This window comes from Ascaphus truei, chromosome 7, assembly GCF_040206685.1.
Source record: "Ascaphus truei isolate aAscTru1 chromosome 7, aAscTru1.hap1, whole genome shotgun sequence".
NCBI lineage: Eukaryota > Metazoa > Chordata > Amphibia > Anura > Ascaphidae > Ascaphus > Ascaphus truei.
The window spans coordinates 18,585,777-18,657,371 of NC_134489.1; the positions used below are offsets into that span (position 1 = coordinate 18,585,777).

General features: G+C 50.5%; 1 protein-coding gene across 3 annotated transcripts; it reads right to left on the reverse strand.

The window, feature by feature from the left end:
- Positions 1-27,482: 27,482 nt before the first annotated feature.
- On the reverse strand, positions 27,483-42,353 carry POFUT2 (protein O-fucosyltransferase 2). Of its 3 annotated transcripts, none has more exons than XM_075607148.1 (9): positions 42,130-42,353; positions 39,389-39,639; positions 37,803-37,947; positions 37,106-37,216; positions 33,456-33,522; positions 32,147-32,266; positions 30,454-30,634; positions 29,981-30,104; positions 27,483-29,012 (listed from the first exon to the last, which is right to left on the reverse strand). In XM_075607148.1, the coding sequence occupies exons 1-9, from the start codon at positions 42,282-42,284 to the stop codon at positions 28,859-28,861; spliced, it is 1,308 nt and encodes a 435-aa protein (XP_075463263.1). In that variant the 5' UTR covers positions 42,285-42,353; the 3' UTR covers positions 27,483-28,858. The 3 variants fall into 3 exon arrangements, with proteins under 3 accessions (XP_075463263.1, XP_075463261.1, XP_075463262.1); XM_075607146.1 differs by having other exon boundaries at positions 30,454-30,667; positions 32,141-32,266; XM_075607147.1 differs by having other exon boundaries at positions 32,141-32,266; positions 42,130-42,351.
- Between the last annotated feature and the right edge of the window lie 29,242 nt (positions 42,354-71,595).

Below are 71,595 nucleotides of genomic sequence, written 5' to 3' on the forward strand. Positions count from 1 at the left end.
TCAAGAGACTTAATTGGTCGTGTCTTTGTCTCGGAACAAATAAACCAATTTCATGAAATTGATTGCACACTGTAGATGTACAATGAATAAAGGAGCTGGAGAGATTAATCTGCAGAGATTTGACTGTCCATGCAGTCTTCATAACTAGGATGTCAAAACATATTCTTTATGGAGATAGAGGTTTTATTTCAATTCCAAAACGTTGTTGAAATGGCTTGGCCCATTATCACCTTGAGCTCCAATGCGTTGCTGTCTCCACACACTCACAGGGTTAAATGACATAATTCTTCATAATCCATAAAGCTTAAAGATGACATCCTGGTATTGTCAGCCTAGGTCTACATCCCTTGGAACACGAGGATTTAACCAGGTGTCTCCAAATTCTACCTGTAATCCCAGTGCATTCTCATTGGTCCTTGATCTCTACAGGTCACGAGGACATAGAAGCCTAGAACTAGAATCAAAACTCCCGCTAGGTTGACAAGACTAATGAATCCCATACACTTGTATTATCCCATCCTATAAATATTTGTCAAAACCCATTTGAAAGGTGGTTTGTTGAGACTTGGACTTAGTCCTAATAAATTCCTTTGATTAAGTCCGTTAACGCCCTCAACTCCCTCACTCTTTGCATACCGTTTTTTTGGGCCGCCCAGGAAGGCCTTTGTAAGAGCTCCGGCATTGCTTGATTGACTTTGTTTATGGGGTGTGCCTGGGGGAACCTTTATTTTTCCACTTGGGACTGGGCCCTCCGTTCCTCCTTTTTGTGTCTAAAGTCACTGCCTGTTAAGCAGGACCTTTCACGGGCGAAGCACCTTCCCCCATTCCGTCCCTCTGTCAGAAAGCTATAGGATAAATGAGAAGGATTTCATGAATTCATGTTTCATTAACCTACGTTAAAGGTGCAGGGTCCCCACTAAAAAGAAAAACACTTTTAATTTCCAAAGAAAACAAAGGTTTTGTGGTAAACGCCAGCAGTTGAAGTGTGATTGTGCTAGAGGATATGGGGTACCACTACTTTTTATTAAACCAATTGGACCCATGGTTATCCCATCACCAGACTTCAGAGATGCCACCAGGCTCTCTGGTGACCCAATGATGCTGCAGAAGTGAGACCTGCATGTCCTCTCTGTTTAACAGATGCTACACAGATGGGAGCGTGAAGAGGCACATAAAGGCAATGCAGACTGTGGCACATTACACGGCTGTGCATTTTAGTATCTATGGCAGGAGTGGGTGTCACGGGAGACCAATGCTTTTAACACAAAAATACTTGGATCCTTTGATTGAACAAAGCGTGAGATAAAATAAATTGTAATTTATTTACACAAGAAAGACACACACAGCTTGGTTTACAAAATAGCACGAAAATACACTTGGTTATGATGTTACATCTGGTTACAGGAAAGATCTTAGATGGAATCTCAGGAGATCCTTTTTACAGCATGTTGAATCTTGTTACATGATGGAACTAACTCCTGACTGGCTGCACCAGACTTTTTAAAAACACCAAAAGCCTATCTGTATCATGTGCAGCCAATCTTTTGCATGGGAACCAATTATCCCACCTATAGCAGAGTTCTGCCAGTCTCTACAGAACCTGGCAGAGAGCTTCAGTATAGCAATTGAGCATGTGCGATAAATGCCATCTTCCCCATTTGTCATGCTAGCCCCCCTGCCGGCTCAGCGCCTGATATTTTGCCATTTGCCAGGATGCTTATTGAGATTCTCTTCCTTCATCTCTCTTTGCTAACAAAAGGTTTAACACATCCATATCCTGGCTACCCCAATGGTTAACACCTTCATCTCCTGGCCTTTAAAGCTGGTCCTTTGAAGCTGAGAGGCGGAGTAGCACCCTATGTAAATGGATTTTTATCCATACTAAATGACTTCCTTACTGTAATAAAAATATAACGCTTGGGGATTGTTAAAAACCATTTTCTTTTCCTCTTATTCAGAAAACATTGTTACAATAACCCATACATTTAAAACATGATATGATCCTCGGCACCTTATCCCTGGTGGGAGGCACACAGATAATTCTGACACATTTTACAGGACTGCAGCGCTTAGTGGGCTTCAGAGCTGACACTTTACATTTACCCGCTATGACTCAGGGGACCCTGTTACATGGCTTATACAGTTGATACATGGTATTAATCTCACCCCATTATACCTGGGCGGAGAGGCACAGGCATTTTGAATACATTTGCAGTATTACCCTGGTTGGGTTGCAGAGCTGACACTCTACAATTCCCAATCTGGTTCAGGGGCACCCAGCCGGGCCAAATACCTTTATTAATGGCCTGGGTACCCCTTCGCTGTCACAGTGGGCAACTCCAGTCCTCAAGGGCTACCAACAGGTTAGGTTTTCAGGATATCCCTGCTTCAGCACTGAGTGAGCCACCTGTGCTGAAGCAGGGATATCCTGAACACCTAATCTGTTGGGGGGCCTTGAGGACTGGAGTTGTCCACTCCTGATCTAAGCAATTGAACCTCTTGGAAATGTAACATTGCCAAACTTTGTGCAACATTTGCCGCGTTGATGCTATTGGTAATTGTGCCCAACCCCATTCTTACTGGGGCAGCTGTAAAATCGGCAACGCCAATTTTTTAATCATTTCACGACTGAATTTGGCAACTTTTGGTGCTTTTTGCTCCACATAAAGGGCGAGGTGGTGCGGGGGAAACGGAGCAGGAAACGTTCACAGATTATTATATTGTGCTAAAAACGCCTCTCAAACTTTTCACTGTTGTGCCAATTTCCCAAAGCCTTTATATGAACCCCCATAGAGAGAACGGTGACCTCGCACATCGGGAATGCTGAGTATATCATGGTTAGAATGTACATGGTCCTGGTAATTTGTAATATTTAAGTAATAATCCCAGAAGGACAAACTCAGGACGGCCAAACACCACTCCCCCCCCCCCTCCTTTCCTCAGGACAGTCCCCACCGTTGACCGCAGAATGACCCCCCTCACTCTGGTTCCCGGTCCGCAGGGTGGCCATTCTGCCCCCCCCCCCCCTCCTCGCCTATGGCCCTCTGCAACAAGGAGTGAAATCCCTGCTCTATAATTTGTCACGGTGGCCACAATTCTGGGCTATTATTGCTCAAGCTTTTGACCAAGCAGAGAGCAGGGATTTCATGAACACCTGGAATTTTAAACAGTTTCGCCTAATTATTCCTGCAATAAACCAGAGGATCGTGGTAGCAATGTTCCTGCTAACGGGGTGGGGAGGAGTGGGAGTTGGGTACAAGTTCCGAGATCGCCCAGGGCCCTGGTCAACACATTGTCCTGGGCCCCATACAAGCTGGCCCTGATTCTATGTACAACCCTGTGTCCCCTGTTAGTATGCTGACTTTTTTTCCTCTATATAATGCTAATAAATGTTATATTTTATGGCAAACCAGCAGACATTCACTCAACGTCATCACCACTACGGAGATGTGCAGTGTGACTCTTCTCGCCAGCAGCTTAACCCTTTTGCGGCGCATTTTGCAGTAATGCAGCGCAATACTCTGCTGCCCCCTCAAAAAAGTTAAGGGGTTAACAGCCACCCCCCACTGGATTATAGATTCCTGTGCCATACAAGCTCTGGACTAATTCATTTTATCTGCTGCGCGTTGATATGAATCAGGCTGGGAAGTGCTGGTCGGGGGATTGCTGCCTGGTTTTGATTAGATTTGGAAGATTCTGTTAATCCCAGCCAGGAATGCAATAGGCTGGGGCTGGACTCCTGCCAGGGACACATCTCGTGTATTATATTTGGGCTCTGGTCTCGGCACAAAGACCCAGCGAGGAGACTCGAAGAGGTCAGGATGAGCACCTAGATCTATTAAAGGGTCAACACGTTTTGTGAACTTCCACCTGAATCTCTCTTCTGTCTCTAGTATGTCTGGTGCACAGTTATACATGCTCGCTCAGCACATGATGAAGGGTGTTAGGAAGTACAAGAGGAGGGTGGGGGTGAGGGGGGGGGGCAATTCTCCCACAGTGTCTAGGTGACACTGGAAATGTTAGGAAGTCTCCTGGGAGATACTGGAAATGTTACTCAGCCTCCTGGGTGGGAGACTCCAGAAATGTTACACAGCCTCCTGAGAGACTGGACACACTCACCCACAACCGTGTAAACATAGAAAACTTTGCAACAGGTGTAGCACACACACATAAGCCAAAAAAAAAAATGCACAGGCGTATAATTTCAGAACATCAGTTGTGTGTGTGTATAACTGTATCTGTGCTTCTGTATGTGTACCAGTGTGTGATTTGTGCAGTAAGGTTGTAGAGCATCAGATGTTGGCATTAACAGCAGCTATCAATGCCAGTGGGCACTAGCAAAATGTGTGCATCCTAAATATATTCCCCTCAATAGCCGACTAGCACCCTCTCTATCCACCTTAACACACTTGCTTAAAGAAGCATATGAGTAGCACCGTGGCTAAGGCTGCGGTCCCAGTGCGTTCTACAGCGCACGCAAGCACCGCCCCCCCAATCTATCCGGGCCCAGTACATGTGTCGGCGCGCATTTAGCAGCCGCGCTGTACTACAAGTTTTCACACATACAATTTTTTTGTATGTGGAACTTGCGACGGAGGCGTGGCCACGCCCCTGCCGGTGGTTCAGCCAATGAGGCCGAACCAGCCGCGTGAGGTCATGGCCACACCCCCGCAAAACACCCGCCACGCCCCCTCCCATCGCAAACTCTCCCTCTCCCAGGACTGCGATCTGCGGTGAAGCGCTGTGCAAGCGCCGCCCCGCCCCGCGTGCTACAGAACGCACTTGGACCGCAGCCTAATAATATACACACGATACATAAAGCTTGGCCCCCTGCAGACGCACTTACCAGAACTCCCTCCTACTGTCTCTGTACGTTCTCCCTACCTACCAATTAGACTGTAAGCTCCTCGGAGCAGGGACTCCTCTTCCTTAATGTTACTTTTATGTCTGAAGCACTTATTCCCGTGATCTGTTATTTGTATTATTTGTTATTTATATGATTGTCACGTGTATTACTACTGTGAAGCGCTATGTACATTAATGGCGCTATAGAAATAAAGACATACAATACATACACAGATACAATACAATATACACCCTGCCTGACTCCTTTGTTTGCTGGTGCTCCCCCTCCCCCCACTGGGTCGCAGTTTTCGTAAATTCTATTATGTCAAATTTTGCAGAATAGGACGACACCTTGTGACCGACCATCATTTTATTTTATACCGTCGGTCAGTATGAGGGTCAGGGAATAGAGACAGTCTGCCGACAAACCAATAATAGACTTGTGTTGGGCAAACCCCATCTAAAGAAAAGGACCCACGGAAGAGCCCGCTTGTATGCCACAAAGATTGTGGCCACCTTTTCCTTGCCACAACACAAAATGCTTTAGTTGGATGTAAATGGGAGCTCTGTAGTCATTTGATTGGCTCAGTTCAACTCAAAAGAAACCACGTAACATGCCACTGAGGGGTGGATTCTAGATTAATGGGGAATTTTGTCCGGCCGCTTTAGCTGATTTAGAATAAGCCCTTAATAATCGCGACGGCGTCATGTAGTGGCGGAATGGGACCGTGGTGCCCACGGGACTAGGAGCGGTGGGCGGCCGAAGTGTGGCGACCTGTCTGGCGGTGAGCTCTAGTGACGGCGGACGGCAGGCGGCGGCCCGAACTGCTCTAGTGGTGTGTACACTGTATTTGAAGTGGATGAATCTGGTTTCAACTCCTATTCTTACTGCACCAGTAATTGTAAGTGTAAGCTCTGCACGTCGGGGACTTGGGAGGAAAGTTGTATGCATAGAGAGGAACTCTGTGCCATGGGCATGGAAGGCAAATGGTGTTATGACTCCTCCACTCAGGCTCAATGAGGCTTCATTGTTTGTGACAAATACACCCTTGTTCTCTCTCTTTCTTCCTCTGCGCACACACACACTCACTCACACACACACACACACACTCTCTCTCTCTCTAGCGTGTACGGAAGATGTGACAGATCGTTTTCCTGCTCAGCATTTCTCTTCTCTCCGCTGTTCAGTGATGAACATGATGTGAGGTGACTGGGGACGCGCGGCACACAATCTATCTGAAAGATTCCCTGTCTGCCTGACCCAACCCTGTCACAGAGAGGAGACGCCGCCCGGGGACACGCAGGGACGGGGGGGGGGAGGGGGGGTTACTACCTAAGGCAGGGTCAGATTTTCCTGGGGAAACGATGGGAGGTTGAGATAAAGAAGAAATGAAGTATTGGTACCCTGAGTGTGGAAATGAAGTATTGGTACCCTGAGTGTGGAAATGAAGTATTGGTACCCTGAGTGTGGAAATGAAGTATTGGTACCCTGAGTGTGGAAATGAAGTATTGGTACCCCGAGTGTGGAAATGAAGTATTGGTACCCCGAGTGTGGAAATGAAGTATTGGTACCCCGAGTGTGGAAATGAAGTATTGGTACCCCGAGTGTGGAAATGAAGTATTGGAACCCCGAGTGTGGAAATGAAGTATTGGTACCCCGAGTGTGGAAATGAAGTATTGGTACCCCGAGTGTGGAAATGAAGTATTGGTACCCCGAGTGTGGAAATGAAGTATTGGTACCCCGAGTGTGGAAATGAAGTATTGGTACCCCGAGTGTGGAAATGAAGTATTGGTACCCCGAGTGTGGAAATGAAGTATTGGTACCCCGAGTGTGGAAATGAAGTATTGGTACCCCGAGTGTGGAAATGAAGTATTGGTACCCCGAGTGTGGAAATGAAGTATTGGTACCCCGAGTGTGGAAATGAAGTATTGGTACCCCGAGTGTGGAAATGAAGTATTGGTACCCCGAGTGTGGAAATGAAGTATTGGTACCCCGAGTGTGGAAATGAAGTATTGGTACCCCGAGTGTGGAAATGAAGTATTGGTACCCCGAGTGTGGAAATGAAGTATTGGTACCCCGAGTGTGGAAATGAAGTATTGGTACCCCGAGTGTGGAAATGAAGTATTGGTACCCCGAGTGTGGAAATGAAGTATTGGTACCCCGAGTGTGGAAATGAAGTATTGGTACCCCGAGTGTGGAAATGAAGTATTGGTACCCCGAGTGTGGAAATGAAGTATTGGTACCCCGAGTGTGGAAATGAAGTATTGGTACCCCGAGTGTGGAAATGAAGTATTGGTACCCCGAGTGTGGAAATGAAGTATTGGTACCCCGAGTGTGGAAATGAAGTATTGGTACCCCGAGTGTGGAAATGAAGTATTGGTACCCCGAGTGTGGAAATGAAGTATTGGTACCCCGAGTGTGGAAATGAAGTATTGGTACCCCGAGTGTGGAAATGAAGTATTGGTACCCCGAGTGTGGAAATGAAGTATTGGTACCCCGAGTGTGGAAATGAAGTATTGGTACCCCGAGTGTGGAAATGAAGTATTGGTACCCCGAGTGTGGAAATGAAGTATTGGTACCCCGAGTGTGGAAATGAAGTATTGGTACCCCGAGTGTGGAAATGAAGTATTGGTACCCCGAGTGTGGAAATGAAGTATTGGTACCCCGAGTGTGGAAATTAAGTATTGGTACCCCGAGTGTGGAAATGAAGTATTGGTACCCCGAGTGTGGAAATGAAGTATTGGTACCCCGAGTGTGGAAATGAAGTATTGGTACCCCGAGTGTGGAAATGAAGTATTGGTACCCCGAGTGTGGAAATGAAGTATTGGTACCCCGAGTGTGGAAATGAAGTATTGGTACCCCGAGTGTGGAAATGAAGTATTGGTACCCCGAGTGTGGAAATGAAGTATTGGTACCCCGAGTGTGGAAATGAAGTATTGGTACCCCGAGTGTGGAAATGAAGTATTGGTACCCCGAGTGTGGAAATGAAGTATTGGTACCCCGAGTGTGGAAATGAAGTATTGGTACCCCGAGTGTGGAAATGAAGTATTGGTACCCCGAGTGTGGAAATGAAGTATTGGTACCCCGAGTGTGGAAATGAAGTATTGGTACCCCGAGTGTGGAAATGAAGTATTGGTACCCCGAGTGTGGAAATGAAGTATTGGTACCCCGAGTGTGGAAATGAAGTATTGGTACCCCGAGTGTGGAAATGAAGTATTGGTACCCCGAGTGTGGAAATGAAGTATTGGTACCCCGAGTGTGGAAATGAAGTATTGGTACCCCGAGTGTGGAAATGAAGTATTGGTACCCCGAGTGTGGAAATGAAGTATTGGTACCCCGAGTGTGGAAATGAAGTATTGGTACCCCGAGTGTGGAAATGAAGTATTGGTACCCCGAGTGTGGAAATGAAGTATTGGTACCCCGAGTGTGGAAATGAAGTATTTGTACTGAGTGTGAAAACAGCCGTACTGTAGGACAGGGGTGCGCAATCTTTCTCCCCTGCGACCCCCTGCCGGCTAATCCGCCCCTCCCCCCCCCCCAGCTCACCTCCCCCCTCCTTACCTTGGCTCCTGCGTTCTGACGTCACAACATAACGACGCCGCGTTGTCGCCAGAAGCCGTCTGAGCCAAGGTAAGGGACCTTGCAGAGCCCTTCGCCGCTCCCCCGGCATTTAATTTAAATGCCTTTGAGATGAGCGCGGGGGCCTCTGTAAGTGCCGCGCCCCTCCCCAGAAAATCTCAGCGCACCCCCCCTGTTTGTGCACCCCTGCTGTAGGAGACGAATATAGAGGTATGACCAGGGAGACATATATTGGGGAAAATAAACCTTGGCTTTTATTTAGCCTGTATCTTCAAACAATACAGCTTTAAGGCAGCATCAAAGTAACAGCCTATCCCTGTGTAAGGGCCGAATAACTCTCCCAGTCCCTATCTGTAGGGCTGGGAGGATAGGCCTCTTACCAGCCTCTGACCCAAAGCCCAGGGGAACCTATTATCAGGGGCTCTTTCCCTCACTCCGGGTCTGGGTTGGTGTCTGCCTGCTAGAGAGACCCCTTACAGTTCAAGCAGGAGGCTTTTCTACCTGTCTGATGAGCCAGGTGGAGACTGGTTAATTGTCTCTAGCTGCAATTAACCAGCTCCTTGCTGGACTGATCAGCCAGATACAGGCTTTCTATTGTGAGCCCTATTTAGACAAGGGTTAGGCCCTGTCACACGTACCCTGGGTGTGCAAATAAAGTATTGGTAACCTGAGGGTGGAAATAAAGTATTTGTACCCTAGGTGTGGGAATAAAGTTGCATTACTCTGTACCCCATTGTGCACACTTCAACTGATGTGCGTGCCGCATGAGAAGCCACAAAGAAAGAAAATGTGCAGGACAATTTACAATGTGCCTCACCGCAGTTACTGATGTGGTGTATACCGAGTCTCACCGCGGTTACTGATGTGGCGTATCACGTGCCTCACCGCGGTTACTGATGTGGTGTATAACGTGCCTCAGCGCGGTTACTGATGTGGTGTATAACGTGCCTCACCGCGGTTACTGATGTGGTGTATAACGTGCCTCACCGCGGTTACTGATGTGGTGTATCACGTGCCTCACCGCGGTTACTGATGTGGTGTATAACGAGTCTCACCGCGGTTACTGATGTGGCGTATCACGTGCCTCACCGCGGTTACTGATGTGGTGTATAACGTGCCTCACCGCGGTTACTGATGTGGTGTATAACGTGCCTCACCGCGGTTACTGATGTGGTGTATAACGTGCCTCACCGCGGTTACTGATGTGGTGTATAACGTGCCTCACCGCGGTTACTGATGTGGTGTATAACGTGCCTCACCGTGGTTACTGATGTGGTGTATAACGTGCCTCACCGCGGTTACTGATGTGGTGTATAACGTGCCTCACCGTGGTTACTGATGTGGTGTATAACGTGCCTCACCGCAGTTACTGATGTGGTGTATAACGTGTCTCACCGCGGTTACTGATGTGGTGTATAACGTGCCTCACCGCGGTTACTGATGTGGTGTATAACGTGCCTCACCGCGGTTACTGATGTGGTGTATAACGTGCCTCACCGCGGTTACTGATGTGGTGTATAACGTGCCTCACCGCGGTTACTGATGTGGTGTATAACGTGCCTCACCGCGGTTACTGATGTGGTGTATAACGTGCCTCACCGCGGTTACTGATGTGGTTTATAACGTGCCTCACCGCGGTTACTGATGTGGCGTATAACGTGCCTCACCGCGGTTACTGATGTGGCGTATAACGTGCCTCACCGCGGTTACTGATGTGGTGTTTAACGTGTCTCACCGCGGTTACTGATGTGGTGTATAACGTGCCTCACCGCGGTTACTGATGTGGTGTATAACGTGCCTCACCGCGGTTACTGATGTGGTGTATAACGTGCCTCACCGCGGTTACTGATGTGGTGTATAACGTGCCTCACCGCGGTTACTGATGTGGTGTATAACGTGCCTCACCGCGGTTACTGATGTGGTGTATAACGTGCCTCACCGCGGTTACTGATGTGGTGTATAACGTGCCTCACCGCGGTTACTGATGTGGTGTATAACGTGCCTCACCGCGGTTACTGATGTGGTGTATAACGTACCTCACCGCGGTTACTGATGTGGTCTATAACGTGCCTCACCGCGGTTACTGATGTGGCGTATCACGTGCCTCACCGCGGTTACTGATGTGGCGTATCACGTACCTCACCGCGGTTACTGATGTGGCGTATCGCGTGCCTCACCGCGGTTACTGATGTGGCGTATCACGTGCCTCACCGCGGTTACTGATGTGGCGTATCACGTGCCTCACCGCGGTTACTGATGTGGCGTATCACGTGCTTCACCGCGGTTACTGATGTGGCGTATCACGTGCCTCACCGCGGTTACTGATGTGGCGTATCACGTGCCTCACCGCGGTTACTGATGTGGCGTATCACGTGCCTCACCGCGGTTACTGATGTGGCGTATCACGTGCCTCACCGCGGTTACTGATGTGGCGTATAACGTACCTCACCGCGGTTACTGATGTGGCGTATCACGTGCCTCACCGCGGTTACTGATGTGGCGTATCACGTGCCTCACCGTGGTTACTGACGTGGCGTATCACGTGCCTCACCGCGGTTACTGACGTGGCGTATCACGTGCCTCACCGCGGTTACTGACGTGGCGTATCACATGCCTCACCGCGGTTACTGACGTGGCGTATCACATGCCTCACCGCGGTTACTGACGTGGCGTATCACGTGCCTCACCGCGGTTACTGATGGCTCTGCGGTGTCAGGACATTAACCCTTTTATGGCGGTGTACTCCAGGCGACGTGAGTGAAGCATAGAGGTTGACTGTCTTGGAGTTGGTAATTATCCAGCTGCCTGTGTGACCTCCACTGGGTCCTGGGCTGAAATTCTTGGGCATCCGTAACGTAACCCATATTAGTTGCGCCAGATCAGGCAAGACAATTAGCAGTCTGGGCTGGAATAATTAACAGAGCCCGTTTAATTGTTTCCTCGCACGTCAGCTTGTTGTGTCCATTTCCTGCTTTACAAAGCTTCAGAGTTGTCTGATGAATAGCCACTGATTGTGCCACCTGTGCTGAAGCAGGGGTATCCTGCACAGCTGACCTGTCGGTGGCCCTTGAGGACTGAAGTTGGCCACTCCTGGTTTAGTACATAGGCGCACACAAGTGCACTTGAAATTGAGTTTGACGTGGCCTGATTTTGCGCCGAGCGGAGCCGGGGCGCGGGAGAGCGAGCGGAGCCGTGGTGCCGGGCGGGGGGAGAGCGAGCGGAGCCGGGGTGCCGGGCGGGGGGAGAGCGAGCGGAGCCGTGGTGCCGGGCGGGGGGAGAGCGAGTAGGGTTGCCAGGTGGCTTGTCCAAAAATACTGGCCACAATGGTGAAAAGTGCGACGCGCGCGAGAATCGTTGGTGGGAAGAATGTTATTTATAAATGTGCTGACTGTTATGTCATTTGTTCTAAATATCACTCCAAGTAATCACCAATTTGCACCAATTTATATTCTATTTCGTAAAAAATCTGGGGAGACTTGGGAGGGAGCGCCCTTCCGAGGATTGTTTTAGGAAATAGAATATGAAATAGTGCAAATTGGTGCAAATTTAGAACAAATGACGTAATGGTCAGATCATTTATACATAACTGACCTGCAGTCATACTGTACATGGCGAGCAATACTGATCTTACTGCTCCTCCCACACATTCCAAGATTGTTGCACCCCCTCCTCATCCTCTCTCCTCCCCCCTTGTCCTCTCACCCTCCCATCCCCCTTTGTCCTCTCACCCCCTCCCTGTCATTATCACCCCCCCCCTCCCTTCATCCTCTCTCATCCCCCCTCCCTTCATCCTCTCACCCCCCCCATCACCTCCCTGTCATTATCAGTACAGTAGATTTCAAATTTTTACTTTAAAATCCAGCTTTAAATTGCATATTAAATCATGCCATTGAATAAGTAACCTGCTCTGCCTTCTTGGGGATGATCTGTGAGTAAGGGTGCTGCAGAGATTGCAATGCTGCTGGGATGATCTGTAAGTAAGGGTGCTGCAGAGATTGCAATGCTGCTGTGATGAGGGCTGAGATCAGTAAGTAAGGGTGCTGCAGAGATTGCAATGCTGCTGGGATGAGGGCTGAGATCAGTAAGTACGAGCGCTGCAGAGATTGCAATGCTGCTGGGATGAGGGCTGAGATCAGTAAGTAAGGGTGCTGCAGAGATTGCAATGCTGCTGGGATGATCAGTAAGTAAGGGTGCTGCAGAGATTGCAATGCTGCTGGGATGATCAGTAAGTAAGGGTGCTGCAGAGTTTGCAATGCTGCTGTGATGAGGGCTGAGATCAGTAAGTAAGGGTGCTGCAGAGATTGCAATGCTGCTGGGATGAGAGCTGAGATATGTAAGTAAGGGTGCTGCAGAGATTGCAATGCTGCTGGGATGAGAGACGAGTTATGGAGCCTTTCTGAGAATTTACAATGCTGGTTATTTGTAATAGATCTTGAAAATGGGGAGACTGTTAGTATAGTAAAAGAAAAGTAAGGGGGAGTGAGCAATTTAACAAAGTTGCTAGTACTGTATGTACTGTCTGTCACAACACACCCACACACACCACACACACATACTGAGACATATATACACACACACACACACACACACACACACACACACTGAGGTACACACATACAGGCAGGACACAGACAGAAAGACTGAGACACACACACTGAGACACACTGAGACATTCACTCACACTCACTCAAACACACACACATTCACTCACACACACTCACTCAAACACACACACTGAGGCACACACATATACAGGCAGGACACAGACAGAAAGACAGACACAATGAGACACACACTGAGACACACACACACACACACCTCTCTGCTGCTGCTTTTCCTCCGCTCTTTGGCCCCAGCCCGCAGGCTTCTGCCACCTCCCGATTGGCTGAATTACACAGTAGCAACCAATCAGAAGCTGCCCAGCTCCCTAGCAGCAGCAGCCCTGCTCTATCCCATGTCCGGTATTATCTCTCATATTTTACCGGACAGGGGAACCAAATACCGGACACCTGGCAACCGAAGTAAGAGCGGAGCCGGGGTGCCGGGCGGGGGGAGAGCGAGCGGAGCCGGGGTGCCGGGCGGAGGGAGAGCGAGCGGAGCCGGGGCGGCGGGAGAGCGAGCGGAGCCGGGGTGCCGGGCGGGGGGAGAGCGAGCGGAGCCGGGGTGCCGGGCGGGGGGAGAGCGAGCGGAGCCGGGGTGCCGGGCCGGGGGGAGAGCGAGCGGAGCCGGGGTGCCGGGCGGGGGGAGAGCGAGCGGAGCCGGGGTGCCGGGCGGGTGGAGAGCGAGCGGAGCCGAGGTGCCGGGCGGGGGGAGAACGAGCGGAGCCGGGGTGCCGGGCCGGGGGGAGAGCGAGCGGAGCCGGGGTGCCGGGCGGGGGGAGATCGAGCGGAGCCGGGGTGCCGGGCGGCGGGAGAGCGAGCGGAGCCGGGGTGCCGGGCGGGGGGAGAGCGAGCAGAGCGGAGCCGGGTGCCGGGTGGGGGAGAGCATTGGTGGGCACGCATTGGCCGGGCGAGTGGGGCCCCCCTCTGCTGTGGGGCCCCCCTCTGCTGTGGGGCCCCCGGGCAACTGCCCTGCGTGCCCATACGTTAAGACGGCCCTGACGGTGACCTCACCAAGTGCACGGTTACATAATGGTGTTTAGCGAAGAAGATGAACACCTTAAAAAGTGCCCAGACAGAGTAAGGATTATGGACCAAAACGCTTCGGTAAAATATTTCCTGATAAAGGCCGGTCTCTGGGAGGACTGAAAACATATTGGTAAAACAGCGCATTGGTCAGGAGTGGGAGCGGCTGGATCAGCGCGTTATCGGTGATGGAATCGGACAGCGGCGTTCTCGTCTTCGGGCGTTTCAGCACATGAAGACACTTTGAACTCAAATGTTATAGTAATCATATTGTTTCACATTAGATAACATCAGTTTAACACATTTTCGAGCTACGCAGGGACATGGACCTACTGCCGTGTGCTACCTGTTGACATAATAGTGATATCAATATAATCACAGTATATAATATAGGTAACCTGCATTCAACCAAGAAAACTATGAAAAATCTTCAATCAATATATTTTATATTACTAGAAAAATGCATCAAAAGTGACACAAACCGACCCGGAAACACAGTCTCCAGAGCTGAGACTATCTTAACCTATATGAAGAGCAGTGAAGCAACATATAGAGATATGTTTAACTTAGAGATATGTCTAACAACATGGATCAGTGAATAGATGGGATACACATCACATAAGGTCTATTAGTGTGCAAAAAAGTGCAAGAAACGGCTGTCACGACGGGGGGCAACATTGCACGATCTAACATCTCTCTTCTGGCCCATTCCCAAGTAATCACGCAGTACTTCCCTTACGATATGTCACTCCTCAGCAGTCTCAAACCGAAATAGTGCCAGACAGCCACTCTCAGCCCATCTCGTTCACCGAGACATTCAGATGGGCTGAGTGTGGCTGTCTGCCACTATATTGATCGAAGATAGTGGTTTGTCATAGTTTTCCTGGTTGAGTGCGGGTTACCTACATTATATACCGGGATTATAGTCCGGGTTTACAGGGAACCTTGTTGGTACCCGCACCTAGTTCAGGTCTCTCCGTCACTCGCATATCATCAATTTTATATTGTTTTATTTTTGTATTAAATTCGCTTTTTATTCTCAGCCTGGCTATTGTGTGTCACATGTCTGTTTTGTTTGTATTGTATTGTCATGTAAGTGTGTTAGTCATCGTTTTATGTTTTATCATTTGATTCGTATTATTTCTTGTGTTGGCGATGTTTCTCTATATTTCTCTGTTTCGTTTCATATCACGCAGCGCGCGGAGAAAATCGCATCTGACCACCTGACAGTCCTAGAACAGAAGGGTTGCTCCTTCGGACATTTCTCATCACTTATTGGACTTCCAGGACAATCACCTTATTGGACTCGCAAGGCGCCGGTATTTCTTTTTGTTTTTATGTTCCACTCAGCTTGTACCAGGCAGGCCAGCCCGCCACTAGGGGGCTAATCCCTATAGAGGTGTTATCATTCATCCACTCTCAATAGCGCTATTTACACACCTTTTTTTAAATAATGATGACGCCATAATTTAATTCAACAGATAAGAGTGAAGCAGAATAAGTATTGGATACGAATGAATTTCCTAGGACCCCGAACAATATAAAAACACTCCTTAATTTTTCAAAGTAAACAAGTCATAGTTACAAAGAATAGGTTTGGTTTGTAAACTGGAAGCATCTTCGTGTTTACCCAGAGGCCTGAGACGACCCAGGCCCTCTTACTCCTAATAATGAATGCGTTTGTCATGCTTTCATTTAAGTAATTACAAAACGCATTTGGAATTAGTGGCGATGTGCAGGCAGTAATAAATTTATTGTCATGCTTAGTGCTTCCAATTGAAATTCAGTAGTGGAGGATACTTAATGTTGCTAATTAAGATGCTTATAATGTCTGATTTAATACATTTTTAGTGCATTGCCTTGAACAAATGCTACCTCACCAAAATAAAAAGACAAAGTAGACCAGCGCTCTCAGGAATTAAGTATCCAGTGCAATTGAGCAGAATTCAGTTGGCAGGTCCGGCTTTAATCCATTCATGCTCATTATTTTGCATGTTTTCTGTTTGATTAGCAGGGGCTGTTAAAGACAAACTACAAGCGCGGACGCATATTATTAAAATTCATTAATTATATATATATATATATATATATATATATAAAATATATATATATATATATATATATATATTATTTTTTCCAGGTATATAAATGTAATCACACACGTTTTAAGTTCCTCTTCATGCATATCATACATATAGCTACCAAATCCTTACATTGTAAGGAACCCCAACCCTCTCTCATAGTGTCTGAGATCAGATGCATTGTAAGGAACCCCAATCCTCTGTAATAGCGCGTCTGAGATCAGATGCACTGTAAGGAACCCCAACCCTTTCTAATAGCGCGTCTGAGATCAGATGCATTGTAAGGAACCCCAACCCTCTCTAATAGCGCGTCTTGAGATCAGATGCATTGTAAGGAACCCCAACCCTCTCTAATAGCGCGTCTGAGATCACATGCATTGTAAGGAACCCCAACCCTCTCTAATAGCGCGTCTGAGATCAGATGCATTGTAAGAACCCCAACCCTCTCTAATAGCGCGTCTGAGATCAGATACATTGTAAGGAACCCAACCCTCTCTAATAGCGCGTCTGAGATCAGATACATTGTAAGGAACCCCAACCCTCTCTAATAGTGCGTATGAGATGCATTAAAAACTTTTCTGTATTTGGTACAACTTTCAAAGGACCTGAAATGTGCAGGGAACCCTTAATGGCAGAGGTGCCCAAACTGGGGGGCTGTGGGGCGCAGCGTTCTTCCCCACAACATTTAAATGAAATGCTGGGGGAGCGCAAGAGGCCTCTGTAATTCCCTTACCTTGTCTTGTCTCTGGCGGCTTCTGGCGACCGCCACGGCAACGCAACGTCAAATGACGCCTTGGGGTCACATGATGTCGCGTTGCCAGTGACCCCTTGTGACGTTATGATGTCAGAAAACGCCAGAGAAAAGGTAAAGGGAAGCGGGAGCAGGGGGGTGCAGTCAAAAAGTTTGCGCGTCCCTGCTTTAGGGGATTCTGCGGACGACTGGTTGAAAAACACATTTTTACAATGGGTATAAAGGGTATGTGAGGGGAAGTGAGGGGAAGGGAGGGGGCGCGAGAGTGTGAGAGGGGAAGGAGGGGGGGTGGGAGTGTGAGGGGAAGGGAGGAGGGGCGGGAATGTGAGGGGGGCGGGAGTGTGAGGGGAAGGGAGGGGGGTCGGGAGTGTGAGTGGAAGGGGGGCTGGAGTGTGAGGGGAAGGGAGGGGGGGCTGGAGTGTGAGGGGAAGGGAGGGGGGGCGGGAGTGTGAGAGGGGAAGGGAGGGGGGCGGGAGTGTGAGAGGGGAAGGGAGGCGGGAGTGTGAGAGGGGAAGGGAGGGGGGACGGGAGTGTGAGAGGGGAAGGGAGGGGGGGGCGGGAGTGTGAGAGGGGAAGGGAGGGGGGGCGGGAGTGTGAGAGGGGAAGGGAGGGGGGGCGGGAGTGTGAGAGGGGAAGGGAGGGGGGGCGGGGAGTGTGAGAGGGGGGCGGGAGTGTGAGAGGGGGCGGGAGTGTGAGAGGGGAAGGGAGGGGGGGAGTGTGAGGGGAAGGGAGGGGGGTCAGGAGTGTGAGGGGAAGGGAGGGGGGTCAGGAGTGTGAGGGGAAGGGAGGGGCGGCGGGAGTGTGAGAGGGGAAGGAAGGGGCGGCGGGAGTGTGAGAGGGGAAGGGAGGGGTGGCGGGAGTGTGAGGGGAAGGGAGGGGCGGCGGGAGTGTGAGAGGGGAAGGGAGGGGGGGCGGGAGTGTGAGAGGGGAAGGGAGGGGGGGCGGGAGTGTGAGAGGGGAAGGGAGGGGCGGAGGGAGTGTGAGGGCAAGGGAGGGGCGGCGGGAGTGTGAGGGTAAGGGAGGGGCGGCGGGAGTGTGAGGGCAAGGGAGGGGCGGCGGGAGTGTGAGAGGGGAAGGGAGGGGCGGCGGGAGTGTGAGAGGGGAAGGGAGGGGCGGCGGGAGTGTGAGAGGGGAAGGGAGGGGCGGCGGGAGTGTGAGAGGGGAAGGGAGGGGCGGCGGGAGTGTGAGAGGGTAAGGGAGGGGCGGCGGGAGTGTGAGGGCAAGGGAGGGGCGGCGGGAGTGTGAGAGGGAAGAGAGGGGCGGCGGGAGTGTGAGAGGGGAAGGGGGGGCGGGAGTGTGAGAGGTGAAGGGAGGGGGGCGGGAGTGTGAGGGGGGGCGGGAGTGTGAGGGGGGGCGGGAGTGTGAGGGGGGGCGGGAGTGTGAGGGGGGGGCGGGAGTGTGAGGGGGGGCGGGAGTGTGAGGGGGGGGCGGGAGTGTGAGGGGGGGGCGGGAGTGTGAGGGGGGGGCGGGAGTGTGAGGGGGGGGCGGGAGTGTGAGGGGGGGGCGGGAGTGTGAGGGGGGGGGCGGGAGTGTGAGGGGGGGGCGGGAGTGTGAGGGGGGGGGCGGGAGTGTGAGGGGGGGGCGGGAGTGTGAGGGGGGGGCGGGAGTGTGAGGGGGGGGGCGGGAGTGTGAGGGGGGGGGCGGGAGTGTGAGGGGGGGGCGGGAGTGTGAGGGGGGGACGGGAGTGTGAGGGGGGGGCGGGAGTGTGAGGGGGGGCGGGAATGTGAGGGGGGGGCGGGAGTGTGAGAGGGGGGCGGGAGTGTGAGAGGGGGCGGGAGTGTGAGAGGGGAAGGGAGGGGGGGCGGGAGTGTGTGAGAGGGGAAGGGAGGGGGGGCAGGAGTGTGAGAGGGGAAGGGAGGGGGGGCGGGAGTGTGAGAGGGGAAGGGAGGGGGGGCGGGAGTGTGAGAGGGGAAAGGAGGGGGGGCGGGAGTGTGAGAGGGGAAAGGAGGGTGGGCGGGAGGGTGAGGGGGGGCGGGAGTGTGAGGGGAAGGGAGGGGGGGCGGGAGTGTGAGGGGAAGGGAGGGGGGGCGGGAGTGTGAGGGGAAGGGAGGGGGGGCGGGAGTGTGAGGGGAAGGGAGGGGGGGCGGGAGAGTGAGGGAAAGTGAGGGGGGGCGGGAGTGTGAGGGGAAGGGAGGGGGGCGGGAGTGTGAGGGGAAGGGAGGGGGGCGGGAATGTGAGGGCAAGGGAGGGGGGCGGGAGTGTGAGGGGAAATTAGTGTGAGGGGAAGTGAGGGGGGTCGGGAGTGTGAGGGGAAGTGAGGGGGGTCGGGGTGTGAGTGGAAGGGAGGGGGGTCGGGAGTGTGAGGGGAAGGGAGGGGCGGAAGTGTGAGGGGAAGGGAGGGGGGCGAGAGTGTGAGGGGAAGGAAGGGGAGGCGGGAGTGTGAGGGGAAGGGAGGGAAGCCGGGAGTGTGAGAGGGGAAGGGAGGGGGGGGCGGGAGTGTGAGAGGGGAAGGGAGGGGGGGCGGGAGTGTGAGAGGGGAAGGGAGGGGGGGCGGGAGTGTGAGAGGGGAAGGGAGGGGGGCGGGAGTGTGAGAGGGGAAGGGAGGCGGGAGTGTGAGAGGGGAAGGGAGGGGGGACGGGAGTGTGAGAGGGGAAGGGAGGGGGGGCGGGAGTGTGAGAGGGGAAGGGAGGGGGGGCGGGAGTGTGAGAGGGGAAGGGAGGGGGGGCGGGAGTGTGAGAGGGGGGCGGGAGTGTGAGAGGGGGCGGGAGTGTGAGAGGGGAAGGGAGGGGGGGAGTGTGAGGGGAAGGGAGGGGGGTCAGGAGTGTGAGGGGAAGGGAGGGGGGTCAGGAGTGTGAGGGGAAGGGAGGGGCGGCGGGAGTGTGAGAGGGGAAGGAAGGGGCGGCGGGAGTGTGAGAGGGGAAGGGAGGGGTGGCGGGAGTGTGAGGGGAAGGGAGGGGCGGCGGGAGTGTGAGAGGGGAAGGGAGGGGGGGCGGGAGTGTGAGAGGGGAAGGGAGGGGGGGCGGGAGTGTGAGAGGGGAAGGGAGGGGCGGAGGGAGTGTGAGGGCAAGGGAGGGGTGGCGGGAGTGTGAGGGTAAGGGAGGGGCGGCGGGAGTGTGAGGGCAAGGGAGGGGCGGCGGGAGTGTGAGAGGGGAAGGGAGGGGCGGCGGGAGTGTGAGAGGGGAAGGGAGGGGCGGCGGGAGTGTGAGAGGGGAAGGGAGGGGCGGCGGGAGTGTGAGAGGGGAAGGGAGGGGCGGCGGGAGTGTGAGAGGGTAAGGGAGGGGCGGCGGGAGTGTGAGGGCAAGGGAGGGGCGGCGGGAGTGTGAGGGCAAGGGAGGGGCGGCGGGAGTGTGAGGGCAAGGGAGGGGCGGCGGGAGTGTGAGAGGGGAAGGGAGGGGCGGCGGGAGTGTGAGGGGAAGGGAGGGGCGGCGGGAGTGTGAGGGGAAGGGAGGGGGGGCGGGAGTGTGAGGGGAAGGGAGGGGGGGCGGGAGTGTGAGGGGAAGGGAGGGGGGGCGGGAGTGTGAGAGGGGAAGGGAGGGGGGGCGGGAGTGTGAGAGGGGAAGGGAGGGGGGGCGGGAGTGTGAGAGGGGAAGGGAGGGGGGGCGGGAGTGTGAGAGGGGAAGGGAGGGGGGGCGGGAGTGTGAGAGGGGAAGGGAGGGGGGTCGGGAGTGTGAGGGGAAGGGAGGGGGGTCGGGAGTGTGAGGGGAAGGGAGGGGCGGCAGGAGTGTGAGAGGGGAAGGAAGGGGCGGCGGGAGTGTGAGAGGGGAAGGGAGGGGCGGCGGGAGTGTGAGAGGGGAAGGGAGGGGCGGCGGGAGTGTGAGAGGGGAAGGGAAGGGGGGCGGGAGTGTGAGAGGGGAAGGGAGGGGCGGAGGGAGTGTGAGGGCAAGGGAGGGGCGGCGGGAGTGTGAGGGCAAGGGAGGGGCGGCGGGAGTGTGAGGGCAAGGGAGGGGCGGCGGGAGTGTGAGAGGGGAAGGGAGGGGCGGCGGGAGTGTGAGAGGGGAAGGGAGGGGCGGCGGGAGTGTGAGAGGGGAAGGGAGGGGCGGCGGGAGTGTGAGAGGGGAAGGGAGGGGCGGCGGGAGTGTGAGAGGGTAAGGGAGGGGCGGCGGGAGTGTGAGAGGGTAAGGGAGGGGCGGCGGGAGTGTGAGAGGGTAAGGGAGGGGCGGCGGGAGTGTGAGGGCAAGGGAGGGGCGGCGGGAGTGTGAGGGCAAGGGAGGGGCGGCGGGAGTGTGAGGGCAAGGGAGGGGCGGCGGGAGTGTGAGGGCAAGGGAGGGGCGGCGGGAGTGTGAGAGGGGAAGGGAGGGGCGGCGGGAGTGTGAGGGGAAGGGAGGGGTGGCGGGAGTGTGAGGGGAAGGGAGGGGGGGCGGGAGTGTGAGGGGAAGGGAGGGGGGGCGGGAGTGTGAGGGGAAGGGAGGGGGGGGCGGGAGTGTGAGGGGAAGGGAGGGGGGGGCGGGAGTGTGAGGGGAAGGGAGGGGGGGAAGGGAGGGCGGGCGGGCGGGAGTGTGAGGGGAAGGGAGGGGCGGCGGGAGTGTGAGAGGGGAAGGGAGGGGCGGCGGGAGTGTGAGGGGAAGGGAGGGGGGGCGGGAGTGTGAGGGGAAGGGAGGGGGGGAAGGGAGGGGGGGAAGGGAGGGGGGGAAGGGAGGGGGGGCGGGAGTGTGAGGGGAAGGGAGGGGGGGAGGGAGTGTGAGGGGAAGGGAGGGGCGGCGGGAGTGTGAGGGGAAGGGAGGGGGGGCGGGAGTGTGAGGGGAAAGGAGGGCGGGCGGGAGTGTGAGGGGAAGGGAGGGGCGGCGGGAGTGTGAGAGGGGAAGGGAGGGGCGGCGGGAGTGTGAGGGGAAGTGAGGGGGGGCGGGAGTGTGAGGGGAAGGGAGGGGGGCGTGAGTGTGAGGGGAAGGGAGGGGGGGCGGGAGTGTGAGAGGGGTGGCGGGAGTGTGAGAGGGGGGGCGGGAGTGTGAGAGGGGGGGCGGGAGTGTGAGAGGGGGGGCGGGAGTGTGAGAGGGGGCGGGAGTGTGAGGGGAAGGGGGGCGGGAGTGTGAGAGGGGAAGGGGGGCGGGAGTGTGAGAGGGGAAGGGAGGGGCGGCGGGAGTGTGAGAGGGGAAGGGAGGGGCGGCGGGAGTGTGAGAGGGGAAGGGAGGGGCGGCGGGAGTGTGAGAGGGGAAGGGAGGGGCGGCGGGAGTGTGAGAGGGGAAGGGAGGGGCGGCGGGAGTGTGAGAGGGGAAGGGAGGGGCGGCGGGAGTGTGAGAGGGGAAGGGAGGGGCGGCGGGAGTGTGAGAGGGGAAGGAAGGGGGGGCGGGAGTGTGAGAGGGGAAGGGGGGGGGAGTGTGAGAGGGGAAGGGAGGGGGGGCGAGAGTGTGAGAGGGGAAGGAGGGGGGGCGGGAGTGTGAGAGGAAGGGAGGGGGTTGGAGTGTGAGGGGAAGGGAGGGGGGGTGGGAATGTGAGGGGAAGGGAGGGGGGGCGGGAATGTGAGGGGAAGGGAGGGGGGCGAGAGTGTGAGAGGGGAAGGAGGGGGGGTGGGAGTGTGAGGGGAAGGGAGGGGGGCGAGAGTGTGAGAGGGGAAGGAGGGGGGGTGGGAGTGTGAGGGGAAGGGAGGGGGGGGCGGGAATGTGAGGGGGGTCGGGAGTGTGAGGGGAAGGGAGGGGTGTCGGGAGTGTGAGTGGAAGGGAGGGGGGCTGGAGTGTGAGGGGAAGGGAGGGGGGGCGGGAGTGTGTGTGGAAGGGAGGGGGGGAGGGAGTGTGAGGGGAAGGAAGGGGGGGCAGGAGTGTGAGAGGGGAAGGGAGGGGGGGCGGGAGTGTGAGAGGGGAAGGGAGGGGGGGCGGGAGTGTGAGAGGGGAAGGGAGGGGGGGCGGGAGTGTGAGAGGGGAAGGGAGGGGGGGCGGGAGTGTGAGAGGGGAAGGGGGGGCGGGAGTGTGAGGGGAAGGAAGGGGGGGCGGGAGTGTGAGGGGAAGGAAGGGGGGGCGGGAGTGTGAGGGGAAGGAAGGGGGGGCGGGAGTGTGAGAGGGGAAGGGGGGGCGGGAGTGTGAGAGGGGAAGGGGGGGCGGGAGTGTGAGGGGAAGGGGGGGGCGGGAGTGTGAGGGGAAGGGGGGGGGGGTGCGGGAGTGTGAGAGGGGAAGGGAGGGGGGGCGGTTGTTTGAGAGGGGAAGGGAGGGGCGGCGGGAGTGTGAGAGGGGAAAGGAGGGGCGGCCGGAGTGTGAGAGGGGAAGGGAGGGGCGGCAGGAGTGTGAGAGGGGAAGGGAGGGGCGGCGGGAGTGTGAGAGGGGAAGGGAGGGGCGGCGGGAGTGTGAGAGGGGAAGGGAGGGAGTGTGAGAGGGGAAGGGAGGGGCGCCTGGAGTGTGAGGGCAAGGGAGGGGCGGCGGGAGTGTGAGAGGGGAAGGGAGGGCGGCGGGAGTGTGAGAGGGGAAGGGAGGGGCGGCGGGAGTGTGAGAGGGGAAGGGAGGGGGGGCGGGAGTGTGAGAGGGGAAGGGAGGGGGGGCGGGAGTGTGAGAGGGGAAGGGAGGGGGGGCGGGAGTGTGAGAGGGGAAAGAGGGGCGGGAGTGTGAGAGGGGAAGGGAGGGGCGGAGGGAGTGTGAGGGCAAGGGAGAGGCGGCGGGAGTGTGAGGGCAAGGGAGGGGCGGCGGGTGTGTGAGAGGGGAAGGGAGGGGCGGCGGGAGTGTGAGAGGGGAAGGGAGGGGCGGCGGGAGTGTGAGAGGGGAAGGGAGGGGCGGCGGGAGTGTGAGAGGGGAAGGGAGGGGCGGCGGGAGTGTGAGGGGAAGGGAGGGGCGGCGGGAGTGTGAGGGGAAGGGAGGGGCGGCGGGAGTGTGAGGGCAAGGGAGGGGCGGCGGGAGTGTGAGGGCAAGGGAGGGGCGGCGGGAGTGTGAGGGGAAGGGAGGGGGGCGGGAGTGTGAGGGGAAGGGAGGGGGGGTGGGAGTGTGAGGGGAAGGGAGGGGGGCGGGAGTGTGAGGGGAAGGGAGGGGGGGCGGGAGTGTGAGGGGAAGGGAGGGGGGGCGGGAGTGTGAGGGGAAGGGAGGGGGGGCAGGAGTGTGAGGGGAAGGGAGGGGGGGCGGGAGTGTGAGAGGGGGGGCGGGAGTGTGAGGGGGGGGCGGGAGTGTGAGAGGGGGGGCGGGAGTGTGAGAGGGGGCGGGAGTGTGAGGGGAAGGGGGGCGGGAGTGTGAGAGGGGAAGGGGGGCGGGAGTGTGAGAGGGGAAGGGAGGGGCGGCGGGAGTGTGAGAGGGGAAGGGAGGGGCGGCGGGAGTGTGAGAGGGGAAGGGAGGGGCGGCGGGAGTGTGAGAGGGGAAGGGAGGGGCGGCGGGAGTGAGAGAGGGGAAGGGAGGGGCGGCGGGAGTGTGAGAGGGGAAGGGAGGGGCGGCGGGAGTGTGAGAGGGGAAGGGAGGGGCGGCGGGAGTGTGAGAGGGGAAGGGAGGGGCGGCGGGAGTGTGAGAGGGGAAGGGAAGGGCGGCAGGAGTGTGAGGGGAAGGAGGGGCGGCGGGAGTGTGAGAGGGGAAGGGAGGGGCGGCGGGAGTGTGAGAGGTGAAGGGAGGGGCGGCGGGAGTGTGAGAGGGGAAGGGAGGGGCGGCGGGAGTGTGAGAGGGGAAGAGAGGGGGGGGGGGCGAGAGTGAGAGGGGAAGAGGGGGGGCGAGAGTGTGAGAGGAGGTGGGGGGGGAGTGTGAGAGGGTGAGTGAGAGGAAGTGTGATAGGGGAAGAGAGGGGGGAGTATGAGGGGAAGGGAGAGGGCGCGGGAGTGGGAAGATGGGGCGTGTGGGGGGGGGAGAGGGGGAATGTGAGAGGAAGAGAGAGAGGGGGAGGGAAATGTAAGAGATGACAAGAGGGGATTAGAGGGGTGAGTATGAGGGAACGAGGAGGGGGGGGGAGTCTATACATCGCTCCTGCACTATATCCGAAGCCTTAGGCCTCGGGCATGGTCAGCGCTTAGGCGCTGACCCGCGCTCATGCTTACCAGTGAGTCCCTGCAGCCGCAATGAGAGCGGCTTTAGCAGGGGCTCGCGCACGCTTCCGTAATCGTGCGGAGGCGTGGGTCTTAAGAAAATTTTTGTTTTGGCGCTCATGGCCAGTCACGTGAGCTGTTCGCCCAATGAGGGTGAACCAGTTCCGTGATGTCACAGCCCCCCACCCCCCCGACACGCCCCCGGATGGCGCGCGGTCTAAGGCCAGGGAAAGGACCCGCTTTCCCTCAGCTTCAGCGCGCCTCCGCCCGGCTGGATTCACCCTGGACGCAGCCTTAGGCCTCGGCCAGGCTTCCCGCTGGCGTGCTGAGGCGCGCTGAGGCTCAGGGAAAGCGGGTGCTTTCCCTGGGCTTGCGGTTGCTTTCCCTGCGCGCCGTCCGGGGGCGTGTCGGCCGGCGGGCCAGTGACGTCACGGAGCTGGTTTGCCCTCATTGGGCGAACCGCTCACGTGACCGGCCCTGCGCTCCGGCAAGCGGGGAAATTTTACATTTCCCTAAGACCTGCGCTTATGCGCGCTTGCGGAAGCGTAGGCGAGCTCCTACTAAAGCCGCTCTAATTGCGGCTATAGGGGCTCAGTGCCGAGCGGAAGCGCGCCTCCGCCAGCAAGCAGCAACCCTGGACGAGGCCTTAGAAGCACCCGATCCAATGCTGGGAACATAGCGCCATCTTGTGGCTCAGATAAGACAAGAACGTTTATCGTACAAGCTGTATTGCTGCTACTTGGGTTTTGTGATTGGAGAACCTGATCTCCTTTTTGGAGCGGGCACCGAAGGCTGCAGAAAGGGTTAAAGATTCCAGAAATGTGTGTGAGGGGAAGAGAGGGAGGAGTGTGAGAGGGGAAGACAGCGGGGGAGTGTGAGGGGAAGAGGAGGGGGGAAGTGAGAGAGCGAGGGGGGGTGCAAGAGAAGGGAGGGGGGTGTAAGAGGGGACAACGACGGACAGGAGAAAAGAGGCTTGGGGTTCCTCTGAAATTCCCATTATCATTCTAGGATTCCTTAACCAAAAAAAGACAGAAGTTGGAAGTCTGGTCTGACCGGACTGAGCAGGGCAGCATAGGAGCAGACGTGTGTGTGTGTGTGTGTTAGAGAGGGGAAGGGGACAGTGTGAGGGGGAGGGGGGGGGGAGTGACAGGGAATTTGAGAGGAAGAGAGAGGGGGACAGGGGGAACAGTGGTAGGGGGGGGAATGTAAGAGATGACGATAGGGGGGAATGTAAGGGAACGAGGAGGGGGGGGAGTATGAGAGGACAATAGGGGTGGAGAGAGTAGGAGAGGATGAGAGGGGGGAGTGCAAGAGGGACGGATGGAGGGTGTAAGACGGACGGGGGGGGGGGGAAGAGAGGGTTGGGGTTCCCCAGAATTTCACAATATAATTCTAGGGCTCCGTAGCAAAAAAAGGTTGGAACCCTGCTTCAGGAAGTGGGAGGTTTGTGAAACCGGAGTAAGAATGGTGGGGTCCACTCAAGCCACGGTGCGCGCGCGCGAACATGCAGCGCCTCTATGTGGCCGACCATACTGCGCGGCGCGAACATGCAGCGCCTGTATGTGGCCGACCATAGTGCGCGCGCGAACATGCAGCGCCTCTATGTGGCCGACCATAGTGCGCGCGCGAACATGCAGCGCCTCTATGTGGCCGACCATACTGCGCGCGCGAACATGCAGCGCCTCTATGTGGCCGACCATACTGCGCGGCGCGAACATGCAGCACCTCTGAGGCCGACCATACTGCGCGGCGCAAACATGCAGCACCTCGATGTGGCCGACCATACTGCGCGCGCGCACATGCAGCGCCTCTATGTGGCCGACCATACTGCGCGCGCGCACATGCAGCGCCTCTATGTGGCCGACCATACTGCGCGGCGCGAACATGCAGCGCCTGTATGTGGCCGACCATACTGCGCGCGCGCACATGCAGCGCCTCTATGTGGCCGACCATACTGCGCGGCGCGAACATGCAGCGCCTGTATGTGGCCGACCATACTGCGCGCGCGCACATGCAGCGCCTCTATGTGGCCGACCATAGTGCGCGTGCGAACATGCAGCGCCTCTATGTGGCCGACCATACTGCGCGGCGCGAACATGCAGCGCCTCTATGTGGCCGACCATAGTGCGCGCGCGACAGCTTTTTAAGCCACCAAAAATTAGATTTTTCGTGCGACGGCCGCGTCACGTGGGAGTTTCAACCAATCAAGGTGAACCAGCCTAGTGGCGTCACGCAAAAATCAAAGTCCATATATCGCTCAAACGTCAGGCGCGCACGACACCATGCGCTCCTGCACTATACTGTAGCCGAGGCCTTAGAAGTACCCGATCCAATGCTGGGAACATAGCGCCATCTTGTGGCTCAGATAAGAAAAGAACGTTTATTGTACAAGCTGTATTGCTGCTACTTGGGTTTTGTGATTGGAGAACCTGATCTCCTTTTTGGAGCGGGCACCGAAGGCTGCAGAAAGGGTTAAAGATTGTGTGTGTGCGTGTGTATAGAATTGCTAAACTCCACCACATTTAATACATACACACATAAATACAGCAAAGAAGTTGACCCATGTTATATTATGCTTTATACCTGCTGTATGTCTGAAAACTGAATAAAACACGAAGTTGAATAAAAAAATTAAAATAACCCAGGGGGTTGATGTTTGCGTAGTGGGGAAGAATTTTTGACATTCGGGATTATAAAACCTGACAAGGAAGATCACTGTTCGTTTATCATAGATCACATAAAAGGCTCTAAATAATATAATGCACTTTTATTGGTTCTTAAATAAAAATTTAAAAAAAACACTGAATTGAGGTATATATAAACACAGAAAAACAGCCCAGTGGCTGGAACCAGTCACCCTACTGTGAAAAATATTACACGCCCCTTCCCTTTCCCCTTCAGACACACCAATCTCCAGGCAGTGGAAGAATGACCCCTATCAAAAAAATTATGATGTAGATCACAGGTAGAATGTTTTTTTTTTTTTAAAGATTGTATTGTTCAGTGGTATTCACATTTAAAATGGAAAAGATAGAATAAATATAACTGTTTATTCTGGTGGGGCAGTAGGGGTCTTTTCGCAGAGGCGCTGGTGTGGTGCGCTTTGCAGGAGACACCACCAATGCTCTGCATGCGAAAAGCTTGTTCTGTTTTTACCCGTGTTTAAAATGTTTACGGGGAGCAGGGTCTCACTGTCCCGGGCCTGTTTCAGCTCATACAGAACGACAGGCACCATCCGAAATATAAGCGACAGTGCTCCTGAATACTGACGTGGCTGAGATACGGCCCGGGAACCTTTAGAATGGGCATTCAAGATAGAGATATACAAAAGAGGAAAAAATCTCTCCGTATATTTATATACATATAGAGATAAATAGGTTGGGTTACAAAGTAAAAATACTGTCTTTGGCCCTAATATCTATAATTATATATTTAAATTTAACGTTATATTTCTCTAAGCTGTGCTGGCTTTTACCTCCAAGGACAACGACTGTGACAGACAATTGCAAAGTTACCATTGGAAGAGGCATATGTTCTATTTCAAACGTCAAACTATTGTTCAAAAGTCACTTGGAAAGTGCACCTCTTATTGCAAAAGAATCAAGATGCTTTTCTCCCCGTCTGCTTTCCTTGCGTCACAAACCATATGGAGGAACGGATACAGTAGAAGTTATTTGACTGCACATCATTTTAAAATGTATGTATCAAGACTTCCGTTCTTCTCGTCTTTGATCTTCATTTATATTTGTGTGCCTATAACAAGCCAGTCAGGAGCTGGTGTAATCTACTTAAGAGACTGGCGGCTAATGTGTGATAAATAAGTGTCTTTACTGCTAACGGACAGGACAGCAACTAATTGATGTTCCACGTGGTGATAACAAGTTCAGCTTGATTTATATCTCCCATAAACGCACTTTACATACCTCATCCATTTGATCAACCTGTGGCAGTGGCATTTAAGTTGTTCCACCTGTATCTCTATTCACTGCTGTAGGAGCCAGCACTGCATTGCTAGACAGCAGCTAAAATAAGTTCCCTTAGAAGCTGCAGCCACTCTTAAAAGTACCAAAACTTGGCCCGATCTGGGTGGTGTCATTGCAAGTAAGGCCGGCGACTTGTCGTTCCTATTCAATACACAATCTTCCAGTGGGTGGGCTGCTCGCAGTTCTTCTCTGTGTCCCCGCAGAATCTGTTGTAGGTGGTCTTCGGATCAAAGCCCAGAATCTCTCTCTCCTCGTGAATTCGGAAGGAGAACGTGGAGACGGAGGTGCCGATGAAATGCCTGCGGGAAAAGGACGGGCAGGTTAGGGAAGGCCCTGCTGAAAAGAAAACGCACTTCATGGAGATTTGACTTGAACTCCTCCCAGGCCAGAGGGACACGGAGATCGATGTCTGGTACTGTATGCCACAGAATAGCAGGCCGCTGGAAGAGCACCGAAACGATCTTGCCATCATGTTTGTTCTTGGTTTGTAAACCCTTTCGCACAGTATTCCCTTTCCCAAATGTTCACTTTTACGATTATGATCTGTGCTCTTGCAGCGTTATTGATCCCTCTCTAGTATCGTTTCTCTTCTTTAAAGCCCTGTTTAAAAGGTTGGGGCTAAGAAAAACAAAAAAACTCAACACAAAATATACACCCAAGTGAAGAATTAGAAGCCTGATAATTATTTTTGTAGATAAACAGGACTAAGATGCTTATTTTACATCCCCCCGAAGTAGCCAATGTGCCTGTTTTCAGACAAAATTCCCATGAGAACTTTGCCCGATCGGATGGTTTGACTGATATACAGTATGTGTCTGAAAAGTGCTCAATTAAATAAAGTTATTATTATTATATAGAAAGAGCCCCTAAGCATCTCAAACTTGATTACCCTGAAATACCTATTGCCTGCCATAAAGGCTCAGATGCACAAAAGACAGTTATTGAATGAATGCCCTCTGCCAGCTGGGCAAGCAACTGCACTTTAAATCCATCGTTAGAAATACAGCTCACAACGACCTTCTCAACCCAATGTTTCACTTCTCTAATATTAATTACGATGAACTATAGATGAGCGTTGGGTTTGCAGAACCCCCTGGCATTTAAGATGTTAGTGAACATGTGGGCATGTGGTTTGTGACCATCCAGTATCTATAAGAATAATGATGCTCAGAGTCTGGAACGCAGCAATGATCCATCTTCTGAACAGCTGCAGAGTCAGCACTGGGAGCAGAGAGATTGTGAGCAGGGCGGATAAGAGCAGCGTCACCTGGCGTGGGCACAGATCCACTGGTCTATGATGGCCACTCCTCCATCCTTGTACAGCTCCAGCTCTTCCCAGGTGGGATCAAATCGCACCATTTCAGGGATCAGCTTCCTCAGCTCTTCGAGATCTGGGAAATGAAAAAAGAACAACCACCACAAATTCCAATACAGCCCCATCACCATGCATTACATGCACGCTGGTGTAAATACAAACGCACTGGCACTCCACATCCCAGGGAAGCACACTATTTATATCCCAACGCGCTACTCACGAAGAAACGCAGTACTAGAGCGCGTGTTGGAACTTAGGGAGGACACCCACCCCAGTCCTACAACCGGGACCTACCGAAAACATATAGGGGAACGAAGAGGAAGACCAACAAAGGGCGGGGAACACGAATGGGACCAGGAAAGCGGGCTGCCAGGGTTTTAGGGTCTGACAATGATCACTGCATGTGTCCATGGTGGTGCACCTACCTTGTCGGTCAGCGTCTGTTGCAACAAAGACTCTGTTGAGTTTTAGCTTCTCCAGGAGACTGTGGATTTCCTCTGCCGCCCCCTGCAGGCTGGGCACATCCTCCCTGTGTCCCCAAATAAAATCTTTCCTCCGTAGGTGCACCCCGAGGTACGCTCCCCCTAAAGCTGTGCCTGGCTTCCCCTGGTGAAGTACAAATCTATGTGAGAACCTTCCCTGCAATACATAGCATTGCTACCAAGTCATAAAGCGCTTCTCATCATTCCATTTACACTTTATATGTGTGCATGCAGCCACCCTGGGGGTGGAATCCTCACTGCACAGTGTGCTCTGCATGGGGATCCCCACCGAGGAGAAACATTGTTACAGCTGGAATGCTGTTAATATTATTATCCAGGTGGGTAATCCCGGGGCACAGAGAGACGGAGGTGTGCTCAGGATTTACACAAGGCAGGAGACCTGCAGTAAATCACATACTCAGGAAAGGTTTCTTTGCCTTTAGCAAGCGGCAAGGTGAAGAACCTTGTGAATAAACTTCCGTTTGACGCAGAATAGGTTAATGCCAGCCCTAAAATATGCTGGATAATACATGCAAACAAGTTATAAAATAAATCCGGTATCCTCCGTCTAGCCAGTCTAGGACATTTGGCCACGGACGTTTCGACACGACCAAATGACCGCCAGTGCTTCACCGCAACTCACCCCGCCGCCAGGTCCTGCCATCGCCGGCTGCTTCGCCGCTAAGGTAAGTGCTGAAGCTTAACACATATCCTAAAACCCTTACAACTAGCCCCATATTCTAAACACTAAAACTTACTTTCTCCTAGAAGCGGCCGGAGGCGGAGGTTCCAGAGGTGGATCAGCTGTGGCCAAACGCCGGTGGTCATTTGGTCGTGCGAAACGGCAGTGACTAAAGGTCCCAATTTGCTCCCTAGCTCCGCTTGCTTTTCCAGAGCACACAAGTATAATCTGTTCACCAATGCAAAATGAAAGCACATTTCCTTGGTGCAGCGAGATTGGGATGTAGCAGCGATTTGACTCCCTTGGCAGCATCTAAAGCGCATGGTGGTCAGAGGATCTATTTAAACAGGGCTGGCCTTAGGGCAAGCGAGGCAGATGACTTGGGCCCCACGCCTTCGGGATCCAACGTCCACCCGAGCGGAGGGGGGAGCTGAAGGAAGCACGTCCCCCCCCCGTCCCCCCCCTGCGGATGGGTGGAATTTGGATCCCGGCGCAGACAAGAGATGGGAGGAGGAGGAAACGTGTGGCCCTCAGATCAGCAGAGAGAGGTAGGTGTGTGTTCTTTTGAGAGGGGTGTTACCTTTTCTGGTCAGCTGTCTCCTGTAGCGTCACGTTGCCATGGGGACTGACGTCAAATGACGCCGCGACATCATGACAGTGTGTTGCTATGACAACGGGATTGCATATGCTGCCGGAGGGCCCCTAGTCAAAGTAAGTCCCCTTAACTTTTTACATGTGGCCCCCACTGTCAGCGTGTTGCCTTGGGCCCCGCAAAGCCTCTGCAAAGTGTTGCTGGCTCCACCAGCAGTGATAGGGTATTCCCAAGAGCTCCCGCTTTCACATCCATATATGTAGCCCCCACAAGGTGTCCACGGCAGAAACAGGACCGATCCCAATGTTAAGTACAGTGTGACTATACCCCCAGAGATAGGTGTAAATGTGCGTTACCTTCACCTTTGTCCAGTCCTCCTGGAACCTGGTCTTATCCGCTGCATCACTGGACTGGAGGAAGCTGGCACGGAATTCATCCCCCACCACCCGCAGGTGCTGAGCAAACACCATGCTGCGTCGTATCTGCACTCGGGGAACAAGGCAGCGTCAGGCTGCCCTATCCTCATACACCTGCAGTCACACTTTCATTTGAATTGGGGCACCCACACCGGAGGTCCAAGTCTCTTTAAAAAGTAGAAGCAATGGGCAGGTCTCTGAGCTAACCTAACATTGTCACTATTTCTGCTAACCTTTTCAGATTCACTTGTTAAAGCTGCAGTTCAAGTAATATCCTACGTGTGTGTTTTTCTTAATACATCAGTTCTGTACTTTGAAAAAGAACGCTGTGACGTTCGAAACGCGTTGGATGGGTCTCTTGTCACATTAAAGTGCCCTTTTAATTTATTTTTGATTCTGGGTCCTTCCTGCTCCGTTTTTGCTTGTGCTCTTTGCCCTCCATTTACTCCTGTTAACTACATATTGGAAGCTGCACAGCCTGCCTGCCACTCCTAGGATTTGTGAGTATTGTTTATGTTCAGGGGAACCTGCCAATGAGACTGATGGTGGGTGGGCATGTACCATCTACCACCTGTCTTCAGGAGGATAGTACCCATACTATTGGATATTAAGTACTAATATCATCACTCATTCCTTATACCTTGGATTAGTGGTTTGGCTTGCTTTATTCTATTATACCTGGCATTGGAGCGCTTTAGCCTATTTTTTCTATCTGTACTTTGAGAAAATACTTGTAGCATTTAAAAAAAAAAAAAAATCAATTTTAAAGACATTTTTAATGTATTCTAATTTAACAAGCATTTTTTGTTCCTATAGCAACCATTTCCAAAGTCACATCCTCTTCCCCTCCTGAAACAGCATCACCTTTTTGAGCCCTGCCCTCTCTAGCAGTGAACCAATTGAATCGAGTGCCTGCCTGGTCACATGATCTTCCTAACAGAACGTTGGCTGTCAGTGCAGCAGAAGAGGACCCAGGATGCATTTAGTGAACCCCCAGCCGAATCTTCAGCGATCGATTACAGGAGAACGGATCGATCAGCAATTTAGCTAATCCCTTGTCAGTGTGCAGATTGTATTGATGCACAGATTGAATGGGGAAAAAAATGTTTTTTTTCTTGAACTGCAGCTTTAAATCATTGTCGTTTGACATCAGTGGGAGGGGGAAAGTCAGCTTGGCCTGATAGTCACTGCACTTGGGCTGCCATTCGCAGGCTCCTGCTTAGCGACCAGCGACGTGACCTGCCCCTATACTCACGTCCCAGTAATCTTTGCCTCCGTAATGATCGTGAAGCAGGTTTTCAGCTCTGTCTATCATTATCGACCTAAAAGAAGCAGAATAAATACTAGTCATGCCACGGCTGGTGAGAGGCGTCTGCCATGCGCAGCTGCAAAGACGGGCCACGGAGGCACCGAATCACGTAGCGGCCTTCACAGGAATAACATGAGCCTGTTCAATGATCCAAATGATATATTGCAGATTTATAGCAACTTTCTAGGACAAAGAGAATAACAATGAGGTACTTCAGATGGAATCGTGTATTTATTTTTGGGAGCATATTCCTGGTTGTATGGTGTACATAAACCGAAGTATCACACAACATAGCTAGCTTCATAAGTAAAAGTGGGTTCCTAAAACCGCACATATACATATACACACACATATATATATATATATATATATATATCGGTTTTAGGAACCCACTTTTATTATATATATATATATATATATATATATATATATATATATATATATATAATAAAAGTGGGTTCCTAAAACCGATATATATATATATATATATATATATATATATGTGTATATGTATATGTGCGGTTTTAGGAACCCACTTTTACTTTTGAAGCTAGCTATGTTGTGTGATACTTCGGTATATATATATAAAATTACATTACATACCAATGGGGAGTGCCTTTAAAATTGCTATATATATTTTTATTTTTATTTTATTATGCTAACCTCCAAAAGGAGAGATCAGCACAAAGTTAAAGCAATTACTCTACTACATGTTGAAAATAATGGCGCCGCTGATGATCATACACAATATAAGTGGCAGATGCAGGAATAAAAACAACGTGTTTATAGTTCAAGCCAAACACAAAATATTAATTATTTACCAGGTTTGTGCCAAGGGATTCTCTGGAGTTTGAATGTGTGAGCCTCTTCAAACACAGCACATTGCAGGCCTATCCCACCTGTTCTAACACAATACATTGCAGGCCTATCCCACCTGTTCTAACGCAGCACATTGCAGGCCTATCCCACCTGTTCTAACGCAGCACATTGCAGGCCTATCCCACCTGTTCTAACGCAATACATTGCAGGCCTATCCCACCTGTACTAACACAATACATTGCAGGCCTATCCCACCTGTTCTAACACAGCACATTGCAGGCCTATCCCACCTGTTCTAACACAGCATATTGCAGGCCTATCCCACCTGTTCTAACGCAGCACATTGCAGGCCTATCCCACCTGTTCTAACGCAGCACATTGCAGGCCTATCCCACCTGTTCTAACACAGCATATTGCAGGCCTATCCCACCTGTACTAACACAGCACATTGCAGGCCTATCCCACCTGTTCTAACACAGCATATTGCAGGCCTATCCCACCTGTTCTAACGCAATACATTGCAGGCCTATCCCACCTGTTCTAACGCAATACATTGCAGGCCTATCCAACCTGTTCTAACGCAATACATTGCAGGCCTATCCCACCTGTTCTAACGCAATACATTGCAGGCCTATCCCACCTGTTCTAACGCAATACATTGCAGGCCTATCCCACCTGTACTAACACAGCACATTGCAGGCCTATCCCACCTGTTCTAACGCAATACATTGCAGGCCTATCCCACCTGTTCTAACGCAATACATTGCAGGCCTATCCCACCTGTTCTAACACAGCATATTGCAGGCCTATCCCACCTGTTCTAACACAGCATATTGCAGGCCTATCCCACCTGTTCTAACGCAATACATTGCAGGCCTATCCCACCTGTACTAACACAGCACATTGCAGGCCTATCCCACCTGTTCTAACACAGCATATTGCAGGCCTATCCCACCTGTTCTAACGCAATACATTGCAGGCCTATCCCACCTGTTCTAACGCAATACATTGCAGGCCTATCCCACCTGTTCTAACGCAATACATTGCAGGCCTATCCCACCTGTTCTAACGCAATACATTGCAGGCCTATCCAACCTGTTCTAACGCAATACATTGCAGGCCTATCCCACCTGTTCTAACGCAATACATTGCAGGCCTATCCCACCTGTTCTAACACAGCATATTGCAGGCCTATCCCACCTGTTCTAACACAGCATATTGCAGGCCTATCCCACCTGTTCTAACGCAATACATTGCAGGCCTATCCCACCTGTTCTAACGCAATACATTGCAGGCCTATCCCACCTGTTCTAACGCAGCACATTGCAGGCCTATCCCACCTGTTCTAACGCAGCACATTGCAGGCCTATCCCACCTGTTCTAACGCAGCACATTGCAGGCCTATCCCACCTGTACTAACACAGCACATTGCAGGCCTATCCCACCTGTTCTAACGCAATACATTGCAGGCCTATCCCACCTGTTCTAACGCAATACATTGCAGGCCTATCCCACCTGTTCTAACGCAGCACATTGCAGGCCTATCCCACCTGTTCTCACATAATATATTGCAGGCCTATCCCACCTGTTCTCACATAATATATTGCAGGCCTATCCCACCTGTTCTCACATAATATATTGCAGGCCTATCCCACCTGTTCTCACATAATATATTGCAGGCCTATCCTACCCAGGGTTGCCACCTTCTACTGAAGCCCAACGTGGAGAATAATGTTCCATACACCCATAATCATATCTCTAACGGTCCATTAAATGTCTGTACAGATAAGGTATAACCTCTGGTTATATAACATAACCATGTACTGTCACCATAACTAGGGTGACTAGATGTTTCATTTTTTCTGTACTTAGTCCCGACTTTTAAAAAATAAATCCTGTTTTCTTTTTCCGGCACTTGCTGGACGCGCATGCGTAAAAGTGGCTGTCAAGCACCGATCGCGCATGAGTGGCCGTCAAGCAACAATCGCGCATGTACATGAGCGGCTGACAAGCGCTGATTGGCAGCCGCTCGTGCGCATGCATGGTCAGCCTCGCCGTTCGAAATATGTCCCCGTGAAAATATGGTCATGCCAACAATAAGGCTACGGCCCCGCTCCCTCAGTCAGCGCGCCCGCACTGCATGCAGGCAGGGCGCTGAGAGGCACAGACCGCTATCTGCGGTCTGTAGGGAGCAGGAGCAGCGGCCGTGGTTTGAGCGGGGGGGCGTGGTTTGAACAGGGGGGCGTGGTTTGAGCAGAGGGACCCGCTACTCCCCCCCCCCCACCCCCCACTCCCTCCACGGGCTCGGTCTCGGTCTCCCAGGCTGCACGAGGGAGCTGCTGCGGGCTGCTGGAAGGTAAGCAGCTCCCGCTCCCTCCCCCCACAATTGCCCTCCTCACACACACTGATACACACACGCACACACACACACACACACAGTAGGAGGAAGCTGTCTGACAGCTCCCGCCCCCGCCACTGATAGGCTCATCAGCGTACCACGTGACGCGTCACCGCTCGGGATCACAATTTTCTTGCATCCCCTGGCGGCTGCCGCGTCACAGCGCATAGTGAGCAGTGCAGCGAGGGGGGACTGGGACCGGCTCAGAAGGATATTCCTGCTGGTGAGGAACGTGGCCGCGCGTGCCGCCGGACGCAGCGGGACCAGAGCCTAACTCTGTGCCCAGGACATACGTGAAAACGAGAAGTAACTCTCAGTGTATTACTTCCTGGTAACACATTTGTATAAATATATTTCTGTGTGTGTCTGACTTTCTCACCTTGCTGTGGTGTTTTTCAGTAGGACCGGGGAAATGATAGATGCCGACCCCTGCACCGACAGGCAGCTGACGTTTAATCCTCTGGTTTCCTCGTAGCCCCAAAACCAACCCCTAAAAACAGCAGCAGAAAGTCACAGTTTAGTGTTTCATCTTCCTGGAAGTGTTAAGAGCTCATTTATACCAACACAGAGTATTGTCACCAAAGATCACCACCGGAAATCTGTTTTGTGTGCACAGCTTTAGAACCATGTTGGCCATTTGCCTCATACCAGGTCCCTGAGGGGTTAGCACATTTCCCCAATATTTGAACTCACAGATAATCCCAGCTCCCGTTTAACACTGTCTTTCTGTACTGAGACATTTACACAAATCTTTGCAGGGAGCTTATTTTTGTATAGCCACGTCACTCGTTCCCCTCCCCTCTGATTTACTCAACAGAAGACTGCATTTAGCCTGCACACCTCCCTGTCAACGAATGAGTTCAATGTTCTTTACAGAACAGGATAGCCACAGTACATCTTATTAACCATAAAGTGACAACTAATTCATTAAAGAAGCTTTGAGGACTCGCAAGGCTACATGAACATCAGTGAACGAAAGTAAACTGCACGTAGCCCGATGCAGGTTCAGTTGTGATTTATAGTTTGTTTAAAGGTTACATTGATAAACTGAGATTTGTTATGTGGTCAAATGCTACCTATAGTATCCATGTTTGTCTTCTGAATACATGAGCTGCTCAATGCATGGCCTCTGGTCTACCTTCTCCTCCCAGGTGCCCGCTTTCCATCCCTCCGCATAGCCTTGCAGGACGTACACCTGCTCTATGAAGGGTCCTCCGGATTCTGGAAATGGAATAGAGTCAAAGGAATTGGATGGTGAACCAATGCACTTCTCATTAGCTCCTGCCGTTGTGCGGACAAAATGCACATCCAGTAGTTTGAAGGATTCTCAGCACATACAGTATAGGATTGAAACTTTTACTATATCAACCATGAGCTTGTAAATGCAGTTTACCCGACTTTGTGATGTGAATTGAGGTCACTGATCACTGTTGGAAGAGAGGCAAGAAGGAGATAGATAGACACACCCTCCTACAGCGGAAGGCATGTGAGAGCTGAAAAGTTGCCTACCACGGTCATTCTGTTTCCAGATCGCTTTTGGATTAGGTTGAAAGGACCTTTATTCCTTTACCTGCCTCTTGATAATGAAGAAGATTGTGAATGGGCAATGTTTAACTCGTTTTAATTGCAGGTGAATAAATCTCTTTCATTGCTGAGTAGAAGCGTTTTGCGCTCGTATCTCCCAGGCACTGTTACAGAGTGAACACAAGAACACTTACACGAGCTGCAACGCTTTGCTGGCCCTCAACATGCTTCCAGCTAATACCTACACTTTTATCCATTTATTGGACTGAGTGATATTCAGTGGTATTATATGTGTAATCTTTCATGGTAACCCCAGGTCATTAAATATTTTTCTACACACACACCAGTCATCGTTGTATTGTCCTCCTCCCCCTGCGTACATTAAGCACGTTTTTTCTCCTACACTAATATATATGTGTGTATACACACACACACACTATATATTTTGGAAAGTTGTTTGTCTGTTCGCTAATCATTTGAACACCTCTTTTGATAGCGTAACCAAATTTTGCATGATGGTTCCTGAGATCAAGGAGCAGGTTTGTGTCTATGTTTGGATACAATTCGCAAATGACATCAGCAATGACACAACTGATAACGTCACATATGACATGATACCATCACACAACCCTCAAGCAATCACTTAATCTTGGTCACTCTGAAAATCCAATTTGCAATTTTAGCAAAAATACAGGAGCAACCAACGTTCAAAAGTGCGAGATCGTAGTTTCACAAACAGGCAGCATTAGAGGCTCTCGAACGAACAACTCAGGCAATTCAGACGCAATGAAACTATTATTGGTGGAGCTCTTGTTGTTGTTTTAGCCAGGGCATTTTGCATTAAGAAATAAAAAAATAATTATCCATTTATAAATTCCATTATTTTTTGGTTTCGTAGAATTCCCAAGCAACGCAGGGCTACTTTCAGATATATATATATATATATATATATATATATATATATATATATTTATATATATATTAGGGTAGTGAGTCCTGGCATACAGAATGTACATTGATTTCACCCCAGAGGTGGATGTACGAATACCTGAGAGCCGTAACTGTACATTTTTTGGGTTGCGAAGGTGCTATATGAAATAAAGGTTATACTTAGACTGTTAGTGTTGATGTGGTTTACCTGCCAGGAAGTCTTCATACTCAATGACCGGGATATTTTGGTTAAGGCTTTCGAGGTCAAAGAATTCGGCCCAGGGGATCCGGACCTGGTGGATGTCAGGACTCTGCCAGTGATAAAGCCGGCCCCAGGGGGGCAGAACCAGCACCCAGTCTGAACTCTTCAGCAGGGTCTGGAGAAGGGAGGCGATCCGAATGTAAACATCCCTGCGCAGATTAAACCCCTCTGGGGGATTCACATCATACAGCAAGTACCTTGAAGGAGAACGAGACAAATATATATATATATATATATATATATATATATATACACATACACACACATACATATACACACGTTATGTACAGTATACTGGAGTCAAGTTTGCACACTGAATAGGAGAGATGTAGGAAAAATGTGGACAAGTCGTGATGGACAGGGGGAGAGGTATAAGTGACAGAGACAGGAAGGCTCGAGGGGCAGGGAATGAGAGGACAGGTTCTCAAATCAAAGTAAGGATGGTAATGTGAACAGGGTAGAATGTATGGGACAGGGGTCCTGCATGAAGGATATTGTAGGAACGACAGGAAGTGGGGACTATTGAAGTGCTGTACTTAGGGAATAAGAATGGAGTGGTCATGAGATAAAAAAGGGATATTTATGACATGGTGAAATAGTTTGAACTGGAAAGTGGGGCATTAAGCAGGATCCAATATGATGGTGGGTAGTTAAGACAGGGTGGGACATAAATAGGTAAAAAGGACAATATGGGGGGGGGGGGGGGTAGCTAAAATATGAAAGGTAATTAGTGCTGAATGGGGAAATGAATGTATAACAGGGAAATAAGTAAAGGTTGTAGTAATTAATGTATAAATAGGTAATTAGTGCAGGTTGGTGTAATTAATGTATGAGGGGATAATAATGGCAGGTTGGGTAATGTCTAAAAGGGTAATCAGGGTAAAAGGGGTATTTAGAGTAAGAACACACAGGGTGTCTGCCCGGAGAGGATAAGTTAGGGTATGGATGGGATCAGAGCACAGGAGAGGATAAGTTAGGATATGGAAGGGATCAGAGCACAGGAGAGGATAAGTTCGGGTCTGGATGGGATCGGAGCACAGGAGAGGATAAGTTAGGGTATGGATGGGATCAGAGCACAGGAGAGGATAAGTTAGGATATGGGTGGGATCAGAGCACAGGAGAGGATAAGTTAGGATATGGATCGGATCAGAGCACAGGAGAGGATAAGTTCGGGTCTGGATGGGATCGGAGCACAGGAGAGGATAAGTTAGGATATGGATGGGATCAGAGCAGAGGAGAGGATAAGTTAGGGTATGGATGGGATCAGAGCACAGGAGAGAATAAGTTAGGATATGGATGGGATCGGAGCACAGGAGAGGATAAGTTCGGGTATGGACGGGATCAGAGCACAGGAGAGAATAAGTTTAGGATATGGATGGGATTGGAGCACAGGAGAGGATAAGTTAGGGTATGGATGGGATCGGAGCACAGGAGAGGATAAGTTAGGGTATGGATGGGATCAGAGCACAGGAGAGGATAAGTTAGGGTATGGAAGGGATCAGAGCACAGGAGAGGATAAGTTAGGGTATGGATGGGATCGGAGCACAGGAGAGGATAAGTTAGGATATGGATGGGATCGGGGCACAGGAGAGGATAAGTTCGGGTATGGATGGGATCAGAGCACAGAAGAGGATGTTAGGGTATGGATGGGATCGGAGCACCGGAGAGGATAAGTTAAGTTAGGGTATGGATGGGATCGGAGCACAGGAGAGGATAAGTTAGGATATGGATGGGATCGGAGCACAGGAGAGGATAAGTTCGGGTATGGATGGGATCAGAGCACAGGAGAGGATAAGTTAGGGTATGGATGGGATCGGAGCACAGGAGAGGATAAGTTAGGATATGGATGGGATCGGAGCACAGGAGAGGATAAGTTCGGGTATGGATGGGATCAGAGCACAGGAGAGGATAAGTTAGGGTATGGATGGGATCGGAGCACAGGAGAGGATAAGTTAGGATATGGATGGGATCGGAGCACAGGAGAGGATAAGTTAGGATATGGATGGGATCGGAGCACAGGAGAGGATAAGTTAGGGTATGGATGGGATCAGAGCACAGGAGAGGATAAGTTAGGGTATGGATGGGATCGGAGCACAGGAGAGGATAAGTTAGGGTATGGAAGGGATCGGAGCACAGGAGAGGATAAGTTAGGGTATGGATGGGATCGGAGCACAGGAGAGGATAAGTGAGGGTATGGATGGGATCGGAGCACAGGAGAGGATAAGTTAGGATATGGATGGGATCGGAGCACAGGAGAGGATAAGTTAGGATATGGATGGGATCAGAGCACAGGAGAGGATAAGTTAGGGTATGGATGGGATCGGAGCACAGGAGAGGATAAGTTAGGGTATGGATGGGATCAGAGCACAGGAGAGAATAAGTTAGGATATGGATGGGATCAGAGCACAGGAGAGGATAAGTTAGGGTATGGATGGGATCAGAGCACAGGAGAGGATAAGTTAGGGTATGGATGGGATCGGAGCACAGGAGAGGATAAGTTAGGGTATGGATGGGATCAGAGCACAGGAGAGGATAAGTTAGGGTCTGGATGGGATCGGAGCACAGGAGAGGATAAGTTAGGGTATGGATGGGATCAGAGCACAGGAGAGGATAAATTAGGGTATGGATGGGATCAGAGCACAGGAGAGGCCCTACAAAGCTGCCACGTCCCCAGGCTTCCCTTATACCTCCGCTCGGCTGCGGCGGCCCCGGCCGGCAGGGAGGCTGCAGAGTGTCCGGGACTGAACTCCCCCTGGTCGCCGCGGGACGGGACCGAGGACACGAGTAGGGCTGCGAGGTAAAGCCAAGGGAGGAGGGAGGCCCGGGTAGAACCGGCAGCCATGTCCTCGGCGAGAGCCAGGGGAGAGGGGCGCACTTCCGCCTTCCAGGCCTCGGCATCTCGTTACCATGGAGACCGCCATCTGCTCCCACTTCCGCCTTCCAGGCCTCGGTATTCTGTTACCATGGAGACCGGCCGCTGCTGCTGCTGCTGCTGCTGCTGCCACGTCCGGGTACCACGTGGTTCACACATGTTGCTTTGCAATCACTGGTCAAAAGTCTATAGAACAATGGTGAGAAATATGTGTGAACCAAGCAAAGAAGGGCATTTTAATGTCATTATTCTTCTATGTCATTATAATAACAACAATAATAATAATATTTCTGCTAATACTATTTGTAATAATGATTCTGACTGTTAAGTACTTGCGAAATGTCACATCTTTGCTGTACACAGTATGATGGAGGCATTTGGTCACTTTCTTACACACCATAACTTTGTGTACGTGCTGTGTGGCCACTGCCCGCTCCACAATGCAACACAACCGTAACCCCTCTCACGCTGATGAGACCCAAAGATTTTGTAGGAACTGAGGACAGCGTGGAAGGAGAAAATGGACCATTATGAAGATCCGCTGTTTCCTTCAGGAGTGTTAGAGGAAGGGGGAGTTTGGGGGGGCTGCAGCCGCTGCACTATCTCCAACACAGCAGATGGGACATGAGTGTGGACATAGAGGAGACCCTGAGGGGCCTGAAAAGGAATTTTCAGCAATCTGGAGGTGGGTAGGGTTGCCGGCTGTCCAGTATTGAACCGGACTGTCCTGTATTTGGTCACTCTGTCCAGTAAATAATTAGAGATAATACAGGACATGTATTTGTCCGCTATTACCTCTCTGGACATAGTGACCTGACTGGCTTGGATGGGGGAGAGGGTGTATTTCCCCGAGCAGGGCTGCTGCTAGCTGACTTGGCAGCTTCCTCCATCCTGATTGGCTGCTGCTGGGTAATGCAGCCAATCAGGAGGAGGTGTCAGGAGTCTGTGAGTGGGGCCAAGGAGAGGAGGAAACAGCATAGAGGTGTGTGTATGTCTCAAGCGGGTCACAGCTTTCACCATTGTGTCCTAGAGGTGGGTGAGAAATGCAACCCCTTCAGGAAAATTCACTCCACCCTAACGGAGCTGCGAGATAGAGACGGCGACGTGTAGCAGGGGAAGGTGGAAGTTATGAGTCATGAGAGACTTCGATGTGAACCTACATCCTTCAAGTGATGGTCTCCCTGCTGAATTCGACACTAAGCCAGGCCTGCCAAAGTCACAGCACGTGGGGCAGCATGCGGTCCATGAAACATCGTCATCCGGCCCACTTTGGGTGCTCTGCAAGTTGCAGGTGTACAGACCACGTATCGCTGTGTGGGAGCCCTGCAGAGAGCAAGCATGAGGTGAGTTCCAATCATCCACCCAATTGCCCCACTACCTCAATCACCTGCCAGATGGCCCCACGGCCCCAATCACCCACCCGATCGCTGCGCCACCCCAATCACCCCCATGTGATCACCCCAATCACCCGCCAGATTGGTAAGAGAGAGAGGGGATGGGAGAGAGGGGTGGGGTAGAGAGAGTGGGAGAGTTGGATGGGGGATAGAGAAGGGATGGGGGAGAGAGAGGTGGACGAGGAGGCGAGAGAGAGGGAATAGGGGGGAGAAAGAGAGAAGATGAGAGAGAGAGATCAGTGATGTTTACTTATTTTTACGTAGGTAGGTAGTTTTATATTTTTCAGGGGACTATTTAATACTTTTTGTAAGCCATGGTACTTCTTATTGTTTATAAAAGTGTACAACAAAAGACAGAGAAGCCCAAAGCTACATCCAATATGACAAAAATACACAGTGAAATACTTATATATTCTCTTGAAAAAGGGTAATTTAGTTAAATTCTTTGGCCAAAGCATTAGAAGCATGCAAGCCACATCAAGGCATGACCAAATTTGCAGGCCCTAACATTACCTGATTAAAATTCCCATTTACCTCTATATTAAGAGGGAGAATGATCAGTTTGGATTTGTCCAAACCCAGCAACATGAAAAAGACCTGCTAACTTGGAAAGTGGGGCGGGCCGAGCTTAAACCCAGGGAGAGGGGGTTGGGGGGGGGGGGGGCACTAGCCTCCAAACAGCTGAGACCAGCTGGAAAAAGTTAATAAACACAGAATCACAGCAAGCTCAAGAAACCCCAAAACATATCACATAATATCTTATACTATATTAGTGAAAGCACTGTATGTTTGCCTGCCTGGATGTCCGGTGTCCCTAGCGGCAATCTCATTGGTCCCTTGGGCCGCCCGCCCCCGCACACCTCTCATTAGCCTCACACACTCACACCACCCCCTTGGCCCGCCCCCCACACCTCGCATTGGCCTGAGGCGGAGTGACGGGCCAAAGGTCCACAAAAAAAACACACACACACACACACACACACACACACGCGCGCACACACACACACACACACACACACTGACACACACACACACACACTGACACACACACACACACGGTGTTACATACATTAGCAGCACATCTCCCGCTCTCTTCCCCACCGGTCCCGGAGGCTCCGCCTCTCCCTGTTTCCCGCACTTTCACCCCCCCCCCTCCACGTGGGAGCTGCCGGATGGGTGAGTGAGCGGCCGGACGGGTGAGTGAGCGGTCTTCACGTCCCCTCACCCCCCTTCACCTCCCCTCACTCACTTCCCCTCCACCCCCCCCCCCGGCGCCGCTACAGTCAGCGGAGGAGCGGAGTGATCACCTCCCCTCACTCACTTTCCCTCCACCCCCCCCGGCGCCGCTACACTCAGCGGGGGAGCGGAGTGATCACCTCCCCTCACTCACTTCCCCTCCACCCCCCCCCCCCCGGCAACGCTACACTCAGCGGGGGAGCGGAGTGATCACCTCCCCTCACTCACTTCCCCTCCACCCCCCCCCCCCCGGCGCCGCTACAGTCAGCGGGGGAGCGGAGTGATCACCTCCCCTCACTCACTTCCCCTCCACCCCCCCCCCGGCGCCGCTACACTCAGCGGGGGAGCGGAGTGATCACCTCCCCTCACTCACTTCCCCTCCACCCCCCCCCCCCCGGCGCCGCTACACTCAGCGGGGGAGCGGAGTGATCACCTCCCCTCACTCACTTCCCCTCCACCCCCCCCACCCCCCCGGCGGCGCTACAGTCAGCGGGGGAGCGGAGTGATCACCTCCCCTCACTCACTTCCCCTCCACACCCCCCCCCCGGCGCCGCTACAGTCAGCGGGGGAGCGGAGTGATCACCTCCCCTCACTCACTTCCCCTCCACCCCCCCCCCCCCCGGCGCCGCTACAGTCAGCGGGGGAGCGGCCACAACACGCTGCCTCCCGCCTCAGATCCACGTGGGAGCTGCCGGACGGGTGAGTGAGCGGCCTTCACCTCCCCTCACCCACCCCTCACTACACTTCCCCTCCCTTCCACCTCCCCTCCACCACCCCTCACTACACTTCCCCTCCCTTCCACATCCCCTCCACTTCACCCCCCCTTCACCTCCCCTCCACCCCCCCTTCACCTCCCCTCCACCCCCCCTTCACCTCCCCTCCACCCCCCCTTCACCTCCCCTCCACCCCCCCCCTCCACCCCCCCCCCCCCCCCCTTCACCTCCCCTCCACCCCCCCTTCACCCCCACCCCCACCTTCACCCCCCTTCACCTTCCCTTCACTCCCCCTTACAACCTCCCACCACCTCCCCCCCTTCCCACCACCTCCCCCCTCTTCCCACCACCTCCCCCCCTTTCCACCGCCCCCCCCTTCCCACCTTCCCACTACCTCCCCTCCTCCATCTCCCCCCTTCCCCTCCTCCATCTCCCCCCTTCCCCTCCTCCACCTCCCCCCTTCCCCTCCTCCACCTCCCCCCTTCCCTTCCTCCACCTCCCCCCTTCCCCTCCTCCACCTCCCCCCTTCCCCTCCTCACCTCCCCCCTTACCCTCCTCACATCCCCACTTCCCCCCCTCTCCCCTCTTCCCCCCCTCCCCTCTTCCCCCCTCCACCCCCTTCCCCCCCTCCACCCCCTTCCCCCCTCCACCCCTCTTTCCCCCCTTCCCCCCTCTTTCCCCCCTTTCCCTCCTCCCCCACCTTTCCCCCCTTTTCCCGTCCCCCACCTTTACCCCCTTTCCCCCTCCCCCCTTCACCCTTACCTCCCCCCCTTCACCCTTTCCCCCACCTCCCCCCTTCACCCTTTCTCCCCCCTCCCCCCTTCTCCTCCCCTCCTCCCCCACCTCCCTCTTCCCCCTTCCTCTCCTCCACCTCCCCCTTCACCCCCCCTTCACCTCCTGTCACCACCCCCCCTTCGCCTCCTGTCACCCCCCCCCCTCCCTTCACCTCCTGTCACCCCCCCCCCCTCCCTTCACCTCCCGGCAACCCCCTCCACCTCCCATCACCCCCCCTTCACCTCCCCTCACCCCTCCTTCACCCCCCCCTTCACCTCCCCTCCGCCCCCCCTTCACCTCCCCTCACCATCCCCCACCACCCCCCCCCTCACCACCCATCCTCACCTCCCCTCCGACCTCCCCTCCGCCCCCCTTCACCTCCCCTCACCACCCCCCACCACCCCTCCGACCTCACCTCCCCTCCTTCAACGCCTTTCGTCCGCCCTCCCGCCTCTGCCTTTCGCCCACCCGCACTTCTGCCTTTCACCCGCCCACCGCTCACATCCCCGCGCCACACAGCCGCCGCACGCACTAAACAGACCTGCCACACTCGACACACACCCGCCGCCTCTCACCCACCCCACACACTCGACACACACCTGCCGCATCCTGCCCCTACGCAACAATATCACTGACCAGCTGTCACCTGCACTCGCCACACACCCGCCGCCTCACACCCTAGCAGGACCCCGACCCACAGCCAGCACTCACTACCCACGCGCCACCCGTACTGAACACCCACCCGCCGCCTCACACACGCTCACACCCTAGCAGGACACACGCCTCACATTTTCACATCACTTATGGCACCAAAATATACATTGTACTGTGGTGTGGTTACAATAAACCATTTTTATACAACATCGTATTACATTTTCTTCCATCTTTCTTTTCAACATTATTATCCAACCTTTACAACAAATAGTCACCTATTGTTCCACCATTTATAAATAATACTACCTATTACGCATTTACATCCCGGGCAACGCCGGGTCTCTCAGCTAGTATGTATATAAGTGTCAAAATGAGTGCTACTGAGCGTGGCCAAATGTATACAACAAAAGACAGAGAAGCCCAAAGCTACATCCAATATGACAAAAAATACACCGTGCAATACCTATATATTCTCTTGAAAAAGGGTCATTTAGTTTAACACTTTGCCCAGCGTGTCTTAAGCCTGCTGCCACTTCAAGACATGACCGTTAGCAGGTCCTAACACTACCTGAGTTAAAATTCTTATTTACCTGTATAATTACAGGAAGAATGATCTGCATTGGATATGCCAACTTGGAAAGTGGGGAGGAGCTAGCTTAAACCTTGGGGGGGGGGGGGGGGGGTTGGGCCACTAACCTCCCAAAAACAGCTGAGACCAGCTGCACAAAGTTAATAAACACACAGATACCCAACAAGCTCTGAGAAACCCCAAAACATATCACATAATATATATGTATATAAGTGTCAAAATGAGTGTTAGTGGGCGTGGCTAAATGTATACAACAAAAAACAAACAAAGATGCCCAAAGTTACTTCCAATGTGACAAAAATACAGTGCAATACCTATATATTCTCTTGAAAAAGGGTAATTTAGTTTAACCCTTTGGCCAAAGCGTCTTAAGCCTGCTGCCACTTCAAGGCATGACTTAAAATTCTTATTTACCTGTATAATAATGATGATCTGCATTGGATCTGTCGTAACCCAGCAAAACGAAATAGAAATATCACTTGTCTAATATGCCGGAAAAATCATTGCTTGTCCTAAAGAATATCATTTAATGTGGCATTATGAAATTTATCGAGATCCGTATGACAAATTTTAAAGATACATTTCGGGAAGATAAATTGAAAGAACTGAAATGACAGCTCGGGAAACAGCAGAAATTGTTTAGACAAGTTCTCGAAGTATCGGAGCCTGCAGTAAAAGCCAGCTTTCTTGCGTCACTTAATTGTACAATCTTGCAAGCCATTCAGTGATGGTACTTTTATTAAAGATTGGATAATGAAGGTGACCGATATCGTTTGCCCAGACAAAAGCAAATGTTTTGAGACTGTTAGTCTTAGTCTCGATACCGTCGCCAAGAGGATCAACAAAAGTGCTCGAGATTTGAAATCCCGATAACAAACAAAGGCACGCGAATTTGAAGCATATTCGTTTGCAATCGCCGAAATTGTAGATATACGGGGCACAGCGCTACTCGCTAACTTCATTCGTGGATGCAACAAAGAACCAAATGTTACAGAAGAACTTCTGGATCTTGTTCAGTTGACCGACACAACGAAAGCACAAGATATTTTCCTCTAAGTACAAGAAACACTTTAAGCTACTGAGCTACCCCCTGAAAAATTGGCAGGTATAACAACAGATGGAGCTCCAGGTTATGGTTGGAGAGAAAGGGGGTGTCATTGCCTTATTGAAAGAGAAACTCACAGCTGCAAAATTCAAGAAAAATAACTTCCTTCCACTGCATCATCAGACATCAGGAATCCCTGTGTTCTAAAGTGCTGAAAATGGAACACGTTATGGAATTAGTTCTGCTGTACGGAGCCCAGGCGTAGCCAACCTTGACCACAGTTTGCAGGGCCATCACAAAGACAGCGTTTTATCTTGGGGTCCTAAATTTATTTATTTTATTTATTTATTTTTATTTATAAAATGTTTTACCAGGAAGTAATACATTGAGAGTTACCTCTCGTTTTCAAGTATGTCCTGGGCATAGTTAATATGACAAATAATACATGGTTACAAATGCAGTTACATAAATGAACAGGGTATACATTATATACAAGACATTGCATGCACAGTTAGAGAAGATGTATATTATAGGCTTATGTAACAGTTAGAGACCAGATTAAAATGTGTGACAGCCTTAGATTTGAAAGAACTTAAACTGGTGCTGGATGTGAGAGTCTCCGGTAGGTTGTTCCAGTTTTGGGGTGCACGGTAAGAGAAAGAGGAGCGGCTGGATACTTTGTTGAGCCTTGGGACCATGAACAGTCTTTTGGAGTCAGATCTCAGATGATAAGTGCTGCATGTGGTAGGGGTGAGGAGCTCATTCAGATAGGTGGGTAGCTTGCCCAGAAAGTATTTGAATGGAAATGGAAAGAGTTAAGGGTACCGTGATATATGTACAAGGAGCCAAACAAAGAGGGGAAAGGAGTTCCCGACATCTCTACTATGCTGCGTTCTATCTTTGTGTGCAACTTTGTGTACACTGGCGACACACTTTATTCGAGCTCGGCTAGTCCCACGAATTCGGGTATACCCGGGTGTATTGAGGTTTGTGACTGTTTTCTGCCCGAGTGCATTGAGGTATTTTCCAGGCAGGGATTGAAGCATTTTATTCCCGCTGGCTGCAATACTGCACAGTACATATATATATACTGCATTACAATTCATGAATTTATGCCATCTGGTAGACACGCGAAGCATTGCAGCCTATTAAATCCTAATCATTATCATTTAACAGATCAGCCGCCCATCAGCCAGGCATGAACCCAGGCTGGGAAGGCAAACGCAACGGGGCTTGTCAGAGGTGAGGAGCGGCGCATTCCAGGTATCTGCCAGGTACATACCGGGTATTTGCTCGAATAAAGTGTGTCGGTGCAGTAAATCACTCTAAGGAACTTTGACAAGGACTTCGCTGGTTACCCCATATCTTACTTTTCCCTTGTGCCCCTTTGGAGGAGTTGTGAAGAATGCGGGGAGCTCAGGGAACCGGTTAGTGCATAAAAAAAGAAGAAAACACAAAAATAGTGCAATACTGTTGTAAGGTACAGTAGTCAGTAGCTTGCAGAGTGTGGTACCAAAAAGATGTACACTCACATTTAAAAAAAAATAAACAAGCACCATACCCCACAGGGAACGCCTTCGTTGTGGTGTAAGTGTTGTAACTCTGATGTAAGGTGTCGAGCAGGATGATGGGTATTCAGACGTGGGTACAAGAAAACACAGAAATGTGAGCTAAGTGCAGAGGGGTGTAGGGTGGAACAGCTCCATCCCTTACAACTTGGACACGCCCTGGTGTTACCTGGACATGGAGGAATTTGTGAGGCAAAACCACCTGGAGGGTGTAAAACCCGACTCGTGGAGGTCCAAGATCATATAAAAAAAATGCTCAGGACAAATTACAAAATGACATTACGGAGACGGTGCCATGCCTCCCTTCTGCCACAGTGGACATTGTGTGGAGGAATGTGGCATCAAAACACAAACTAGCACAAGGACGTTGCCTGGAAGGCCATGTAGTGACGGTTTCCCAGTGAGGTCTTTCATGAACGCAAGATACAGGAACTGTCCCCGGCAGTGCAGCTCTGACGAGAATCCCCTGCACCGCTTCTGGAAGTGCCCATTTGTGCAGTCCATGCTGAAGGATCTGGACGCTGAACGAAAGGACACAGCCTGCTTGGAGACTATTCCATTGCTATTTATTGCATGGATCGCAGCGCATGTCATGGCTTGTGCAATAATAAACGTATAAGATATGTACTGCACCATTTTTTTTAACATCAGTTTGAAATGTATATCACTGAATATGTCTGCTGTAAAGAAGCGCCATGAGTAGGTTTACTGGCTATGCACTTCTTTAACCCAAGCTGTGCTAAAACACTGTGTAATGCAGCAGGCATAAGCTTATCGAGGCCCACGTTAAAATGCATAAGAAGCAAGAAGTGACACACTGTGAGTGCTCATTTGCTTTTCGTTGCCCAGAATTCCTAGCTGCAATGGAAGCATTGTGCACTGAATGATTGGAGGCGATGGCAGGTTTCTGAACCTATCTGTCGCGTGAATGTGCTCACAAGTGGTATTTTTACCTTTTGCTGATTATTGAGTATTAAATACATTTGTGATAAAGTATGTAACTATTCACTCCTGTAATACATGAAACTGTTTAATGACACTCATTGTCATTTGTCTATTACGCTGGCTCAGTCAATCAATGGAAATGTGATTATTAATGTGAGGAGAAAAAAAACCTTAGCACGTAAATTTACCTAATATCCTTATGCTGTCTTTTCCCCTGCCTCAGGACAGATGTTTTGATGTTAAACAATAATGTTGGGAACTGATGGTCCGCAACACAGATATTGATCATTAGATCTGAAGTTAATTGTGGTGCTGTCAGAGTGAAAGGTCCAATGTTAAGATCACAATGTCAGATGGAATAATATGTCTGATTTCCGTCACTTTTCCCCTGGAGATAAAGACTTGCTCACGTCCTGTCTGATAGTAGTGTTCTGCGCAATTCATTCATGCCACTATGCTCTTCCTTTTTACAGCAGATGGAGCTGTTATCAACACTTTGTCATTTCTTCCTTTACCCCCAAGGCTAGTGCAGCCCAGATAAACAACACAGCCGCTATATATAAATAATTATTTTCTGAAAATGAATTGAAAAAGTGTATTGCATCAAAAAAAACAATCGCTCACCGGAAATCTTTAGTGGCATATGTTGGGATGCAATTATTCATGGTCTTACAATTGGTCCACGTTTTCGGATTCTTTGTGTGGTGTGCGTCATGTTCATACCTACGAATGCATTAGTGCTAGTATGGGTTATGACTACAAGCTGATTGGCCTATCAGGCGTTCGGCTTGCTGCTGGTGATAGGGCAACTGTCCCAGTGGCTCCCCTCCCCGTGCAGCAGCCCGGAGGTCACTGCCATCCTCTCCCTCCTCCCGTTAGCGCCAGAACTTACCTTCTCCAGAGCAGCATCTCCTCCCGCAGCGTCACGTAGTGATGGTGACCTGATTTCAAATGACGCGTAGCCCACGACAAGGTTACGTTACATGGCGATGCATCACCATGACAACGCAACGCGACATGACGCCATGTCGTCGTAGGAGGAGGGCCGGTTTTAGAGAACGCCCAGGCCAATATTTTTCTGCAATCTGCCCCCGGTCGTGACACCCGTTCCTGCGTTGACTTCCATTGACGAATGGGATTTAATGCTGGGAAAATGTGCGATAACCCTACACCGGAGCATGATGCATGTGCGCCTACGAATTGTTTGAGTCTACTTGTCTTTGCCTTTTCCGCCAAGAAAAAGTGAACTGAACTTTTTGATGTATATCTGGCGCACAAATGTGGAGCATAATGGCATTTTTTTAAAATACATATCATTTGTATATTTGCACCACCTCCAAACTCCGCCTCTAACGCCACCCGCTCGCATCATTACACTGGCGCACGAAGACACGTGGATTTGTTACTCTTCCTTGTCTCACTTTTGCAATGCTTCAAAAAAAATAGGTTCCTTATAATGGAGCTGCAAAGGGAAGGCGCTCAGTAATGAAACACCTTTTCGTGCATTCTCATCGTTTCACAATTTGGACCAGCAACTTTGCCTCTGGCAGCGAATGGGTTAAGGTACATACATTTCAAGAGAATAAATTGTATGTACATTTTTAATTTCTATAGCGTCAACAATATAGGCAGCACTTTGCAAAAGAGACAATACAGCACACGGAATGAACCTAAAATCAGACAATAAGACAAGATAATCCCTGCCCTGGAGAGTTTACAATCCTAAAGGGACAGAATATGCCATATACACCGCTTACCTACGGGATCTAAAGGTAAAAGTTTTTGAGGAAAGAATGTTTTGACAGATACAAAGTTTCATTGATCAGGGTTGAGTTGTAAAATATTTGTAGAAAATTGATACTTCTGACAATTTTTAGGAGTTAGAAGGCGTCATCATGAAATATGTTATTTCTACGAGCAAGAAAAGTGGGGGATCTCACAACGAAAGAAAGAACCAAGATTTAAAAAAAAAGCAATAATAAAATAAAAATAATTAGATTGCGAAGTTATTCATGGGATCCATTATTACTGAATGAGTGGCCTTTAACTCACAAAGATATTCAGCAATTTGCAAAGTAATTGCTTACCTATTGGATTCTGGGGAGGCATTAGCGTGGGCAGTGGGGCAACAGCTGTAATTACCAAAGTATAGTCATGGCAAAAAAACAAATGGTTTTTTCGTTTTCCATATTCTAAGTAGAACAGGAATGGCCAACTCCAGTCCTCAAGTGCCACCAACTGGCCAGGTGTAAAGGACATCCCTGCTTCATTGACTGAGCCATGGATGGAGCCACCTGTGCTGAAGCATAGATATCCTTAAGACCTGACCAGTTGGTGGCCCTTGAGGATTGGAGTTGGCCACCCTTGAAGTAGAACATGGCAGCCGTGCGGAAGTTCCAGATTTATATTGCAGAAAGTTCATTTCCAGAGACAGCTGTGAACGTGCTTCTCTCAGGAGATGCAGGGACAAGAGAAAGATGCTCAAAATCATTGCACAGTATATATTTTTAACACAAGCAGGTAAGAAGCAGATCACACAGACATGGGTATTTAAAAGGTTTGTTTTTAGCCAGCAAAATACAGTAAACAATGTAGACATTTAATATCACTTTTTAACCTCCTAAATTATCCTCCTAAAAAAAAAGTCCAGTGTTTATGATCTTTCAGCAGTAATAAAAACCCTGTAATACTTTAATGTGCACAGAAGGAGGAAGAGCAAGAGGCATTAGCAGTGATGATTACATTAAAAATGATTAAATGCAATAAAGACAGAGACACACCTGGTATTTGGGCATGTCCTGTAATTACATGGGTGTTTAATAGACATGTCATGGTTGGGATGTGCCACTTCTGAATGATCTATTCACTTCTACTCTTTACACAAAAAATAAAAATACTTTCAAACAAATAGCAATGTAATGCTTTACAGAATTAACAGATATTTAAGGTTTATGTATAGACAAAGGTTGAAGAAGCATTTCCTCCTACTTGTTCTTTTTTTGCCCTCCATCCTTGTTGTTGCAAACAATGGGGAGTCAAACAGAGCTGAACCAAGCTATTTTGAGCTCCGGGGGAACCGCTCCCTGAGATACTTGATGGTGAAGTTACCGGTGAAACAAAATAGCCAGTCAATTCTCAGCCAATAGGAAGCCACAACATCATTTGTTGCAGATTCCCATTGGATGACTGTGACAGGGTGAATGAACGTCACCAGCCATGTACCTGGCAACCCTATGTTTAGGCTTGCAGTGCGGCAGTGACGAGGTTAAGTTTCAGTTGAGAAGGGCTGCTTAATTAGTCTGACCCCAACTGCATAATCAAGGTGTTTTAAAACCCCCAGGCTGTACATGCATGCAGGCTAGCTGGTCAGGAGACAGGACTGAAATACTGAAGAGATTACTGCTATAATGTCTGTTTTTCAAAGTACATGTGTGATGAACTGTCTGTGTCCTGCATGCTGAAGAGAAGCTGCCTTGGTTTCTATGCTAAAGAGAAGCTATTTTGTTTTTGTATGCTGAAGAGAAGATATTTTGTCTTGTGTGCTGTATGTTTTTAAGGCTCAATAAAGAAGCCTTATCAAGAGAACCCGCGTGTGTGGTTGCATGTACCCTGCAACAGCAACCCTATGAGGATAGAGCAGCATCTTTCTCCTGCAAACTTAGGCTTCCTGATCTTTTAACAGGTGCTGACTAATCAGGCATGTTACTATAACTGGAAAACAATAAACATTGACATGGACAATGCAGCTGCAGACTAGACACATAGAAACTCTATTTACAGGACTAACAAAAGGTGGGGCTATATATACCCTCTGTGTTCCTATGGTGACATCACTGGTAATGGGGTAGAAAGGGGAGGGGTGAATCCTGAGTGATCCCACCCAGTTAACTCCTTAAAAGTCGGTCAAAACCTTATAGAAACCGTAGTCATCCAAGAGGTGTCTACATACATTACTGAGATGAGTTAAGAAAGATCATAATCTTTACCTCTCTGGTAGACAGCAAGGACCTGCAGATCCACTGGTCAGAACCAAGTTCTCCTGTACTGAACTTTTTTTGTTTCCGTGGAGCACAAGTTCAACTGCTCCTCAAGTGCCTAGGTGCTCATGCCCATCTCTCTGAATCTGTGCATCAGGTCTCCAGTCTCGTCAACCCGAATGGGCAGAGGATCTGAAGGTCACTAGTTCTTCAGCCTAAAGACTATTCAAACACCTGGTCTTGGATCTTCGACCAGAAGGTCTCACAAATCCTTGTTCAACTCTTCAGCCTGAAGGCTTCTTGAGCGGACTGCATCTCACACCATGGGGTAATTATAATACAATGCATAGGTGTTTGTGCTCTGTGCGTCTTGCTTAGTGCTCAAAGGCAATCCATGCACCCTAAAAGAACTCCAGACAAAAGGTCAGGCAATTTCAAAATCGGCTGCATTCTGCCTGCCCAAAAGGCCGGAGCAGGACAAGTGAATTGAGGCGAAAGAAGAAGTCTTTCTGTGCAACAAGGTTCCTGCTTCCTTGTGCAAAGTGTCTGTCTAGTGCATAGGAGCTTCCCAGGTGGATCACTCCTGGGATGTCAAGGCTGTGAAAGAACGTTGGGCTCCTTGAATCCACTGCTCGGCCAGGCCAGAGGACCAAGTGCCATCAGATTCCTGCACCTGATCATAGACAAAAGGCTTAGTCCTGCAAAAATGTTGAATAGATAGAAGGCTTTCAAAGATTTCAGCTTTAACATAGAGGGTTAATTGAAGCGTTGACAGGCCAATAGGGTGGGGGTGGGGGCTTGAGGGTAAAAAGGGGTATATCTATGCCTGTTAACAGGATATCACCAGGGACTAGTACTATAGCAATGAAGTGTAGAGCGGAGAGGGTGCAGGGGTGTCAGCAGGCCCACCAGATCAGCATGGGGGATTGAGGGGTTACCGAGAAGGGAGTCAAACAGAGCTGAACCAAGCTATTTTGAGCTCCGGGGGAACCGCTCTCTGAGATTCTTAATGGTGAAGTTACCGGTGAAACAAAATAGCCAGTCAATTCTCAGCCAATAGGAAGCCACAACATCATTTGTTGCAGATTCCCATTGGATAACCATTTAAATCCCAGAGAGAAACCAGGAAGTAATGTCCTGTAACTTCACCTGTAAATATCTCGGGGACAGGTAGGTCCACAGAGCTGAAAATAATTTGATTCAGCTATTCGGGACCCCCCATTTGACGTCGTAAAAAAGGGGGTGGGGTCAAAATGGTTTAATTGCTGCTTTCAAAATGCACTTTATTTACAAACCCAGAGTATTATTAGCTTTTGTTTGTATGGTGCCAACGTATCCTGCAGCGCAGTACAATGTGATGCCAGAGTGCCACTACTTTTTATTTACAAGACTAGAGTGCCATTTTTTTTTTAAAGGTAAAGTTGCTCATTTAAAAAAGTCTCTCTCGACATTTCTGATTTCACAGCATAAATATTTTATACACCTTCCAAAACGAGGCCCAGAGAGCCCAATGTTTAACAGCTTTAAAATGTATTGAAATCAGCCACAGCACCACTACTTTTTTCAGATTACACAATGGAGTGTATTCATTACACTGTGATAGTTCCGACCAGGGCATTATCTAACATCATTAATATTAATACATTTACAATATTACATTTTCCTACCAACTAAAGCAGCATGTTCAGGGCCGCCGACAGGGGGAGAGCCGGCACAAGTGCCCCGAGCCCAGTGGCTCCGGGGGACCTAGAAGTTCCGCCCATGTTGGGCTCCAAGGTCACCGTATGCCGCGGGACCCAGTTCTGCTGAGCTGCGGGGGGGCAGTGATACCCCCCCATGCGCAGACGGCTGTCCAATGCTCGGAACTCCATCCGCCCGGAAGTCGGGCTCAACTTTTGCATTCAGCAACGAGGCCCTTCCAGACAAGAAGCCCTCCCTCTAGGAACATTCTTAGAGGGGAGTGAGAGAAATGAATAGGGGCAGAAATACAGGGTCAGATGAGAGGAAGTGAGGGTGAGAAATGCAAGAGGGGAGTGAGAGATGTGGGAGAAATACAATAAGAGAGTGTGCAGGGGAGAAACACAATAGGGTGGTATATACTGAGAATGATGAGGGAGTGAGAGAGGAGGTGAAGAAAAATAGAGGGGGGAGTAAGAGAGGGGGAAGTGAGAGAGATGGTGGAGAGAAACAAAGATAGGAGTGTGAGAAAAGGGGGAAGGAGTGAGAGGGAGGGGGTGACGGAGGAGCTGTAAGAGAGAGGGGAGAGTGAGAGAAAGGGAGTGAGAAAGAGGGGGGAGAGTGAGAAAGAGAGGAGAGAGTAAGAGAGAGGGGGGAGTGTAAGACAGAGGGAGGGGGGACTTGCTGCAGGACCGCTGACATGGTTGGAGACTCTAGTCCTGAGTCCTAAGCCCCCGGTAAGCAGTCAGTGGCCCTGATCATGTTATCACAATGAGTCTCTTATCAGCAACACGCTGGATTTCCTTTCTTCCCCATCATTTCCAGTTTGGGGCACCTCTCTTCTAGGGCCTCTTGTCATGCCATAAATCTGAGGGAAACACAGTGACATTGAGACAGGAGCACTGGAGATCTGGCATCAATCCACGCATGATCCTGCGCATATAAAGTGCTAGGACAGGCCAGCAGGCACAGGCTGGGTGTCTGTTAGAATACAATTTCCATATTTAATCACTGCTGCTCTCCGAGGTACCACTGTGTTGTTTGATAGAGTGAATAAGACAACAAGTAATTGCTGCCGGGGCGTGATCGAAATGCAAAGAGAGCCCGATACAAGAGTTTCGTGTTTAAAGAGGCGGCCAAAATATAATTTTTACACTTCTTACCGAATCTGTGGGATTTGGCTTCGTTCGAAGTGTAAATATTGCGGTGAAAACCTGATTACGTAATTATCGTTTTCCACTTTCTTTTGACGCTTGGCTAATATTTGCATCATAATAACCTTCACCAAAAGAAGAAAGGCAGGAGGCAGACTGATGATTCGCCTGTAGATCTAGTCTCATCACCATAAAAGGTACAGCTTGTAAAAAGTCTCCAAAGCATTTGGTTAGCACCGAAATAGTATAAGAGTATAAAAAATCATAATAATAGTTTTTTTTCTCATATAGCGCTGACAGTGTATGCAGAACTGCACATTACATTTTGCAGGCGCAATACGTCCCTGCCCCGAAGAGCTTCCAATTTAAAGTCTGATGTCTAAGGCAGGGGTGCGCAAACATTCTGCGCTGCGCCCCCCTGCCTGCCCTCCCCCAGTGTCGCGCCCCCCCTTATCTTTAATCCGGCGTCAAATGACGCCCGCGGGGTCACGTGACATCACATGACTCCAAATTGCCATGGCGACGGGCGTTAAAGGAAGCCGCAGGGTCATTTGGCGCTGCGTCACCCAAACCTGGCTAAATTCAGATGAGTTACAGAGGCCTCGTGCTGAAGAGCGCGGGGCCTCTGTAACCGCCGCGCTTCCCCCCCAAAAAAATCCGGCACTCCCCAGTTTGCACACCCCTGGTTTAAGGCACAGGGAGACAAAGTGACTTGCCCAAGGCCACAGTGAACTGGCATTGGGATTCAAGCCAGGATCACCCACTTCAAAGACAGCATTCTTAACATTAAAATACTCCGTCAGATTATATAGATTTTATACTTAGATTTGTCTGATTTTTATTACCGACATTTAACCGTTAAAAACATGAATACTGGACCATTTGTTCACTTTGGACCAAGGTGAGAATACACCTATAGCATTTTACAGGAGCGCAGGAAATCATGGCCTAAATCAGCTTTAATAAGTCCTTTAAATATACTGAAAATATATATTTTTCTCATTCTTGGTAAATTTGCAATAATAATAATTACTTGTATGTTGTTATAATTAATAAGAATAATACATATGCACTGATCTCCGCACCCTCCTGACATGTTATCTTTATTTTTATATATATATATATATATATATATATATATATATATATATATATATATTATATGCATCATTATTATTTTTAAATTGAATATGTTCTCTTTGCACCGGATGCAAAACAATTTTTTACAGTATGGTGTTGGTGGGGGGAATAGAAGGTAAAAAGTCAGACAATGCTCTCAGAGCTGCATTAAATCCCCCCAAGATCCATACAAATATTATTTGTCAGACACACAAATAGACTCGCTCATTCATTTGTTCTGCGCTCGGCTGTGACACATTTGTTTCCATAGCAACCCACAAACTGCGCAAGACCAAATTATGTGCTGCTTTGTTATCCTTCTGTGGAAATCAAGCACCACTAGGATGTCTCCATAATGTGTGCAATATATACAGTACCTTATATACACACACACACACATATATATATATATAGAACAAAGGGAACAGCAGGCACTCCACTAGAAAGTAATGTAGGTGCTAATCCCATAAGGTAATAATAGGAAATACGATACCGTTGTTTAGACAAAATCACACGGGCAGCACTCAGTTGTTAGGTCAAAAAGAGTATGTTGTGAAACAAAGACACAGAACCAACGTTTCAGTCCGCCAGAGGGACCTTTGTCAAGGTGGTGCCTATATATATATATATATATATATATATATATATATATATATATATATATATATATATATATATATACACAGTGGTTGACAAATCACCCAAAAATCTACTCGCCGAAGCAAAAAATCTACTCGCCATCTAGTCTTGCCCCCAATCCCGCCATGCTTGGGCGGCCTTGTGGAGGTCGCCACGGGGTCAAATTCAGTCGCTACGGGCCTGTAGGTGACTGGACTTGTCGAACACTGTGTGTATATATATATATATATATATATGTGTGTGTATATACATACATACAGTAAAATAATATGTGTTTTACATTTAAATATACACATCCGTTAAAATGTATCTCTCTCTCTCTCTCTCTATATATATACACACACACATATTCTAATCTATTTTAAAAGTATAGAATGAAGACATATACAATGAAATGCTGCCATAATAAAAAAAAGTCAGTGCTGTTAAATTGTGTGTGTGTGTGTGTGTGTGTGTGTGTGTGTGTGTGTGTGTGTGTGTGTGTGTGTGTGTGTGTGTGTGTGTGTGTGTGTGTCTGTATATATACATATATGATTCTGTCTATGTCTCCACAGTTTTCAATTTGTCCCAGTATCTGAAGAGGAGATTACACAAGCGCTCTTCAAATTAAAACTAAGCAGGCAATGTGGCCCTGATTTACTGCAATCTAAGTTGCTACGACTTGGTGCCCCAGCCATTGCCAAACCGCTTGCCTCCCTAATCAACTCTATCCTGTCTTCGGGCCATATCCCTAAAACCTGGAAAACTGCCAGTGTTGTCCCAATCTTCAAAAGTGGGGACAAAAACACTGTCTCAAACTACAGACCAATCTCTCTTCTCCCAATACTATCCAAAGTCATTGAAAAATGTGTTCACTCCCAATTAAGCCATTTACTATACAAAGATAAATTTCCCTAGCCAATTCCAATCTGGCTTTCGCCCCAAACACTCCACCGTAACTACCCTGCTAAAAGTTTGCAATGAAATCCAGTGTGGAATGGAACGGGGACAACTCACTGGTGCAATATTCCTAGATTTTGCAAAGGCTTTAGATACTGTTGATCATGTTATCTTGCTAAACAAACTCCAGTGCTCTAGAATAGAGAAGCATGCTTTAAACTCCTACCTATCAGGTAGATCCCAACATGTGTCTATCTCAGGCACTATCTCCAATGCACATATTGCATCATAAGCGGGACTGTTCACTTATACAGCGCTAAGAGTGCGTGATAGTGTACGGCACCTAACTCTGGGTCAGCTGTGCAATTCACATTTTATGAGTTCATACAGTAGCCATTGCTGATACCATTACCTAGGATCAACATTTGATTTGGGACTGACTAGTATCTATAGGGATTCAGACTGTTGCAGATCAGTCCCCACTTGTTAGCCCTACAAGGCTTACATATTCCTATAAACTAAGTATTAGGATATTAATCCGTATACTTCCACCATTGCTTGATCGAGAGCACTTCTACAGTGTTCACACATCGGTCTTAGTCACTTCACCTTGTTCATTTTTAAAGCCCTATATTTTATATTCATTTTTGATATTAAAAGAATGTGATATTCTCGTAATTTATCATGTGTAGTGTTAGAGTGCGTGCTACTAGGTTTTCTGTTCTTGTGTATGCATATTAGTTTTACCTTGTGAGCACCTCACTTTCACCTCATTTCGCTGTAGCGGGGTATTATCTGTGTTTCTACTATACTACAGGGTTATCTTGACCCTATACTGTGGCCCCAGCACGCACACATATTTATCATTATTTCAGGATTCTTATCTAATAAGCCCAATTTTCAGGAATGGCAAGCAGAAGCTGAGAATCTCTTTTCTACTGATTATGTAGCTAATGAAACTACATCTAAACATGACATTAGCAGATTCTTCAGGGAGCTTGATAAAACATACAGAGTACAACTCAAGACCTGGTGGGAGATTTTTAGTTTAGAAAATTATTTGAAATCGGACTTAATACCCAGGGGCCTAAGGGTGAATTTACCACCAGCACATGACGTCACAGACGTCAATTTCACTGGATCTTGGGAAGTTGTACTCAGTCAGTGTTCTATTATGCTGATGCAGTTGTTGGTGAGTTATCAGAAGGACAAATTAAGTACTATTAACACCGAATTAGAGACACAATTAAAAGAAGTAGACACATGGAAGTCCAAAAACAAGTGTATTGAGCTGGAAAAAAGATTACAGAATAATATTGCGAAATTTACTGGTGAATTAAAGGAACGTAAGCGTAAGAAGTTCCAAAGAGACTCCAACGACTATCTAGAGGGCCGTGTCTACAGATACAAATTCACGACCAAGGGTAAACCTATAAGATCTAAATCCAACCCTCAAGAATCCTCACCAGAGTGGGAGGTGTCTGACAGGGATGAAGATAGAGCAGGCCCTTCACACAGCAGCTCCACCGACACTAGAGTAGCAACAACCCTCCACCCCCCTCAGGTCTCCTCTTTTTTAGACTTTCATATATTGAAGTGCATGCACACCGCTAATAGGTGCTGGAGGGGGGTACTTATCTGCCGGTGCACTGTGTCCAGGGACGTCCAGACATCCCAAAGGAGATCAGGAAAGAAATGGAAGCAGGCACACGGTCTTTCTCAAGGTGCAATTTAATGTGCCACCAAAGGGTCCAATGTTTCGGCAAAAATTGCCTTTATCAAGGAGAGGGCTTTTTTAGAGCAAGCAAGACAACAAAAAGGACCCTGAGGGAAAGGAAAAACAAGGAGGGGAAAGGATAAGGAGTGAAAACAACACAGGCGCCAAGAACAGGAGAGGAGGGTATCAGGATTACTGAAAACCAACGAGTCACGGATAATTAACCTCTCTGACATGACCCTGAATACCAACCACATCAAGGTACTGTATTAATGAGGGTTTTATCCTTTTCCCCTTCGTGCAATATTAACACCTTTGACTGGTTAAAAGACGTCAATCTATTCGCCGAAAATTAAAATTACAAAAATCCTACAAATCTAGAGAAAGGAGATTCGCACTTAGAGATGGTACCCCAATACCTGACACTGTATGTAGATACAGAGATATTAGACAACATGACAGCACCAGCAGAAGAGTCTAACAGACCACCAGGGGAAGGCCCCCTTATGGACTTTAAACCAAAATCCAAGTTTATCCCATACGGGGATCAATATGCGAATTTTGATACTTTTGTTAATCTGGTCTCCAAAGACATAAAATCCTTACCAAGGACCAGGATGATTGACAACTTGAATACTGATGAGAAAAGAGCACTGAAAGAACTAGAGGAAAATAAGACCATTGTCATCAAGCTCTCAGACAAGGGGGGCAATTTGGTTATCCTCAAAGTTGATGAATATGCCAAGGAAAACATTAGAATCCTGTCGGACACCATGTGCTCTGAAACCTTGGAATCAGACCTGACTTTAAAGTATAATAAAGAGCTTATTACAATACTTAATTGGGGACTAGCACAGAAAGTGATCTCAGAGCAGGAATATAACTATATCCTGCGGTGTCCTTCAAGGCTCTCTTCTGGGGCCCCTACTCTTCTCAGTGTTCATTAATGATCTTGCTACAGCTTGTAAGGGAGCCTCAATACACATGTATGCGGATGACACAATCCTATACGCACACAGCCATAGCCTCTCTGACCTTGAACACATACTTCAGCCTGACTTTTTGAGACTTGAAAATTGGATTTCCCAAAACAAACTGTTTTTAAACACTGACAAGACTGTAACAATGGTATTTGGGACCAAGGCTACATTTTTAAAGCTTCTAATGAAGGAGCTACAGATCAGAACAAACTCTAATACTATCTTAGCCCCTGTTACTAGTTGCACATATTTGGGCATATGGTTTGACATTTGGGTTGCACATTGATACCCTGACATCCACAACCTATGCCAAAGTAGGTGTACTATATAGGAGCATATGCTCCCTAAGTCTGCTGGTCAGAAAGTGCATCGCACAGCAGATGCTAATGCCAATTATAGACTATAGTATATGGCACGGCACCCCAAACTCACCTTAGCAAACTTGATACCCTCTACAACACAATATGCTGCATTGTCCTCCAATGCAATTACAACACACACCACTGTGAATTACTCAACGAACTAGATTGGTCATCACTTGAGTCTAGGCGCAAGATTAATCTCTCCTGTCTTGCCTTCAAATACATTCTGGGCAAGCTACCCGCCTATATGAACAAGCCCCTCACCCCTACCACATGCAGCACTTATCATCTGAGATCTGACTCCAAAAGACTGTTCATGATCCCAAGGCTTAAAAAAGTATCCGGCCGCTCCTCCTTCTCTTATCGAGCACCTCAAAACTGGAACAGTCTACCAGAGACTCTCACATCCACCACCAGTTTAAGTTCTTTAAAAACTAAAGCTGTCTCACATTTTAATCTGGTCTGTAACTGTTATATACGCCTATAATATATATTATCTTTAACTGTGCATGCAATGTCTTGTACTGTATATAATGTACTTATAACCCTTTTCACTTATTGTAACTATGTATTTGTCATTATAACTCTGTGCCCAGGACATACTTGAAAACGAGAGGTAACCCTCAATGTATTACTTCCTGGTAAAACATTTTATAAATAAATATATACCTCCATTCGAGTGTTAAGAGTGGGCACTGATGGAAGAACTGTATTCATGTCTGTCTGATATAAAATACAGTGCAACGTTATCGATATATGAATGAGCGGTCCCTGAGTTGGGGACACGAATAAATGACAGTTGTGCTATAAACGTTCCTGGCGCCCATTATTTAACAATCTTGCTACCTCATTGCCCAGCTGCCCGAATTCCAGCACCATGAGTCAAGGTAAACCCTGCGGAGTAGCCATATACACATCACACCGATGTAACCAACTTAGGAATCTGGGCAGGAAGGGTTACACAGGTAACAAGACATTTTGGCCCATATGCACTAAAGGTAGGGTGACCACACATCCCGGTTTAGGCGGGACAGTCCCGGATTTGCAGCAGCTGTCCCGGCGTCCTGACAATTAGTTTTTAACCTACAAATGTCCCTGTGTCGGCTGCAGAGAACAGAGCTGCTGGGCCTATAAGCATGCCTGCTCCTCGCAGTCCCTCCTATTATAACTGGTTCCTCTAGGTCAGTCTTTGTGTATGTAAGTGATGGTCAGTCATTGTGTATGAGTCTGTGCTGGTCAGTGTCTGGGCAGGTTTGTTTGAGTGCTGTACAGGTCAGTGCTTGTGTGTGTCTTGTGCAGATTAGTGTCTGTGTGAGTTGTGTAGGTCAGTGTCTGTGTGAGTTGTGCAGATCAGTGTCTGTGTGAGTTGTGTAGGTCAGTGTCTGTGTGAGTTGTGCAGATCAGTGTCTGTGTGAGTTGTGTTGGTCAGTGTCTGTGTGAGTTGTGTAGGTCAGCGTCTGTGTGTGTGAGTGTTTTTACTTTTCAGTAAATGTGTGTGCATGTTGTGCAGCTCAGGGTCTGTGTATGCGTGTGTGTTATGCAGGTCAGGGTCTGTGTATGCGTGTGTGTTATGCAGGTCAGGGTCTGTGTATGCGTGTGTGTTATGCAGGTCAGGGTCTGTGTGTTATGCAGGTCAGGGTTTGTGTGTGCGTGTTGTGCAGCTCAGGGTTTGTGTGCGTGTTGTGCAGCTCAGGGTCTGTGTGTGCGTGTTGTGCAGGTCAGGGTCTGTGTGTGCGTGTTATGTAGGTCAGGGTCTGTGTGTGCGTGTTGTGCAGCTCAGGGTCTGTGTGTGCGTGTTGTGCAGCTCAGGGTCTGTGTGCGTGTTGTGCAGGTCAGGGTTTGTGTGTGCGTGTTGTGCAGGTCAGGGTCTGTGTGCGTATTGTGCAGGTCACGGTGTGTGCGTTTTGTGCAGGTCAGGGTCTGTGTGCAGGTCAGGGTCTGTGTGTGCGTGTTGTGCAGCTCGGGGTCTGTGTGTGCGTGTTGTGCAGCTCAGGGTCTGTGTGTGCGTATTGTTCAGCTCAGGGTCTGTGTGCGTGTTGTGCAGCTCAGAGTCTGTGTGTGTGAGTTGTGCAGCTCAGGGTCTGTGTGTGCGAGTTGTGCAGCTCAGTGTCTGTGTGCATGTTGTGCAGCTCAGGGTCTGTGTGTGCGTGTTGTGCAGCTCAGGGTCTGTGTGTGCGTGTTGTGCAGCTCAGGGTCTGTGTGTGCGTGTTGTGCAGGTCAGGGTCTGTGTGTGCGTGTTGTGCAGCTCAGGGTCTGTGTGTGCGTGTTGTGCAGCTCAGGGTCTGTGTGTTGTGCAGCTCAGGGTCTGTGTGTGTGTGTTGTGCAGCTCAGGGTCTGTGTGTGTGTGTTGTGCAGCGCAGGGTCTGTGTGTTGTGCAGCTCAGGGTCTGTGTGTGTGTGTTGTGCAGCTCAGGGTCTGTGTGTGTGTTGTGCAGCTCAGGGTCTGTGTGTGTGTGTTGTGCAGCTCAGGGTCTGTGTGTGTGTGTTGTGCAGCTCAGGGTCTGTGTGTGTTGTGCAGCGCAGGGTCTGTGTGTTGTGCAGCTCAGGGTCTGTGTGTGTGTGTTGTGCAGCTCAGGGTCTGTGTGTGTGTGTTGTGCAGCGCAGGGTCTGTGTGTTGTGCAGCTCAGGGTCTGTGTGTGTGTGTTGTGCAGCTCAGGGTCTGTGTGTGTGTTGTGCAGCTCAGGGTCTGTGTGTGTGTGTTGTGCAGCTCAGGGTCTGTGTGTGTTGTGCAGCGCAGGGTCTGTGTGTTGTGCAGCTCAGGGTCTGTGTGTGTGTGTTGTGCAGCTCAGGGTCTGTGTGTGTGTTGTGCAGCTCAGGGTCTGTGTGTGTTGTGCAGCGCAGGGTCTGTGTGTTGTGCAGCTCAGGGTCTGTGTGTGTGTGTTGTGCAGCTCAGGGTCTGTGTGTGTGTTGTGCAGCTCAGGGTCTGTGTGTGCGAATGTTTTTAGTTTTCAGTAAATATGCCTGCAGGTCAGTGAGTGTTTCTGGGAAATGCATTGTGTGTCTGTGTGTGTGTGTATGTGGAAAGTGTGTGGTTATTTGTATGTGGGGGATGGATCAGGTTTGTGCTTGGGTTTATGGTGCCTACATACAGATATAGCCAACGTTGTTGCATCAATTCAGTGGCGGATTTAAGCACTTACCTGGTGCCGCCCTCCTCCTTCAGCGTCATTTGACGACACCCGCCCCGTTGCCATGGCAATGCGACCCGTGTGACTTTACACTGCCGGCAGCACACGTGCGATCAGCAAGCACCGATCACGCATGCGCGGCCGTCAACGTGATGTCACACGGCTTGCGGTTATCATGGCAGTGGGACGCGCTGGAGGAGTGGGGCGACACCAGGTAAGTGCGGCATTTTTTTAAATCTGCCATTGAATTGCCTAATGGGAAATCCGCCACTGAATCCATTACTGTGTGATAACGGCTGCAATAATGTCAGCTACACCTGTATATAAGGGGTATGTGTGGGGCCAGCGGCCCCCAATATCATGGCTGATAAGATTAATTTGCCCTCCAAGTAAAAATCCACCAGCCAGCCCCTGGGGAGGGGAGAAGGAGGAGTATTCTGGAAGCTAGAGGGTCACGTGGTGATGACTTAGCTCAGATAGTGTCAACTCGCCCTCTTTTCCAAGCACGACAAGGTCTGTTTCTTTTCTTACTTTATTTTGGGGAAAGCAGGTAAATACAGTTGCTTGTGTAGAGGTGTAGGTCTAAATCTCTGTGTGTGCTCAGTAGTAAAGGGAGGTGAAAAGATAATCCTGCAGCACCATTACAGGGGTTACAGCGAGGTACTCACGAGTCCAGGGAAAATGGTGGAAAGGAAATGGCAATGAATGCTGGGTGGTAAGATAGTCTGGGGACAGACCATCTGTGGGCAGAGCAAAGGGGGAGAAGGCAGACTAGCCCATTTGAGAGAAAGGCTGGGGCTGCCATGGCAACTCGCAGGAGTGTCTGGGGAAGCTACAACATGTAGCAATAATGTTGCATCTTTAACACAGCAAGCTGCTGGGAGAGGGGAAATGGCACTGTGTTTTGTGTGCAGAACCAAACACATACAGCTGGCACTAATAAGCTGACAAGCAGGGCTGCGAGGAAAAAGGGGGGGTGAAACAGAAATGTAGACAGGGGTATACCTGTTCCATGACACTCCCGTCTGGTATCTGTAGATACCACTATATAACAGGCTATGTGGAACATATGTGCAATGCAAACATAATATAACAATGCAAAAGTCCATATTCCCATAGCAAGGTGATACCGGCCGGTACCACTGGCGTTAAAGTTCTTTGGCCAACCTTCCAGTAAGGGAAGCCGGGTTGCTGCACAGCTCTTGGTTAGCTTGATGCAACACAATGTCTTTTGTAAGAGTCTCTGGCACTGTTTCATTTTAGCCTTGTGAGAGAACAGTCCCTTTGACTCAGTAGTACCTCTACAGAATGCATCACCTCGTGGATGTGCCAGTCATGGTAGTTCGTCATCCTATCACCTGGCGTTTGGCGGGAGGAGATGGCTTTTGGTTCCTTGCGGAAGCGGATTAATGTCCCTGGAAGACTGATCGTCAAGTCTGGTCCAGTGAGGAGGGTGTCGTTCAGGGAGAGTCCCTGGAGCTGAGCGCTAGGGTTGAACACTACCCGGATTTGATCGGGTTCCTGAGTGTGGTAGGCCCCAGGTGATTGGAGGTACCGACATTCTTCACCTTTCTTCATTAGAGGTGCTGGCTTTCCGTGGCCGGTAAGGAATATCTTTTGGGTGAAGGCCACAAGGTTGTCTTTGGTCTCTGGTTCCCTTTGTAGGTCGCAGAGGTGCGAAGTGAACCTAGAGATGGCTCGTTCTCCATTGTTTGGGAAGCGCCTTCTTGGTGAATGGACTGGTAGCGGAGTCACCCAACTGCTTAGTCCGTCTTTAGAGAGCTCCTTGGCTGTTAACTTCGGGAATCCTCTATCTTCCCTTGATGATGTTTGCTTGTCATCGTCTCTTGTTGTCTGGAACGCTGAGCACCGTAGGTCATTGGTGCATTCCTCTTGCACGAGAACATCTCCCCGTAATTTGGTTAAGCGCTTTTGTGTCTCTTTGTTGACTACCATCGGGAGGTTATTGTCTCCCCGGACGTAACGAAGAACAGTCTCTTTTGCCCTAGTAAAACCCTTTATGAAATGTCTCTGCGGCTGTCTCTTTTTGGATATGTGAGAGGACAGTCCTTTTGACACTGTGGCTTCACCTGTGGGGCGCAATCTTTTGCGGCTATGCCAGCCGTGGCAGTTGGTTGCTTTGTTGCTTGATACTCTGTGGAGAGGAACAACTGTACATCTTAATTGTGCCCTTGCTCTCGGGAGTACTGGTTGATCGTTCATTGCCTTTTGGACGATCCCTTTGTCGGTCACCTTTGAGAGGTTACTTTCTTCCTTCGGTGGAATCGACTCCTCATCCTTAGCTGTCTGGACTGCTGAGCATCCTAAGCCATTGTCGCATCCCATCGACGTGAGGATGTCTTTGTTGGTCTCAGGGGTATGATCTTGTTTTTTCTCTTCACTTGGCCCTTCGGTCACTTGTAGATGGCCAAGACATGGTTCAGAGAGAGATGTGTGTCCACATTCTGTCACCACCGTTCTGCGGGCATCAACGTAGTGTTGCCCGTGCTCTTTGTTGGTGCACGCGTTGCCCACTATCACCCATCCTAGGTCAAGTCTTTGGGCGTATGGCGCGTTGTGGGGTCCGTTATGCTGTTTACGGACTTTATGTACCCTCATGATGTCCCTACCGAGCAGCAGCAGGATCTTGGCGCCTTGTTCCACCAGCCGGATGTGGTTGGCTATTCCTTTGAAGTGGGGGTAATGGTGTGCCACGTCTGGTGTGGGTATCTTGTCCCTGTTTGTGGCCATGTGGTTGCACTCGATGAGTGTGGGAAGGGGCATGTTCACTTTGCCGTCTATTGAGCATATGGTGTAGCCATTCACTCTTCTCCCTGTAGTCTCCATTCGCACTGCGCACGTTCTGAGAGTGTAAGGAGAAGCACCGTTTTGAATGTTAAACATGTCGAAGAACTCTGACCTGACCAGTGATCGGTTGCTCTGGTCGTCGAGGATTGCGTACATCCGAATAGCCTTCTCAGGTTGTCCCTGGGGGTGCACTGCGACAAGGCATATTTTGGAGCAGGACATTTTGTCACCTTCTTTTCCGCAAACCTCAGTACGCTGAGATGTGACGGATGTTGACTCTCCTTCTTCTTCCTCCCCGCCATGCTCCGCTACGGAGGATGGGTTCTTGAGTTGGTGGAGTGTCATCGCCTCTGGGTGTAACGCTGTCACGTGCTTGTCACTTTCGCACACTGTGCATTTGCTCTCTTCCTTACAGTCCCTGGCTAGGTGAGTCGTGGAACCGCAGCACTTGAAGCAAACCCCGAATTCTCCAAGTAACCTCTTGCGTTCATCTAGGGACTTCATCCTGAACCCAAAGCACTTGTTGAGTGGGTGTGGCTTCTTGTGTATGGGACATTCCCTGTTTGGGTTCCTTGTCTCCGGCGACCGACTGATCGGGAGTAGTTTGGGTCGTGGGAGGCACGTCCGTCCTGCGGGTCGAGATGGGTGTTTGGGGGTTACCATATCTCGTCGCTGGTCTCTCGTTCCTCAGGCTGCTTGCACTGTATGTGGTTTGCGCACCTAAGAAGAAGCTGGGGTCGTTCCTCGTCCTTGCTGCTTCGCGAATGAAGCTCAAGAAACTGAGAATGGGGGGTAGACGACTTGCTTCTCCCTTTTGTATTTGGAGCCTTGTGAGATCCATTTTTCTTGGAGGTTGAAGGGTAGCTTCTCCAGGATGGGTCTCACTCCACGAGCTGAGTCTAGGACGTTGAGACCTATTAAGGAATGATCTTTCCTTGCAAACTCCAGTTCTTGCAGCAGGTCTCCAAGATCTCGTAACTTTGAGTAGTCTTTAGTTGTGATCTTGGGGAAGCTTTTGACTCTTTTGAAGAGTGAATCCTCGACTGCTTCGGGGCTGCCGTAGGATTCTTCCAGCCTTTCCCACACTAGGTCCAGACCTACTTGGGGACCTACTTGGGGTTGATGCGCGTTCGCTGCCCGCAGTCTTTTTGCGTACTCTCTGGAATCGTTCCCCAAGAACTTGACTAACAGGTTGAGCTCTTCCCTTGCTGAGAAGTCCAAGCTGTTGATTGCGTCTTTGAACGTGAACTTCCACGTCCGGTAGTTCTCAGGGCGGTCGTCGAAGCAGATGAGCCCTGCTTGTACCAGGTCGCGCCGGATCATGTACTTGGCTATGTCTGTCAGACCTGAGGCATTGGCGTGTTTGTCCCGTTCTGAGGTAGTTGCTGGGACGGTCTGTGCGGTCGCCTCTTCCTTGGTGTGGACGCGTGATGGCTGCTGGCTAGTGTGAGGGGCTGTTTTCTCCCGCGTGGGTGTACCTGGATTGCGAGCCTGTTGTGGTGCATCCGTGTGCGCGCTGGCGTGTGGATCACTGTTGCGGCTGTGGCTATCCCAGGCAGCATGTGCCATTGATGGAGCAGCATCTTCACCTCGTGGTCCTAGCGAGTCTTCGGTGTCTGTGGAGTCGCTCCATCCGTGTTGAGATGGTGCGCTGGTGTTCACACTGAAGAGGCTCCTTACGTAGTCTTCAGTGCGTCGGGCTGGGTCCTCTGAGGCTATCCGTCTGTACGGTAGCTCCCCGCCGTCCTGTCTCGCAGCTGCTTCTAGGACTCCGGCTTGGGCTATGACGGCAGCGGCTTCCTTCTCTTGATTGAGTGCCTCTAGATCCGCGTCTAATTTGGCCTTTCTGCGCGCAGCGGCGGCGGTAGCCGCGGCATTGGCAGCGGCGGCAGTAGCATTGGCAGCGGCGGCAGTAGCAGCGGCA

What these genes read in the sequence shown, in the direction of transcription:
- POFUT2 (XM_075607146.1), bottom strand. Translation starts at nt 42,284, where the DNA reads ATGGCTGCCGGTTCTACCCGGGCCTCCCTCCTCCCTTGGCTTTACCTC. An exon ending in CTGAAAAACACCACAGCAAG is followed by an intron (nt 33,523 to 37,105) that starts GTGAGAAAGTCA and finishes TGCTTCTTTTAG; the next exon opens with GTCGATAATGATAGACAGAG. An exon ending in AACAGACGCTGACCGACAAG is followed by an intron (nt 30,105 to 30,453) that starts GTAGGTGCACCA and finishes TTCATTTCCCAG; the next exon opens with ATCTCGAAGAGCTGAGGAAG.